Below are 72089 nucleotides of genomic sequence, written 5' to 3'. Positions count from 1 at the left end.
GAAAGTGATGAAGAATCTCAAGAAAGAAAATTCAGAAAAAGATCTTGGAAAACAGAATCTAATGTGACTGAACCAAAAAGAAAGTTACTAAGAAAAGGTGAAACCTGGCCAAGTGAAAATGGTGGGCTGAGAGTCAGGTTAATTAAGAGATCAAAGGAGCAGGTGAATGAGATAACTAGTCAGGAGGATCCTGAAAAGAAAGCAGAGAAAGGAAAGAAAATAGAAGTTATCTCTAGAAAAACAAAGAGAGTTTTAAGGCCAAACCAAAAGTATAAGTCTCCTGAGTGGGCTTACATTATTATCCCGCCTGTAATTGAGATAAATAGTAGCAGTCAGGAAGAAGTTGAAGACAATAGTGACAATGATTGAAGTACTAATTTGTTAGAATTTGGGTTTCTGTTTTTGGCATAAGGCTGAAGAAATTGTGTTAGGTGACACAAGGTTGAAGAATTTGTGTTTAGCTGGAGAATAACTTGTGACGCAAGGTCGAAGAAAAGCTGTTAGAAGGGTTTAAAAAAAAAAAAAAATTAAAAAAGGGGGGTGATTAAAAATGTAGGTTTACGTTAGATATGTTTAAAATTTTTGTTTTCTTTTTCTGTGATAAGGCTAGTAAAGATGCCTTTTGTTTTGAAGCGTAGTACTTCAAAGTGTTCCATCCTTGAAAAATGCTGTAAGATGACTCTGATATGTATGCTCATATTAATTCTGCTCTGGTTAGTTTTAGCTGTCATCTTTCCTTTCGGGGTCGATAAGGAGATGTACAAAGTCAATATGACAAGCAAGGCTTCAGTTAGTCAAGATAAACATAGTGCAACAAACAAAGCTGACAAAGTTATTGATCACAGACCAGAGGCTCATCAAGATAGGTCTGTTGGTGATTTTTCTAGCAATACGTTTTCGAGGCTTTTGGGAGAGTATGTTAAGGTTATGGGTGTCAAAGATTGCTACATCTGTGTAAAGTTACCTGCTTCTGTTTCTGAGGGAGTGACATACAATATGCTTCCTCTTACTTATGGCATGACCTGCAGTGTGATAGCTAGCTTATTTTATCAAACTGGTCATTTGGAGTATTACTATTCCAACTACGATGAGATTTTTGCTCACCTGAAAGTTGAGAAGACTTTAAATAAACACAAACAAGCTAAACAGATGAGGGAATTCTTTTTAGTTACTAACGAACTTACTTATGAATATGCTTACAGAAATAATTTAACCTGTAAATTGAGAGCTGAAGAAAAGACTTTCCTGAATTTAGTTGAGGAGAGAAGGGCAATCTATAAAAGAAATGAGATGGTCAAACAGACTAAATCCAAATTCTGGCAGAAGGAGGATGAAAAGTTTAATGGCAAATCTTTTGACAATGTTGCAATTCACATAGACAAGCCAATTAGTGGCAAGCTTTGCATTAGGAGAGATAATACACTTTTTGATAATTACTTTGTAGGTGCTAGCAATTGTGAGGATACTTACCAAATCATGGGGGTTGGGGATTTAAAAGTGGAAGAGATCCAATGTTTCTTGGGATTTATTTTATCTGTGGAGACAAAGCTTATTATAATCTCCCGGACCACTGGTACGGGACTTGTTTTGTTGGTTTCCAAAAATATTTCATGTTGACAGAAATGCAGAGGGTTCATTTGAAATCAGTAATCATGAAAACAGGTATAAAAGAGAACGTTTTTCAGAAATTTTGGGAGACATTTTTGAGGCAGTGATACCTTTAGTAGGTATAACCCTGAATGCAGGAAGAATCAGAAAATTGTCCACAATTGTTGACAGATTGTCCACTGATACAGCAGGTGGTTTCCAATTAGTGGATACCAAGGTCATTGCAATTAGGACGATGGTGATGCAGAATCGCCTTGCCCTGGACATACTCCTAGCAAAAGAGGGAGGAGTCTGTGGCATTTTACATGTTCAGCACTGCTGTACATACATCCCAGACGAGAGCAAGAATATTGAAATGTACATAAAGAACATGACAGAGATCCATTCGGAAATAGTTCCCTTAGAAGAAGATGATTTTTCAGAACGTCTTTCAAAAAGATTTCAGGCTATCAAAACCTGGTTTCAAGAGATTGGTGGTTCAGTTCTTGGCAACATTTTAACACCTTTGTTTGTAATAATTTTTATAATAGTTTTGATAAAGGTCAGTTGCATGTTACACAAGAGGAAGAAGTACATGAAAGAAAAGAGAAGAATTTACAACATCAGAAAGGAACAGGAGAGAGAGATAGAGCTGGAGGAATTTCGTAGAGCTCAATATGATAGTTGCAAAGACACAGCTGAAACAAATCTTTAGAAATACTAACACAGTGAAATCAAATCATATTGGTTCTAGACAAAATTTGCTAAATATTGGGTGCGGTGTGGTGATTTGGAAATCACCAGATGAGGGAATTGATGAAGCGAGTTTCAGAAATGTATTCATTTCAGCTCATGAAGTCATACTTTCATAACTGAATTAATAATACTAATGATCTGTGCTATGTGAGTATTAATTCAACCTAGTTTAAAGTTGCATTTACACGAAACACGCGGGAAACTAACATGTGTGCTTATAAACGTGCAATATATTGCATCTTCATGTTTGTGGAAATAATAAATTAATTTTGTCTATTGTCATGTCTTGATTAATTGCGGCTGTTTAATTAGTGGCATGTGGCTATTTTATGTATGCTTTTGTCCACGTGGTGTCATTATACTCTTTACAGGTGCATGGAGAATCCTGCTGGACTTAATGAAGAATGGTAGATATAAATGCTGCTTTAATTGTTTGCTTTTTGCTAGGTAATTTAGACTAATGGGTTAATCATTAGTAATGGAGGGTGGGTAACAGAACAAACTGTATTTCTTGCATTAATTACTCTTTGTGTTTGTTTATATAATAGTTTTCGTAAAAGTGGTTCTGGGCCTAGTGCATTCGTGTTTGGCAAAATTCTGCTCGGAGAAAAGCAAGAGTCCATCATGGAAAAATTCCTTCTGCTGAAACATTTTGTTGTGATGTAAAATGAAACGTGATGAGCTGACTGTTCTTTAGTCAAGCAAGGCCAAGGCCAGGAACCGGCAGAGGAGTTTGACAGACCGAGGAAGTTATGATTTTCTTTCAGTAAATGTTGCAAACTGGAGGAAGCTTCGCAATTCGAAAGCTAAAAACAATGGACTCTAATAAAGTGACGGAATTGATGTTCAAATTTTGGAATGACACGATGGCCTGTCACTTGACAGCCAATAAGAACTCGTTTTGAGCAGAAAAATATACTTTTACTTAGATTAGTTTAGCGTAGAAAGGGTATAAAAACTCTTCCCCTGGGAAGAGAGCACTGCTTCTTGCTGACCTTTAGATGGGTGTGCGTGCAGACGAACCTCTCTTGGAGCACGTAAGAGACCCAAAAGACTTTTTATTCTTTATACTTTATATTAGCAAGTGTAGTTAGAGACGTAGGATTTTAATGATGCCAAACTGTTAATTCCTAATTGAATTATGCTTCTGATTTTTACTTAAAACTATCGTTACCTTTTACAAATACTTTAATAAAAATGCTCTAATAAAGATTTCTAATGTATTTTCTAAACAAATAGTTAATAAATATTTTACTTTGGAAAACAAGCTGGCCTTGTTATTTCATGAGTTTAGGTTACCATTAGCAAGATCTTATCGCCCCAGTGGCTTAATTATTTGTAGGATTTGTAAAGTGTGATGAAATTCATTTACCGCGGTTGTATATAAATGTATATAATTTGTGAATAGGTTAATTAGGTCACATGATTCAGTTGGTCAAAATATGTCATGTTAGATTATGGGCCTTGCGATTGATTTATGATTAATGGTGAATATTGTGGAGTTGGGTAGCGTAGCTTATGACATATTTCCTATAGGCCGCTGGATCACCACTTTCATGGCAGAGTAATTTTAATAAAAATGGTGCTGTTGCCTAAGCTGACATTCCTTTTTAATAGTATTCCTCTATCTTTCCCTAAGGGGATGATAGATAGAATACAGGGCAAGTTCGGCAGCTTTGTCTGGGCAGCTAGGGGGGCATGGATGTCATGGAAAAAATTACGGCGAAAACTGGCAGAAGGGGGGGGTGCACTCCCGGACTTAAGGCTATACTGCAGAGCATTTCAGTTTAAAAAATTGTAGAACCCTCCTAGGAACATCTGGCTCCTCTGTATGGGGCGGGTTGTTGGAGGAGATGGCCAAGAAGTGGGGTAAGAAAGGGTTCCTTTACAAATTTGGTGCAAAAAAACTACTTCAAAAAGATCAGACTGAAGACACTAAAGGCACCACTCACCCTTTGGGTAGGGATAAGGAAAATACAGGGATTGGGGTACTATTCAGATGGAGCACCTGTGTGGGACTTGCCGGGAACACTAGAATGTTTGCAGGATCAACTTAGTATTCCTCTAAAGAGGGCAGGGATTGAACGATGGGGAGATCTTATGGTGTCGAAAGAGGTGGTCCCATGGGCCATTTTGACGGTTAAAACGGGGGGGTCCCTCTCAAGGTTCAAAAACCTACAGTTTTCATTCGGGAGGGAGGCAAATAAAGGAGAGATTGGAGGAGGCACCTGGGACTTTGAAAGAGAAATACAGAATGAGGCCCTGAAAAAGAAAGAAGTATCCCTCTAGTACCAGATCCTGGTGATATCAGAAGAAAAGAAGTTGAAAGCACCTTATGAGATCTGGGTCGGCGATATTCAGCTGACAAAACCACAGCAAATGCGACAACTTTCTTTTAAGATGCTGTATAAAGTGGTTAAGACAGCAAATTTGAAAAGGAACCATCTCTTCACAGTGAATAGATTATATTGGACAACCGAGGAAACTGACTAAATTCGTAACAGCAGTAGCCCCAAGATTCCATAGATGTGCAATGTTGAGAGCGGACGATCGGCATATGTTCTTTGAATGCCCCTCACTGCAGGTTTATTGGACGTCTGTGGAGAAAGTAATAAATGAAATTCTCTGCTCCAATATAAAAATTAGTTTAATGTTGGTAATGATGGGGTGGAGGAGTACCCGGTCACACGTTTATTGAAGAATTGGCAGGCCCTTCTGTCTTACTTGATTCTTCTCGCCAGGAGATAAATATGTAAGAAATGGACGAACACTGTACCGCCATTGGGGATGGAATGGCTCCAGGTGGTAACATTTATATGCAAAATGGACATAGGACTTCAAAACAGTGCACACTCTGAGATATGGGACGATTTGCTAAATTGGAATGGTACCATCAGATCCTAAAAAAAAAAAGTTTTTGGAGTCCACCTGTTCCCAAATATTAAGGAGGCACCTCCGAGGTTCAGGTGGAACCCCAAAACCTGGGTGATTGTGTCCATAACTGTTTCCCTGTAGCATGCAATATTGGGACAGTCCCACAGCGTGTGGAAAAAGGTGCCACGCATCCCACATCCCCTAAAGCACAAGGGTGTGTCCGTCTGTCCTATTTTGTGTAGCATCGTCCTGGTGTAATAGGTTCTGTGCAATATTTTCAACTGCACAAGTTGCATTCTGGCCGGGATCGCCACCTCCCGCGAGGATGCTAAGGCCTCCTACCAGTCTTGTTCGTCCATGTCTCCCAGCTCCATCTGCCATTCCTCTCGCAGGGAGCATGTGGGATCTTTCTGGTTGTATAACAACTTGCAGTATGTGAGGAGACCACTTTTTTTGTAAGGCAGTCGGTCAGGAGGCGGTCCTCAAGCGGCGAGGATTTGGGGAGAAAGTCACCTAGGGGTATTGCTGTGGTAAGGGCGTGTTTGATTTGTATGTATCGGAACTGTTCCAAGTCTGCCATTTGGTATGTTGTGCGCAACTGGGCAAATGTCACCATCTCTCCCCCTGTCCACAGGTCCCCCACCCTAGAGATTCTAATCATGTCCTATTTAGTGAAATCCTTACTATTACAGGGCATGCCCAGTTTTGGGGTGTCCCAGAGTGGTGTGTGTTGGGTGAGGACTCCCTCCCAGCTGAGCACTTGTTGCGCCTTGAACCATGTAAGTACTGTGTGCGCGGTGGGGCCGATCAGTGTGCGGTGCTTGACCTTGTTGTAAAGGAAGCTCATGGGGCTGTACGTGTCAAGCGCGTGTCTGTCCAGCCGCAGGGACAGCACTTCCTGCGGGGCATGTAGCCATTGGTTTATTACTATAAGCTGGGAGGCCCAATGGTATAGTTGTACATTGGGCAGGGCAATCCCACCGTCGTACGAGCTTCTGGTAAGTTTAGACAATACTATCATGGGGGTTTGTTGTCCCACTGGAGGAGGCCCACATCCGCCGCAATGCATTTATAATAGGATGTCTGGAACAGGGGTTGATGTGTTCTGGAGGGCGTACAAAAACCTAGGGAGGGCCATCATTTCGAATAGGGCTGCTCGGCCCGGGATGGTCATGGGAAGTGAGTGCCAATGTTTCATGTCACTCTTGAGTCTCCGGAGAGGGGGCAGGAGGTTACGCTCATAAAAATGGTTGTGGTCTGGTGTAATGTGGATGCCCAGGTACTTGAACCCATCACCCTCAAGTTGTATCGTTACATCTCTGGGCAAACATGGCGGAGAACCGTGAAGAATAAACAGAACCGATTTCGCCCAATTGATTGTATACCCATGGCACCTGCCGTAGGATGCAAAGATGTCTAGCAGACAATTGATTGACTGGCTAGGGGAGGACATGTATAATAAAATGTCGTGTGGGTAGAGGGAGATGCTGTCCTCCCATCCCTCCGTCCACCGCAGACCCCGTTCCACTGGATCCCCTCTGATCCACACCGCGAGCGGCTCTAGCGCAAGGGCGAACAGAAGTGGGGACAGCCCTGCCTGGTCCCGAGCCCAAAAGGAAAGTCATCAGATACTCGTCCATTAACCACCACTTGGGCCATGGGTTGCGTATATAGGAGCCGAACCCAAGCCAGAAATCTGGGGCCAAAGCCGAATTTATGGAGTGCTGCGAGCAAAAAGGGCCTTTCCACTCGATCAAAGGCCATACTGGCGTCTAGGGATAAAATAACCGCATCTTCTTGCATGGTCGTCATGAGGGCCATTACACCATGCAGGCTTCCTCACTAGCGTCGGCAGTAGGCGTATAAACCATTTCATAGTATTGTGCGAAGGCAGCAACTCTGTCTTGTGGGTCTGTTACGTCCTCCCTCGAAGCCAAGTGGAGCCGTGCCACCCAACGACTGGCACGCTCTGTTTTATCGAGCCAGGCGAGGAGCTTGACGGCTTTATCCCCCACCTCGTAAATCGTATGTTGTGTTTGCTTAACCCTGGCCTTTGCGTCCTCCCATAGGTGATCACTAAGGGCCTGTCTGGCTAGGGCTAGTTTGTGTGTTGTGCCGTCAGTTGGGTCTATTATGTGTTCCTCTTCCGTCAGAGTCATAGCTCTCTCGAGGCCTTATCTCTTTTGTGGGCAGTGATCAGTGAAATGGCTTGTCCGCGTATAACCATCTTGTATGCTTCCCAGAGAGTTGATGGGGAGGTCACAGAGTGTGTGTTATGACTTTCTCCCCCTTGACTCGTGGGAGAGAAGTCAGTGCGAAGCATAGCAAAACAGAAGGGCTAGAAGCAAGCGCCGGTAAAATGTCACTTTTATAAGCTTATCACATTTTAAGGTCCTTGCGTATTCCCTTGCTTTCTCCTGTTGTTTTAGCTCAATCCGAGGCTGTCATTTCGACCATCTGCCCTCCTTTTGCTGGTCAGTTTTCACAAGGGAGCACCGCAGCGTCTTCACGGTGGCGGCGTCAGTCCACCATCTTCCTTTCCTCGGGCCCTATCTCACATCCACAGAAAAAAACCGAATATGCCGAACTGGTCCTAACTTGAAAACTTTGCAACGCCAAGCTACATTGATTAGTATGACCAGAACCAATGAACATGAAATCGTCCAAATAATGGCAGACCATAGTATGCCCACTAAACTGGGTAAAGCACCATTGTAGAAAAGTGCTAAACGTCTCAAAAAGAGCGCAGGAAACAGATAATCCAATGGGGAAGACCTTGTCCACATAAAAAGCACCATTAAAAAACACCCAGGAGTTCTAAATCATAAGGTGTATAGGCAAAATGACGAAATGCTAATTGAATATCACTCTTTGCCAATTCCGCCCCAGTCCCCACTGACCTCACCAACTTCAAGGCATCATTAACTGAAGCATAAGACACACTGGCGTCCGATGGAGGAATAAAGTAATTGATGGACTGACCCTCCGGCCAGGTTAAGTGATGAATCAAGCAATACTTCCCCACCGACTTCTTGGGTGCTACTCCTACGGGGACACAATCACATTTTCGAAAGGAGTCTGCAAGAAAGGACCGGCTACTCTGCCAGCTTGCACTTCTGAATTACGTTTCTGCTGCACTATCTGAGGAAGTTCCTTAGCTGATTTTAAATTGTCTTAACGTCTTCTCTGCCTAGGCCCTTGATATCCAATTTTAAAATCTTCTCTGAAACCCCAGTATAGCTTAGCAGCAGCCTCTACGTCTGGATATGAACTCAGCCATTGTTCTAAAACCTCAAATCTAATTGGGGTATACGCCCTTTGGTGGATATTGAAATACTGAACCTCTCCCCCTCTGGAATCTCCCTTGATCACCAAACTTGGAACCCGCGAAACATTGAGTGAGTGGATGTTTTCCCCCACATTGCGAGCAGTCGTGTTTGTAACTACAAAAGTATCTGTTACAAAATCCCCTATTAAAGTCCCAGCAGGATCCTGAAACCAATGGCTGTCCTCTCCCATACCAACCCGCCCCAGCTTGGGCGGGAAGGAGTTGAAAGGGCCGACAAGTGACCGGCAAACCACTTGCCGTATGTCTTGTGGCTGGTGGGTGAGTAGAAGACATCCATTGAAATCACAGTTCGGAATCTACATCCCCCCATGGCTTATCATGAAATATACTGATCCTGGCTCTGAATTCTTCATCATAGCTTAACCAGGCATAGCCACCAAAATGCATTTGGGCCTTGCGAATGATATTAATATATTTGAACATAGCTACTGCCCTATCTTGGTGACGTTCACAATATATGCTTGCATAGATGAGAAAAGCTGATGTCCAATTTTCAATGGTTTCGGGTACCCCGGGCCTTTTAGCCAGCTGCCATTCCTCTTCCTTAGATCCCTCCTTAGCCTGGATGTCCCTGTGTAATAATTTAAAAACATCTACAAACTCATGCTTCCAAATTCTGTTTCTTGTTCTGTCTGAAAGGTGTCACCCCAAAGGCATCGCAATACCCATATAAGGAAGCTTTTTAGAGATATTCGTATCTTCTTCCTTCTCTTCTTTTTCAAAATGCGCTATCTCCACCACTTTCTTTGGCTGAATCGTAGGATTTGCATCTATCAGACCACTACCTGTACCTTTAGCCTGTGTGCCTGGATTCTGTAATACAACTTCAGGTTGCAAGAACACGTCAGCATTCAAAACCACTCCCCCACACCAATAGAACGTGTTTTATTTTCTTTGTGGTCAGATTGTTGCCACGTGTCCCACCACTGTGCCTTACCTAATGGTGCTAAGATGAACGTTTATGAAATTCCCTAGGATCGTCCTGCTGTTGAGGGCCACTCAGCCATCTCGATCTGTTGTCCAGTCCTCTCTGGACTTCTGTAATACACTAAACACATTTGTTGTCCCCAACAATCCGCTTTGCACCCCACTGTTCAGATGTGAAACCGGCAGGGGTTCAGCACAATCCCCCTCCCGCAACTCTCCCTCTTCCAGTTCATCACTGTCATCCCCATAATCCAGATTGTCGTCATGCATATCCAACCCAGCATTACTCACTCCTGGCTTTTCTCCATCACCCACACTCCCATCATACGACCTCCAGTTATGCGCTGACATCCGCTTCAAATGTCCAGCTGATGAAATAACATCCAAGGATGATATTCCTTGAGTTTTAGTCCCACGTAGTGAAGCCGCATCTTGTTCTGCTGACAAAAATCTGGGTTCACCAGATTCCATTATTGTGGAAAAAAAAGCCTGTGCCTTCAAGCCGCACTTGCCTGAAGAAGGCACTATACCCAGTGTCCCTTCCACCCTCCATAACACCGTGCCACCTGACGCTGCTGAGGGAGCTACTTCTGAGTGTGCGACCCAAACTCTCTGACCAGCACTGCTCAGCTGGAGAGATTTGCTAAGTGGCATGGATTTCAGGCCCCTGATGTTGCAGGCCTGGCGCATAAATCATCGTACAGCAGGGGCAAGGCCAAAGCCCACTCATTGACTCATGCACAAGCATTGGCTTCCCTTCCCAGGACCTCCGAAATGGGTCATCAATATTCCGTGCCTGTTTCAGCGCCCCACGCGCCCACTAAACCCCTGGACACTGATGCGGGAACAGCCATTGATTCCTCGGCCCACAATTTGCCTACTAGGAAGAAGTCCAAGAGGGCTCATATAGCCCCCCGAACCCGCCTCATTCCAAACTGTGAGTCCTATCGATGTTAATCCCCTGGACATTGTCCATTCGCGTTCTTAGACTGGCCTCCGGCCCCAGCTCCAGAGCTCACTGAATATTTCCACCAGAACCTCCACAGGCATTTTGATAAGGAGGTGCGCAATAAGCTGCGGTCTGGGTGCCCCCGCCCGCCATACCTAATAAGGTGGCCGACACGCCGGATATTGACCCCAGCATGCTGGCGTTCTTAAAGAAATTTGCGAAAGACCCCAAGAAAGGGATAGATAGTGCCTGGCAGGGTTGCCAGGACAAACTGCTGGATGTGACAGGGCCTCTGGCCAAGATCTTTGAGATGGTGTTAGTGGCAAGCGAGACTGGTGTTCCTGTACACCCCGATATATATTTTAAAAAGTAATAATTTTTGAGTCCTCATATAACCTCCATGGAATAAGCATCCTCTCGGTCTTAACCATCTCAACTGGTTATATCTTGAGGTCTGATCTCAGCTGTTGTTCTGTGAGGTCAAACCCGCACTGTACATCATGAGCTGACCCAGAGGTGTAATCATTGGACATTATATTCCGACCACAACCTCCTTCTCACAGTCCAGTGGCTTCCAAAATAACCCAACTCATTTCTTTTTTTATAGGAGTTAACCTTTTGATCTAGATCTCTGAAATACCTTACAGAGTTCCACCAGCCCCTCATGTTGGAGGCGATGCCTGGCGGCAGTTCTTACAAATTTCTCTTCTTGCCAAGGGAATCAAATAAAACACAAGTTGACTCTGCAGGCCCGTGAAGCCCTCCTCACCTTCAGACGGCTGTGCAATACCAAACAAGATTAAAATAGGGCTTACCTCCACTCCTTTACCTAGTGCGTCAGACAAGGTCTTACCCACATTGTCCCAGAATTCTTTCAGCAATGGACAGGTAGAAAACATGTGGATGTCGTCTGCCTCCTGGGATCCGCATCTTGTGCATCAGGCTTCTCCACTTCCTTTTATTTTAGATAACTTGAGTGGGAACCAGTATATCCTGTGAAGTGTGAAAATATGGTTTTTCCTAAGTGCAGCCGATTTGATCAACGGGTATAGCATGTCTAAAGATACTTGCCATACATTTTTCAGCTCCTTGTCCGGCAAGCACTTCTACCACACCAAATAAGTAGGATCCAGCATCCTATCTGCTGCGGTGAGGAGCTAGTTGTACCAGAGTGCTACTTCCTTTTTTTGGGGGAGATTCTGATCTTGAAGGTCATCCTCCATTGCGTTGTTCCCAGGGAAATGCCACTGTTGGTTCTTGCACCACATTTTGATTTGATAATATTTAAATCTAGATAACCTGCCGTCAGTTAAGTTCCTCTAAGTATCCCAGGGCAAACAGTTACTTCCTTCGACTATATCACCACAGCGCAGAACACCCGCTGCTTTTAATGGCTGAGATAAGGAGTTCTGAAAGCACTCAGGAGTACCGAGAAAATCCCACACGGGGCCCAGTCATTATAGTAAGGCATACCTAGACTTGAGCAGCAGTCACACCATAATTTAGCAGCGCATATAAGACCTTCAGGTGGACTTTTTTAAAACATTTGGGGGCACCAAATTTATACATAAAACCCTCCTCTGGACTGTTCATCAGCATGGCCTTAAACATGCAGCCAATCAAAGTATCATCTGACCTAAGCAGGAGCATCCTGCAATTCTTTAATTGATATGCCCAACAGTATAATTGCAGGTCTGGTAAACCCAGGCCACCATGTGAGAACTTCCTCCTCAGCTTTTTCCATGATAATCTGATCCTCTTACCTGCCCATATAGAAGCAGAAATCCTTCCCTGGATTTTAGCTAAAAGACTTTTATGAAACGTCAAGGGGATATTTTTAAAAGGATAAGCAATCTTCAGCAAATTACACATTTCGATCAAATTTGTCCTCCTGTAATGTGTAAGGGGAAGATTCTGACATCTTTTCTAAAGGATTTTAACTTCCTTAGAGACTTTTGGCAAATTTATTTTGGGCAATTCATTTTAACTCTTGTGTCATAATTATTTCTAGATACCTTATCTCTTTTGATATCCTAAACCCCTGCACTGCCAGATTCCAGGTCCAGGTCAAATCCAGACATTTTCCCAAAAGCCTGCACTTCTCTAAATAGTTCTGGGAGGGCTTGTGTTACATTAGATGTAAACAAAACCAGGTTGTCAGCGTACAAGGCTAACTTCCTTGAAAAACCGTTTGCTAAAAAGGGGGGTATTTCTTTATTTTGCCTTAGACTTTAAGCTAAGGGCTCAATATTCAGATCAAAAAGAATAGTTGACAACAGGCACCCTTGTCTGGTGCCGCGCCCTTTTAGTACGGGAGCTGTAAGGTTGCTGTTCACTACAATTTGAGCTTGAGGATTTTTATTAAAATTTTTAAGGACCTCTCTAAAGGTCTCATCTGAACCAAAAGCCTTCAATCCTCTACTTAAATAGTACCAGTTGCCTTAATCGAAGACTTTTGGGGCATCTAGGGTGATTGATAAAGGTACACTATGCGCCGTTGCCAAATCTATTGAACCAATTAGAGTAAGAACTAGATCATTCATCTGTCGACAAGGAGGGAAGCCCTTCTGATCTTCATGGATTATTGACCCGACGATTTTGTATAAACGAGCGTTCAATACTCCAGTGATGATTTTATAGTCACAGTTCAATAGTGATATTGGGCAGTAAGATTGGCATTGTGTAGGATCTTTAAGTTTAGTGTGATGACGGCCTTATTCCATGAATCCGGCAGCGGGTAAGAACCTCTCAGTAGTTCATTAAACAGTCTTATCCAAATAATCTTCCCGTAGGACCCGCCCTACCCCCTATCATCGGTACTCCTAATCAAACTACATCTACTAGTGTCGGAATGACTTCTTCAGCCAGTAGACCGTAAATCTTGTTATCAAGTCTGGGCCTGCTGCTTTACCTTTTGTAATTTTATTAAGGGCAGTCAGATTTCACTCCCAGTTATATCCTGGTTAAGCAACGATAAGCTATCAGCATTCAGCCTCGGAAGCTGTTTTTCCACTAGCCACTGATCTAGGGCGGACTCATCCACCACTAAATTCGTCCGGTACAAGTCCTAAAATAATTTACTAAAAGCCCACTCTATTTCTTCTTTATCGTCAGTATTCTGACCACCGTTTTCCAGTCTGATCTTTCTGATAAGGTTCGGAGACCTATTCATTCTGCTCTTCGTTGCCAGTAGTTACCCACAATTCTCTCCCTGATCGAACTCCCTCATTTTGCTTGCTTCCCATTTCTGTAACAGAATCCCCTCCAATACCAGTCTATATTCCAGCAGCAGATCTTCAACCTTCCCCACTAAGCTTTCTCTTTCTGCCACCTAAGCATGCCCGTCCTTTAAGCTTGCTTCGGCTATTATTAGCCGTTCTTCTAATGAAACTATCTTTTCTTTTTCTGATCTAACCCAGACAGCCGGGGCACTTTTAGAGTCCCTCTCACCCAGGCTTTAAATGAATCCCAAACGACATGTCGAGGAGCTGAACCTAGATTTTGATTAAAGAAGGCGGCTGTCTCTATATTAATCTTATCCATGATGTCTGGTTGCAGAAGCAACCTTTTATTCAAGGTCCAGCTTCTAAGTGGAGGTCTTAAAGGGTATTCAATATTTAATTCCATTGTTCCATGGTCTGAAAGGTAGATGGGCAAATACTCTATTTTCTTAACCATATCCACTTCTGAAATATCCATAAAAATATAATTGATCCTTGAGAAGTGGCCCTTCTTCTTACTAAAAAAGGAATAATCCCTTGCATCTCCCTTTTTGGCCATACATCGCATACATTTAGATTATCTAGCATGGCGAGAAGACACGCTTTAACTTGCAGTGCATCAATTTGGGTACGGGGTGACGATCTATCTAGCTTATTATTTAGAAGTAGATTAAAATCCCCACCTATTATCAAAGGGGCTTTCCAATCAAGCAAATAAGAACACAAATTATCCAAAAGTATAGTGACATCTTCGTTCGGACCATAATAACTAGCCAGCGTATAAGAAGTAGCAAGTCTTTTTATTTCTACTACCACCCATTGACCTTTTGCATCTACTTGTCATTTGCTTATCTCTATTCCAGAACTTGCATTAATAAATATAGCAACTCCTTTAGAGCAACATTGTTGGTCTGTAGCTACAACCTTATCCACCCATCTTTGTTTATTAAACAATGCTAGGCATTCAGATCTTAAAAGGTTCGTCTCCTGGAGCATAAGAACTTTAGCGGAACTATCCTTCAAATGTTGAAGGACCAATCGCTGTCGCCTTTTGACCCTTAAACCGTTCATGTTCCAACATAATATGCCCATACATTTTCTTTCCGTAGGACACACATTTCCCCCCATCATCGGTACTCCTAATCAAACTACATCTAATAGTGTTGGTTATATACAAAGAGGACGGTTAAAAAAAAAATTCTATTACCCCAGTGTTCCCCACCACCACTCGTGCAACCCCCTTCGCACCCCATATCCTTCCCTGGGAACCCTCCCTGACTACCTATTGACATCTGCCAATTCGAGCTGCTGTCCACCACCCATATAATTTACCTCGTAAGAGAAAAACACTAACCCCACCTACTAAAAAAAGAAACATTTTAACTAGTTTAACTAGCTATTGACTTATTATGGGACAAAAAACTATCTGTCTCCTCTGGAGAATGAAAATTGAACATTTTGTTAGCCCACATCACTTGGAGAAAAGCAGGAAATCATAACTGTACTTGAGCACCCATTTCTTTCAAGGGATCTATCCGTTTGTCCAACTCCCATTTTCTGTCTTCCGTCAGTCGTGAAATGTTGGACCTTATTTTAAACAACAAGTCTTGAATCAGAGTGCTTTTCTGTTTAAGAGCCTCCCCTAGTTGTTTTTCCTTAAGGGTGTACGATTGTATGTAAACCAGGATTTTTCTAGGCTTCTTCCGACCAGGATTGTGTTTAAAAGGGTCCCAATGTACTCGTTGGATTTCCGTTTTCCAGACTGAGGTAGAGTGATAGATTTTCCTCCAGACTACTGCACGTGTCTTGACTTTTCTTCTGGTTTGTTTCTGAGATAGCGAAGCGATCTTTAATTTCTAACGAGAGCTAAGTCAGCAGCCCCTGCACCGAGTCTAATCCTGGTATGTCTTTGGTAGCCTCTTTAGATGGTTTACTTAATATCTGGTCTCTTCCCCCCTCCACCAGTTCTGTATCCCCAGGTGCCGAAGTGGTAATGGGATTACTCAATCCAGAAAACCTGTTTGCGACTGATATAGCCGGATGTAAAATCGAGATATTCTTCTGCATGCTCCGGGGATTACATATTGCACTGCGAGTTTAGATTAAAATAAGACCTAAGTGAAGAAGTCACTCTTGGACCTGTTGGAACTGATCTCTTTTTCTCTCTCTTAAAGTGGTAATCTTTCCTTGTTTACCAGAGAGATTTTTATTTTTGGGCTAAAGGTTACCTAGTTTGCAATTCAGTTTGAGAAACAGACACTTTACCCAAGAAGGTATTAGATCTCAATTTATACCTTTTGCAGAGAGTTACCTCACTGTCAGGGTTAGAAAATAAACCTCCCCCTTGAATTAAGTTACTGGCTCGCTCCCGTTAATAGCATGTTTTTGCTCATAAGAAATTGTACACACCATAATTCTGAGTTGTTCCCTTTACCTCCTTTCCTTTGTTCAGTGTTTTTGTTTGGGCTCTAAACTGGAACTCTGCAGATGGACTGCTTCCTAGAGTCAAAACTGCCAGAACAGGCAAACTAGCTGATACCAGACAGGCTCGCTGAGATTCTTCCAGTGAGCCGCCAGTGCTGACTCTGCCGAGGTTAAACCTGGGACTAACACCAGGGTTTCCAGGTCGTGACAGGTCATGACAGAGCGCGAAGAGCTGCTCATAATTCTCCAAGTGCGTCTGCAGCTCTAAGGAACACAATACCCACACACATCAAAAGAAGAATCAAATGTAAGAGCCGCTGATGGCCGCAGCAAAGCGCAGTAAAGAAATGGGCAAATCCGGACAGAATGCCGATACGTTACCCCTGGCTGAGGATGGCCACCGAACGCTGTAACACAACCCCGGAGTGGGCGGCAAAGAAATACGGTGAGTGGCGTAGGAAGAAAGCGGATAGCACACTAATCCATTTTTTTTAGCTCGGAGTGGTGTTTTTTTTTTCATGACAACGGGCGGTGGAAAGCAGCTCCCAGCCGGCTTGTTAGCGGGCCACCATGTTCCCTGTAACTCAGGCCCTGATATATTGGCAGGATGGACACAAAAGGCTATTTACTTTGTGGGCAGTGAGAATTGCACCATCTCAGCGGATGGACTCCAACCTGACGGAGTTGGCCTCCGCACAGGCAGGGTGGTTGGCGGAAGGTCTGCTGTTTGGGGATCAATTTGTCACGGATGTGACAAGATACGTGGGTACCTTCACATCATTGGACAAGGCCCAGATGAACATTAAAAAGGTTTTACAGGCTGGCCTTTTTGGACGGGTCGGGCGAGGCAGGGGCCGCTCGCCAGGCCGCCCATACCATTAGGCCCTCTCAGAGGCGGTTAGGGTCACAGTAGAGGGGACTGGAATGATTCCACCAGGGGCCGTACTTTCTACCTGACCAGAATTACCTTCTTCCTCCATGATCACAGAGTAGGCCAGCGGGGCAACTTCCAGCCCCAAATTACCTCAGGTGAGCATGCTTGGTTTGGACTTAGACCCTCTGGGGAATTGAGTTAGTTTGTTTCTACACAATTGGTCAGCACTTACATGGAATGCATGGGTCTTACAAACCGTACAGTGTTTTCACTTTAAGTTTTTTCAGACCCCAACTCAAGAGTTTATTCCACAGCAGTTGTTTTTTTTCCCAACAAGACAGATCCACTATAGTGCACGAAACTGCAGACTTCGTGCAGAAACGTGCTGTAGCTTACTGCGACAGCTTTTCAGTGCAATTCTGCAGCAGTCAGAGTGTCATATTTTGAATATATGATGCACATCACGTATTGAAATAAAATAGGTTGACAAAATCTTTTTTGTGAATTTTGGCTTTTCCTCTGGTTCTCTACCTACATTAGTCTTTCAGGGGTCCTCTTTGATATATTGGCAGATTTTGCAGCAATGTCTTCTTGGTGCAAAAAAAGGGATGTCGATACCGGCTAGTTTTGAATCTAAAGGAGATCAACCAATTTGTCCAGTACAGACATTTCAAAATGGAGAGTATACATTAACTGACAGACATCCTAAGACAAGGGGATCGGATGGTCCGTCTGGACCTTAAGAATGCCTATTTAAGTGTGCCAATCTTTTCTCCACACAGGCTCTTCTTGCAGTTCCGGTGGCAGGACAGATGGCTGGAATATTTGGTCCTGCCTTTCGGTCTTTCTTCAGCTCCTTGGTGTTTCACCAAGTTGATGAAGCCAGTGACCACACAACTCCGGGAACAGAGCGTTCGTCTGATAATTTACCTAGACGACATGCTCATCTTGGCAACAACTCCCCATCTAGCAGCCCAGCATCTCCAGATGGCCATTCAGCTATTGGAGAATCTGGGTTTCGTGATCAACACGGCCAAGTCAATCCTACGCTCGACTCAGTCCATAGAGTTTCTGGGTTTTGTGATCAACACTCAGACACCCCAACTTCAGTTGCCTAAATCCAAATTGAGAGATCTGAAGAAAGAACTGAAGGCGATATTGAGCAAGCAGGTTGTGTCGTTGTGAGCTTTCGCTCGCCTGGTAGCCTCTTCAATCCAGGCAATTATTTCTGGCCCTCTACATTACCGAGCCCGTCATCGGCTAAAGACACAGCACCTTCAGAAGGGACTCTCATAGTTGTATCAGGTTCCCCTTTCCGAGGAGGCCAGAGAGGCGCTCAAGTGGTGGTTAGCCCATGTAGACTCTTGGAACGGGTGAGCCATATTCGGTTCTTGCCCCGAGATAGTGATAGAATCAGATGCCAGCTGGTGGGGCTTGGGGGCGCGATGTGGGGAAGTGACAACAGGAGGCAGATGGTCTCTCAAGGAATTGGTACTGCAGATCAATTGCTTGGAGCTCCTTTGCGATCTAAACTCTCCCACCCAAGAGGGTATTTTCCTGCATCGTTCTCAGGGTGGAGAACATATCAGTGGAAAAATACAATCAAGCTAGGCGGGACCGAGTCCCGGATGTTGGCAGAGTTCGCGAAGGGTTTTTGGCATTATTGCCTGTCTCACCAGCTCACGGTGATAGAGGAGTACCTTCCGGGTCAGGACAATACAATAGCGGACAGGAATTCCCGTCACTTGAGGTACTACAACGACTGGCAACTCCACCCCTCGCTTTTTCACATGATCTGTTACATTTGGGGCCCCTACCAGATAGACCTCTTTGCCTCGAGACTCAATCGTCAATTGGAGTCCTTTTTCAGTTGGAGGTCATACCCTCTGGCAAAGGCCACGAATGCCTTCATTCAGGACTGGTCGAATACGCTGAATTACGTGTTTCCCCCATTCGTTCTCTTACCCAGGGTAGCGAACCAAGTAGTTCACCAGTAGGCAGAGATGAGCTTGGTCTCCCCAGTGTGGAAAGCACAACCGTGGTTTCCTATTCTATTGGAGCTAATGTGCAACTTACTGCTGCTCCTGCCATGCTTGTCGATGATGCTCCGGGGACCTCAAGGGGAACTGCATCCACTAGTCATGTTGGGGCAGTTGTCCCTGATGGCCTGGATACTTTCAGGCAACAGTGGATGTTGCCAGGATTTCGAAAGAAGATTCACAGTTCATGCAGCAGGCCTGGGCTCCCTCTACCAGGAGAAGGTATTCCTCAGCATGGCGAGCATGGCTGGGTTGTTGTTTGGAGAGACACATCATGGATCCCGTGGAGGCAGATCTCTCACAAGTATTGAATTTTATCTCTAAGTGCGCGTTCAAAGGATTATCTTACAGGTCAGTTAAGAACTTCTGATCAGCCATTTCGGCTGGGCATGCCCGGGTCGACGGGAGACCAGTAGATATGCATCCTTTGGTATGCAAAGCTCTCAAGGGAATTCAAGTGGAGGATCCGCCTAAGTCTAAGTATTCCGTTTTATGGAATGTTTCTAAAGTATTGAATTTATTTGACAGTTGGCCACATAATTCATGTCTCTCTAGAAAACAATTAACAGCTAAGTTGGCTGTGCTCTTATGTTTATCAGCCTGCCAGCGGGTTTCCGATGTCAGAGTACTGGACCTAAGAGGTAGAGTTTTCTCTCCGGAAGGGTTTTCATTTGTTATCTCTGCAAGAACAAATACTTTTTCTCGCTCTATTGACTATTTTTAATTTCCTGCTAATCCTAAGTTGTGTGAGGTCAAATGCCTCAATGTATATGAAGAAAGCACCCGACCTCTCAGGCCGGAGGGTTGTTCAAGGCTTTTAATTGCATTACAAATACCTTTTAAACCTGTTACCTCTGCCACCATTGCCAGATGGCTCAGATATATCATGATTGAAGCTGGTATTAATACTGAAATATTTGGTGCTTGTTGGAAACCGGCTATTTCTGGTAGGCTAAGGCTTATGCCAAAGCCAGGCAGAAACCACCATTCCAGTCAGGGCAAGGAAGTCACACGCCAAGATAACCCCTGCTCGCCCTCTAGGTAGCATGGCGCGGGCAGTCTAGGCTAAACTCGGAGGCGATGTGTAAAGCATTTGCGTCAGCGCACGACAGCAACAACATACTAGGCACACCACAAAAGAGACTCCACACAAGGTTATATTAAAATAACTTTTGTATTGTCAAAACATATCAGATAGAAATCACACATGTACATTGTGCCAACTGGCACGGCAATATTCACAAGGGATTATGTACACAGGACAGAGCCACATAGGCCGCTGTCATAATCAGCACTTCTAGAAATAGAAATAATACTTATAGAACTTAGAATAAAAGTGTATAAAATCCCTGTACCACAAAGGAACAGTTATAGATCACACCCAGTAACTACTGGGGACAAGTAAGTACCACCTACGCAACCCTACACTCCTTGGGAGACTGTCACGCAGGGGACCAGGACCTCACTAGGACCACCTGTACTAAAAGAACAACCCCCTAAGTATCCCACAGCATTTAGGGGTCTAAGAAAAGAACACATTACCCATGATGCAATAACCTACATTCAGAGGAGTAATACAGAGAAACACAGGATGCCTAAAGCATTCAGAGGTGTTAAGAATAAAGCACATGATGCAATAAAATACATTCAGGGGTGCAGCGCAAGAAGACACATGATGACTAAACATTCAGAGGTGCAGCGCAGGAAAAGTAAGACACATGATGCATAAACCTACACATTCAGAGGTGTCAAGAGTAAAGCAATAGCGCAAGAATCACATGATGTCTAAAAACATTCAGAGGTGTAAGATCAAGGTGCGTAATCATACTAAATGCATTACATTTCCTAGCACCACATCACAATGCGCAAAACTCACATTAGGCAAATACTATCACATGAGCCACTACCTGTGGCAGTCCCTAGGCCAACGGCCTTGTTGGGGCTCAGACGCCCTGAGTCCAAAGTCAGGGTGCCAGTCTCAAAGTACAAAAAGCCTAAACGTGGCAGGTGCCCACAAAGTGCTGGGCACCTGGAGAACAACAAACTTGCGCCAGGGCCCTCACTGGCCCTTAGGCGCCAACTGCGCCACTGCTGGAGCCACACAGGCTCTGGGCATATCACACATGCCCCAGACGTTGGAGCCACAAAGGCTCTTAAAACAATGATGCCCCCAGGAGCCTCACCGGACTCTAGCCCTCACACTCGGGGGCAGGAGGGGACGAGCACCGACAATATGCCCCGAAGCCCCCCCTCTCGAATATGGCCCTCTCTGGAGCCAAACGGGCTCTACACGCCGTTGGGGCGGCCCGCTGCCATCCGGGGCCGCCCTGAAGCAGTGCCTCTAAACCGGCACCAACGCGAAGCAATGCGGGCCCTCAAGAGCCCCTCGCGGGCTCTGTGCTCACGGTGGGGCGACCCACTGCCATTCGGGGCCGCCCTTCCTTGGTGCCTCGACCGGCACCACGAGAACCCATCTGCTCCCTCACGGAGCAGCAGCATCACGGAGCCCCCCCCAGCCCTCTTGACTCACCGGGCTGTTCTCGGCGGGGGCTCCTCTTCGCCCGGTCTCCCTCCCTGGGACCGGGTCTCTTCACCGGCAGCGGGCGGGGCTCTCCTTCGTTCGCGGTGGGGCAGGCACCGCCAATGTGCCTCGCGCCCCCGCCGCAGGTCTCCGCCTGCCGCTCCTCCTTCACTCGGGGCTCCCTCTGCACACGGGAGCCCCAGAAGCCAACCACACGCCTCTTCAGAGGCCGCCGGGTTCCCTCAGATCACGGGAGCCCGGCCGACCCGCCGCCATGCTTCTCCTCCGCCTCATCTCCCCCAGGTCACGAGCGATGGGCCAATCCCATCGCGGCTCCTTCGGCAAGCCCCCAGTGACGCGTAGCTTCCTCGGCCAATCGGAGCGCGGCTCCTGCCGAGGGACGGCCAATCAGGTCGCGGCCCCTTCGTGGCTTCGTCCACGGCCGCGCACAGGCAGACGGCGGCTCCTGGGCCCCTTTAGGCCCCCGGGCAGCGGCAATCACGGCGTGGGCAGCCGAAGTTACATAAAACTAAGAATAAGCGAAGTGGGAACTCGCCAGGCGGGCAAAGCGCTCCTCAGCGCTATCATCAAAATAAAGCGCTCTTCCAGGGCTGCCAGCACCAAAGCGCTTCCAAGGCGCTAGAACACAAAGTCCCAAAGTCCTTCCAGCGATGCAGCTCCACCATGCTGCACAAAAGGTCCCAGAGAGTCTCAGCGGGCTAAGCAAAAGTCCCCCCATCAGCCCAGGCAAGGCAGGGGGTCCCCCAGGAGTCCAGGAAGGTCCATCAGGTGCCCAGGGCTGGGCAGAACCCAGGGATTCCCCCCAAGCCCAAACAGCAGCAGCCCCTGGCAGATTCAAGTGTAAAACAAGAACCATTTGGAAGGAGACACCGTCCCTTCTTATACACAGAAATGCCTTTGAAGTACTTTGAAGCTTTCGTGCAAGGGGCCCTGAGTACTGGAATGTTTCTGGTTTACGTCTCCCTGACAGCTTCAGGGCCAGAGGTGACAGTGGGTCGTCAGGATGGAGAGCCAGCAGGGTGGGCGGCAGGCACGGCCCGGCACCACCAGACGCTCTTTCCTCCCATCCCTGACAGCAGAGGGGCCTTTCATCTACGGCTGACTCAGACCCCCTCCTCCGGGGCCCTGCAGACCCTGCAGACCCTGTCCTACTCAAACCAGACAGTCCATCTACCAACAGGCCCAGGCATGCCTGGGCCAGGCCCATCAGCCAATCACGTGCTAGCAGACTCACTACACAATTATGCCAACTTCTAAAAGTGGCGCTTCTGGACTAGATACAGCCATGCCGCATACACCATTCTGCAGCATTCATTCTCACGAGTTTATACATATCAAACTCGACCCTGCACTCCCCATGCATCAGGAATCTACCATGGGCATACATATTCCCCATTCATTCCTATGGGAGGGCAGGTCACTCACCATCCATACACAGAAAGCACACGCACTTTACACTGTACCACAGTGAAAAAGTGCGCAGAGGCCTACAATCACCAATCCAGGTTCCAAAAACAGGCTAGGAAAAAGCAAAAAGTCACGGGGTAAACCTGCCCAAAGGACCGGGTCCAACACATCCCCCTTCCAGCCAAAACGCAGGGTAGACCAATCACTACACTGATGGTCTTCAATGCTTTGGGCGACAAAACCACGGAGACGGGCCTGCAGGGCAGGGCCACCTTACAGTTTTTCGCCACTCTGAACCCACAGGGATTTCCCTCAACAAAAGCTCTCTGACACAACTAGGATACCCCACTGGTACACACTAGTCATCCACAGCCAGGACCAGGCCCTAGGCCATCCAAAGATCACAGGTCCTAACCAATCCACAGAGTGGGGGCAGAAGCCCCTGGCACACAATAGCCAATCTCCACTCTCTCCCTCAGGGTAGCTACACTACCACTGATCCTACAACCTAGGGACCACACCCTCAGGCTGACTAGAAGTTACGGCAAGAATGCCCCATCCTACCTCTATTCCACCAATGTTAGAACTGGGGGTCTCTAGTTGGCAGAGGTAAGTACCTTAGACCAAGTAGGGACCCTTGCTTCCAGTCAGGGTGAAGGAATAACCCTCACAGGGAAGCACTCACCAGAACACAACTCTCCTACCAGATCAGGACCTCACTCCGTCACTGGTCTATCACCTGGAAACTATTTCACTTCTGAGGTACAAAGCACACAGCACAGTCCCTCTTCAAGCAGGTGGGGGGCACAGCACACAGCAAAGCCCCCTTTCCTCTACCTTAGTGGAAACAACAAACTGCAGGTGGGCCCCAGAACACACAGCAAGGGCAGCCCCCTCAGTCTCTTCAGCTGATCTACTTGGGTAGAGATTCCTCTTGACCTGGAAGTTTCCTAATCTCCCAACCTAGGATTTAAACCCTCAAGTTGCACCGGGGTCAGAAGTACACCGTCCTTCTGCACCCCCTTCCAGTTCTATGATCACAGGCACAGTATGTCTCAGGCTAGACAGAGCATATGCCAGCGGCGTAGCAGTGACACACTCTCCTCCCACCGGGGTCAGAAGTAAGGACACCGTCCCTCTGCACCCCCCTCCAGAGTTCTGCACCCTCCCACCTGGGAGCGGTACCCCTGGAAGCCAACAACCGGTCAGGACACTGACTACAGATGCCCTTCCCTCCAGGTCAGGCTGAACCTGAACCTGGCCTCCCCCCTCCTCGGGGAACGACCTCCAGAGGCCCCCAAAAAAAAAAAATGGTCAAGCACTCTAGACGGTCAAATGCTCAGCGAGCCAGGACTTCTGCACCCTCCACTTAGGAGCGGTACAGCCCAACACTAGGACCGCCGGAGTTCTGGTTACAGAAACTCCCCGTCCTCTAGACACAGGAAGATCCTCTTCAAATGACTTGTAAGTACAGCCTAGGCCCCTGACCTGGCGCTCCCTTAGGGAACCCTCCAGGCCCTGAGATAGGGTTTCAGGGCAACGTGGGACACACCGTCCCACACTCACTCCACCTCCACTGAGACAGGACGTGAGCCCCTACACCCCTACCATCCTAATGGGACATAGCTGGGCTACACATGAACCTTTTCACCTACACAGGATCATCAGATACACAAGCCACTACTTTTAGAATCACTTTCTAATGTCTCTGCACGACATCCAGCACACCGCCAGACATCCACCTTCTTGTCCAATGCCTCTGCAGGACGTCCTGCACACCACCAGAGGTACACCTCACGTGCAAGCTCCTTAAAAAAAACCTCACACGAACTCCTCCAGTTCAAGACACCACTCATCCACACACTCCCCCTCCAGACTGGTGAGACAGTTCCTCACTGCCTCTGACTCTCAACCTGTCACTCTCTTACTAAGCACCAGGCACCATACTCTGGGAACTGGGAATGGGACTTCACGCACTGGACACATTTAAGCTGCCACCACTGGATCCTACCATACTGGGGAATCCAGACACACACACACTACACTCAGGGATTAACCACCCTCCTGAGCAAGCAATTTCTCCTCCACCCTCCCTCTCTTCCATCTACCCACACAGGGACAGGAATAGGGATTGGACACTGGACCCAGCAAGGGATTCCTAACCTATGGGAACCTCCCCTATCTACTGGCGTCCCGCCCTGTCATTTTCTCTCATCTGCCACTAAACATAAAGCGCAGGAACACCATCTGAAAATGACACTTTTGAGGAAAAACAAAATCAGAAACAATAATCCCAAATATGTGACTATCTGAAAAACGCAGAGTTTTTGTAATGTAGCCAGTTGTCGCTATGGCACTGGGCAAACGCAAGTCCAAATCCGCACTGCTGACCCACCAATGTTGGAAACCGGCTATTTCTGGTAGGCTAAGGCTTATGCCAAAGCCAGGCAGAAACCACCATTCCAGTCAGGGCAAGGAAGTCACACGCCAAGATAACCCCTGCTCGCCCTCTAGGTAGCATGGCGGGGGCAGTCTAGGCTAAACTCGGAGGCGATGTGTAAAGCATTTGCGTCAGCGCACGACAGCAACAACATACTAGGCACACCACAAAAGAGACTCCACACAAGGTTATATTAAAATAACTTTTGTATTGTCAAAACATATCAGATAGAAATCACACATGTACATTGTGCCAACTGGCACGGCAATATTCACAAGGGATTATGTACACAGGACAGAGCCACATAGGCCGCTGTCATAATCAGCACTTCTAGAAATAGAAATAATACTTATAGAACTTAGAATAAAAGTGTATAAAATCCCTGTACCACAAAGGAACAGTTATAGATCACACCCAGTAACTACTGGGGACAAGTAAGTACCACCTACGCAACCCTACACTCCTTGGGAGACTGTCACGCAGGGGACCAGGACCTCACTAGGACCACCTGTACTAAAAGAACAACCCCCTAAGTATCCCACAGCATTTAGGGGTCTAAGAAAAGAACACATTACCCATGATGCAATAACCTACATTCAGAGGAGTAATACAGAGAAACACAGGATGCCTAAAGCATTCAGAGGTGTTAAGAATAAAGCACATGATGCAATAAAATACATTCAGGGGTGCAGCGCAAGAAGACACATGATGACTAAACATTCAGAGGTGCAGCGCAGGAAAAGTAAGACACATGATGCATAAACCTACACATTCAGAGGTGTCAAGAGTAAAGCAATAGCGCAAGAATCACATGATGTCTAAAAACATTCAGAGGTGTAAGATCAAGGTGCGTAATCATACTAAATGCATTACATTTCCTAGCACCACATCACAATGCGCAAAACTCACATTAGGCAAATACTATCACATGAGCCACTACCTGTGGCAGTCCATAGGCCAACGGCCTTGTTGGGGCTCAGACGCCCTGAGTCCAAAGTCAGGGTGCCAGTCTCAAAGTACAAAAAGCCTAAACGTGGCAGGTGCCCACAAAGTGCTGGGCACCTGGAGAACAACAAACTTGCGCCAGGGCCCTCACTGGCCCTTAGGCGCCAACTGCGCCACTGCTGGAGCCACACAGGCTCTGGGCATATCACACATGCCCCAGACGTTGGAGCCACAAAGGCTCTTAAAACAATGATGCCCCCAGGAGCCTCACCGGACTCTAGCCCTCACACTCGGGGGCAGGAGGGGACGAGCACCGAAAAATATGCCCCGAAGCCCCCCCTCTTGAATATGGCCCTCTCTGGAGCCAAACGGGCTCTACACGCCGTTGGGGCGGCCCGCTGCCATCCGGGGCCGCCCTGAAGCAGTGCCTCTAAACCGGCACCAACGCGAAGCAATGCGGGCCCTCAAGAGCCCCTCGCGGGCTCTGTGCTCACGGTGGGGCGACCCACTGCCATTCGGGGCCGCCCTTCCTTGGTGCCTCGACCGGCACCACGAGAACCCATCTGCTCCCTCACGGAGCAGCAGCATCACGGAGCCCCCCCCAGCCCTCTTGACTCACCGGGCTGTTCTCGGCGGGGGCTCCTCTTCGCCCGGTCTCCCTCCCTGGGACCGGGTCTCTTCACCGGCAGCGGGCGGGGCTCTCCTTCGTTCGCGGTGGGGCAGGCACCGCCAATGTGCCTCGCGCCCCCGCCGCAGGTCTCCGCCTGCCGCTCCTCCTTCACTCGGGGCTCCCTCTGCACACGGGAGCCCCAGAAGCCGACCACACGCCTCTTCAGAGGCCGCCGGGTTCCCTCAGATCACGGGAGCCCGGCCGACCCGCCGCCATGCTTCTCCTCCGCCTCATCTCCCCCAGGTCACGAGCGATGGGCCAATCCCATCGCGGCTCCTTCGGCAAGCCCCCAGTGACGCGTAGCTTCCTCGGCCAATCGGAGCGCGGCTCCTGCCGAGGGACGGCCAATCAGGTCGCGGCCCCTTCGTGGCTTCGTCCACGGCCGCGCACAGGCAGACGGCGGCTCCTGGACCCCTTTAGGCCCCCGGGCAGCGGCAATCACGGCGTGGGCAGCCGAAGTTACATAAAACTAAGAATAAGCGAAGTGGGAACTCGCCAGGCGGGCAAAGCGCTCCTCAGCGCTATCATCAAAATAAAGCGCTCTTCCAGGGCTGCCAGCACCAAAGCGCTTCCAAGGCGCTAGAACACAAAGTCCCAAAGTCCTTCCAGCGATGCAGCTCCACCATGCTGCACAAAAGGTCCCAGAGAGTCTCAGCGGGCTAAGCAAAAGTCCCCCCATCAGCCCAGGCAAGGCAGGGGGTCCCCCAGGAGTCCAGGAAGGTCCATCAGGTGCCCAGGGCTGGGCAGAACCCAGGGATTCCCCCCAAGCCCAAACAGCAGCAGCCCCTGGCAGATTCAAGTGTAAAACAAGAACCCTTTGGAAGGAGATACCGTCCCTTCTTATACACAGAAATGCCTTTGAAGTACTTTGAAGCTTTCGTGCAAGGGGCCCTGAGTACTGGAATGTTTCTGGTTTACGTCTCCCTGACAGCTTCAGGGCCAGAGGTGACAGTGGGTCGTCAGGATGGAGAGCCAGCAGGGTGGGCGGCAGGCACGGCCCGGCACCACCAGACGCTCTTTCCTCCCATCCCTGACAGCAGAGGGGCCTTTCATCTACGGCTGACTCAGACCCCCTCCTCCGGGGCCCTGCAGACCCTGCAGACCCTGTCCTACTCAAACCAGACAGTCCATCTACCAACAGGCCCAGGCATGCCTGGGCCAGGCCCATCAGCCAATCACGTGCTAGCAGACTCACTACACAATTATGCCAACTTCTAAAAGTGGCGCTTCTGGACTAGATACAGCCATGCCGCATACACCATTCTGCAGCATTCATTCTCACGAGTTTATACATATCAAACTCGACCCTGCACTCCCCATGCATCAGGAATCTACCATGGGCATACATATTCCCCATTCATTCCTATGGGAGGGCAGGTCACTCACCATCCATACACAGAAAGCACACGCACTTTACACTGTACCACAGTGAAAAAGTGCGCAGAGGCCTACAATCACCAATCCAGGTTCCAAAAACAGGCTAGGAAAAAGCAAAAAGTCACGGGGTAAACCTGCCCAAAGGACCGGGTCCAACAGTGCTCACTCAGTGAGAGGCACTATAGCTTCAAAGTCCTTTATGCTGTGTTCCAGTGTGCAAGATATAATGGGAGCAGCGAACTGGTCATCCGACTCTACATTTAAACAGTTTTATTACACACCTTTGGGCGATATATCTTCTGTTGTTCTTAAAAAGCGTTAAACTAGCATAATCCGAAGCCTCCGTTCTTGTAATAGAATAAAAGATTTGCTAGCATTCGTGCCAAGGAGACGAGGATTATCTCGCCCAGGGTATGATGCATTGTTATTACTGTTATTTTACCCTCCCCATTCTCTTGTACATCACAGTTGTTACGATTTAATATTTCTGTTTCAAGAGCTGAACAGAAAGGGGAATTAGCGATCACTTATTTGGATGTTATGGGCGGCTGTTTCCGCATCTATCTTATATATGGATTTCTGTTGAATCGGTTCCGTCAAGTGGTTCCAGTTTTCTTCAACAAGGTTCTGTCCTTATTGGAACAAGTTGTGTTATTTACATGGACGTTGCTCGTTTAAAGCAAAGAAAGAGGAAGTACTCATGTTCAAGAGTGCCTTATACTGTGACAGCCTCTATGGTTATTGGTGGTTCTACTAAGCATTGTGGGAAATGTAGTTTATTGTAATGGAAAGCGTTTTTTCATTGGCTGCTGTCAAAATTCAGTAAAGAAAGAGAAAGCATAATCCTCGCCTCCGTGTCCTTAATAGAATTGAAAATTCTTGGTGCGGATGCTAGCTAATATTTTACTCTTAAGTGTTTTCCACGGCTGAAACACGTCTGGTGCTGACGTCACATACAGCAGCCAGTGAAAACAAAGCTTTAAACTACATAATCCATGAGCCCTCATCCTAATGTCTCTACCAATCAGAGGATATGAGTCCCCACATATAAACTCCTGAAACTAATGTCTGTCTTCTTTCTTTGAAAACATCTAACAACTACAACTGTGCATGAAAGACCTGTCTCCAACGTGGATACCAGGAATCAGCTGCAACTTCGCGCAGACAGATATATCTAAACACCCAAGCTCGAATTGGTTTATTATATTTCAGGACCAGTGGCTTTGGATTATGCTAGTTTAAAGCTGTGTGTCAGAGAGTCTTACTTGAAGTTTCCCTGGTTCTTCACAGGGGCAGAATGACGAGCGTTTCCAAATGCCTCTCTGAGTCTCCCTCCACGCCAGAGGCGCAACTAGAGCAATATTTCGGGGGGCTAGGAAAAAATTTCGGGGGGGGCTGAACCTTTAATCAGTAGGCAGAGTGGAGCTACAGGGGCTCCAACAAGGGGTGAAACAACAGCTAGGCCTAATTAACATTCAAATGGTCTTTTAAAGACCTGTGAAACGTTCGGGTGCGGCTGTGTGTGTGCCCGGGATCTGTCTCATCCCGGGCTGCCACACACGATGGGGGGGGGCTGAAGCCCGGTGAGCTCAATGGGTGTTGCGCGCCAGCTCCACGCACCCAAGAATAACTCTGGTCGCGTGAAAAAATTCCCTGGGGGGAAAGGGGTATGGGACAGTGAAGAGACAGCTGGGTCTTCTAGTCTGGTGTCTTTTACAGCTACGATTCAGAAAAGGGGGTGGTGATGAACAGAGTGTCTGAATTAAGCAGACCACTCTTACCCAATCCAAAGATCAGGGCTTGATCCATCAACGTTATTTAGCTCACTGCCCCATCCCAGCTCAGAACCTGGCTATATGCAAATTAGTCTGTCCCTGGCCCAGTGCATCATGGGAACAGGGCAGACCAAACTACCAAGCCAATTCTTCACCAGAAAGGAGACAAGCTACCGGGGACCGGTTTCTGGCATTTCAGCCTCGTCGGCCCGGCTTGCTTGAATCCTGACGGAGCAGTGAGCAAGGGACTCATGTCTGAGTATACCCTGCCGCACCTATAGTGGCCAAAAACGATTCAGAAAAGGGGGTGGTGATGAACAGAGTGTCTGAATTAAGCAGACCACTCTTACCCAGTCCAAAGATCAGGATTCAAGCAAGCCGGGCCGACGACGGCTGAAATGCCAGAAACCGGCCCCCGGAAGCTTGTTCCCTTCCCAGTGTAAGAATTGGCTTGGTAGTTTGGTTTGCCCAGTTCCCATCATGCACTGGGACAGGAACAGACTAATTTGCATATAGCCAGGTTCTGAACTGGGATGGTGCAGTGAGCTAAAAAACGGTGTTGGATCTAGCCCTGATCTCTTGACTGGGTGAGAGTATTCTGCTTAATTCAGAAACTCTGTCCATCATCCATTGTTAAATATTTTGTCCACCATAAGCGTGGAAGGGTATACTCAGATGTGAGTCCCTTGCTCATTGCACCATCAGGATTCAAGCAAGCCGGGCCGACGACGGCTGAAATGCCAGAAACCGGTCCCGGGAAGCTTGTTTCCTTCCCAGTGTAAGAATTGGCTTGGTAGTTTGGTTTGCCCTGTTCCCATCATGCACTGGGACAGGAACAGACTAATTTGCATATAGCCAGGTTCTGAACTGGGATGGTGCAGTGAGCTAAAAAACGGTGTTGGATCTAGCCCTGATCTCTTGACTGGGTGAGAGTATTCTGCTTAATTCAGAAACTCTGTCCATCACCACCCCTTGTTGTTAAATATCTTGTCCACCCTAAGCGTGGAAGGGTATACTCAGATGTGAGTCCCTTGCTCATTGCACCATCAGGATTCAAGCAAGCCGGGCCGACGACGGCTGAAATGCCAGAAACCGGTCCCCGGAAGCTTGTTTCCTTCCCAGTGTAAGAATTGGCTTGGTAGTTTGGTTTGCCCTGTTCCCATAATGCACTGGGACAGGAACAGACTAATTTGCATATAGCCTGGTTCTGAACTGGGATGGTGCAGTGAGCTAAAAAACGGTGTTGGATCTAGCCCTGATCTCTTGACTGGGTGAGAGTATTCTGCTTAATTCAGAAACTCTGTCCATCATCCATTGTTAAATATTTTGTCCACCATAAGCGTGGAAGGGTATACTCAGATGTGAGTCCCTTGCTCATTGCACCATCAGGATTCAAGCAAGCCGGGCCGACGACGGCTGAAATGCCAGAAACCGGTCCCCGGAAGCTTATTTCCTTCCCAGTGTAAGAATTGGCTTGGTAGTTTGGTTTGCCCTGTTCCCATCATGCACTGGGACAGGAACAGACTAATTTGCATATAGCCAGGTTCTGAACTGGGATGGTGCAGTGAGCTAAAAAACGGTGTTGGATCTAGCCCTGATCTCTTGACTGGGTGAGAGTATTCTGCTTAATTCAGAAACTCTGTCCATCACCACCCCTTGTTGTTAAATAATTTGTCCACCCTAAGCGTGGAAGGGTATACTCAGATGTGAGTCCCTTGCTCATTGCACCATCAGGATTCAAGCAAGCCGGGCCGACGACGGCTGAAATGCCAGAAACCGGTCCCCGGAAGCTTGTTTCCTTCCCAGTGTAAGAATTGGCTTGGTAGTTTGGTTTGCCCTGTTCCCATCATGCACTGGGACAGGAACAGACTAATTTGCATATAGCCAGGTTCTGAACTGGGATGGTGCAGTGAGCTAAAAAACGGTGTTGGATCTAGCCCTGATCTCTTGACTGGGTGAGAGTATTCTGCTTAATTCAGAAACTCTGTCCATCACCACCCCTTGTTGTTAAATATCTTGTCCACCCTAAGCGTGGAAGGGTATACTCAGATGTGAGTCCCTTGCTCATTGCACCATCAGGATTCAAGCAAGCCGGGCCGACGACGGCTGAAATGCCAGAAACCGGTCCCCGGAAGCTTGTTTCCTTCCCAGTGTAAGAATTGGCTTGGTAGTTTGGTTTGCCCTGTTCCCATCATGCACTGGGACAGGAACAGACTAATTTGCATATAGCCAGGTTCTGAACTGGGATGGTGCAGTGAGCTAAAACACTGTGTTGGATCTAGCCCTGATCTCTTGACTGGGTGGGAGTATTCTGCTTAATTCAGAAACTCTGTCCATCACCACCCCTTGTTGTTAAATATTTTGTCCACCCTAAGCGTGGAAGGGTATACTCAGATATGAGTCCCTTGCTCATTGCACCATCAGGATTCAAGCAAGCCGGGCCGACGACGGCTGAAATGCCAGAAACCGGTCCCCGGAAGCTTGTTTCCTTCCCAGTGTAAGAATTGGCTTGGTAGTTTGGTTTGCCCTGTTCCCATCATGCACTGGGACAGGAACAGACTAATTTGCATATAGCCAGGTTCTGAACTGGGATGGTGCAGTGAGCTAGAAAACGGTGTTGGATCTAGCCCTGATCTCTTGACTGGGTGAGAGTATTCTGCTTAATTCAGAAACTCTGTCCATCACCACCCCTTGTTGTTAAATAATTTGTCCACCCTAAGCGTGGAAGGGTATACTCAGATGTGAGTCCCTTGCTCATTGCACCATCAGGATTCAAGCAAGCCGGGCCGACGACGGCTGAAATGCCAGAAACCGGTCCCCGGAAGCTTGTTTCCTTCCCAGTGTAAGAATTGGCTTGGTAGTTTGGTTTGCCCTGTTCCCATCATGCACTGGGACAGGAACAGACTAATTTGCATATAGCCAGGTTCTGAACTGGGATGGTGCAGTGAGCTAAAAAACGGTGTTGGATCTAGCCCTGATCTCTTGACTGGGTGAGAGTATTCTGCTTAATTCAGAAACTCTGTCCATCACCACCCCTTGTTGTTAAATAATTTGTCCACCCTAAGCGTGGAAGGGTATACTCAGATGTGAGTCCCTTGCTCATTGCACCATCAGGATTCAAGCAAGCCGGGCCGACGACGGCTGAAATGCCAGAAACCGGTCCCCGGAAGCTTGTTTCCTTCCCAGTGTAAGAATTGGCTTGGTAGTTTGGTTTGCCCTGTTCCCATCATGCACTGGGACAGGAACAGACTAATTTGCATATAGCCAGGTTCTGAACTGGGATGGTGCAGTGAGCTAAAAAACGGTGATGGATCTAGCCCTGATCTCTTGACTGGGTGAGAGTATTCTGCTTAATTCAGAAACTCTGTCCATCACCACCCCTTGTTGTTAAATAATTTGTCCACCCTAAGCGTGGAAGGGTATACTCAGATGTGAGTCCCTTGCTCATTGCACCATCAGGATTCAAGCAAGCCGGGCCGACGACGGCTGAAATGCCAGAAACCGGTCCCCGGAAGCTTGTTTCCTTCCCAGTGTAAGAATTGGCTTGGTAGTTTGGTTTGCCCTGTTCCCATCATGCACTGGGACAGGAACAGACTAATTTGCATATAGCCAGGTTCTGAACTGGGATGGTGCAGTGAGCTAAAAAACGGTGTTGGATCTAGCCCTGATCTCTTGACTGGGTGAGAGTATTCTGCTTAATTCAGAAACTCTGTCCATCACCACCCCTTGTTGTTAAATAATTTGTCCACCCTAAGCGTGGAAGGGTATACTCAGATGTGAGTCCCTTGCTCATTGCACCATCAGGATTCAAGCAAGCCGGGCCGACGACGGCTGAAATGCCAGAAACCGGTCCCCGGAAGCTTGTTTCCTTCCCAGTGTAAGAATTGGCTTGGTAGTTTGGTTTGCCCTGTTCCCATCATGCACTGGGACAGGAACAGACTAATTTGCATATAGCCAGGTTCTGAACTGGGATGGTGCAGTGAGCTAAAAAACGGTGTTGGATCTAGCCCTGATCTCTTGACTGGGTGAGAGTATTCTGCTTAATTCAGAAACTCTGTCCATCACCACCCCTTGTTGTTAAATATTTTGTCCACCCTAAGCGTGGAAGGGTATACTCAGATGTGAGTCCCTTGCTCATTGCACCATCAGAATTCAAGCAAGCCGGGCCGACGACGGCTGAAATGCCAGAAACCGGTCCCCGGAAGCTTGTTTCCTTCCCAGTGTAAGAATTGGCTTGGTAGTTTGGTTTGCCCTGTTCCCATCATGCACTGGGACAGGAACAGACTAATTTGCATATAGCCAGGTTCTGAACTGGGATGGTGCAGTGAGCTAAAAAACGATGTTGGATCTAGCCCTGATCTCTTGACTGGGTGAGAGTATTCTGCTTAATTCAGAAACTCTGTCCATCACCACCCCTTGTTGTTAAATATTTTGTCCACCCTAAGCGTGGAAGGGTATACTCAGATGTGAGTCCCTTGCTCATTGCATCATCAGGATTCAAGCAAGCCGGGCCGACGACGGCTGAAATGCCAGAAACCAGTCCCCGGAAGCTTGTTTCCTTCCCAGTGTAAGAATTGGCTTGGTAGTTTGGTTTGCCCTGTTCCCATCATGCATTGGGGCAGGAACAGACTAATTTGCATATAGCCAGGTTCTGAACTGGGATGGTGCAGTGAGCTAAAAAACGGTGTTGGATCTAGCCCTGATCTCTTGACTGGGTGAGAGTATTCTGCTTAATTCAGAAACTCTGTCCATCATCCATTGTTAAATATTTTGTCCACCATAAGCGTGGAAGGGTATACTCAGATGTGAGTCCCTTGCTCATTGCACCATCAGGATTCAAGCAAGCCGGGCCGACGACGGCTGAAATGCCAGAAACCGGTCCCCGGAAGCTTGTTTCCTTCCCAGTGTAAGAATTGGCTTGGTAGTTTGGTTTGCCCTGTTCCCATCATGCACTGGGACAGGAACAGACTAATTTGCATATAGCCAGGTTCTGAACTGGGATGGTGCAGTGAGCTAAAAAACGGTGTTGGATCTAGCCCTGATCTCTTGACTGGGTGAGAGTATTCTGCTTAATTCAGAAACTCTGTCCATCACCACCCCTTGTTGTTAAATATTTTGTCCACCCTAAGCGTGGAAGGGTATACTCAGATGTGAGTCCCTTGCTCATTGCACCATCAGAATTCAAGCAAGCCGGGCCGACGACGGCTGAAATGCCAGAAACCGGTCCCCGGAAGCTTGTTTCCTTCCCAGTGTAAGAATTGGCTTGGTAGTTTGGTTTGCCCTGTTCCCATCATGCACTGGGACAGGAACAGACTAATTTGCATATAGCCAGGTTCTGAACTGGGATGGTGCAGTGAGCTAAAAAACGATGTTGGATCTAGCCCTGATCTCTTGACTGGGTGAGAGTATTCTGCTTAATTCAGAAACTCTGTCCATCACCACCCCTTGTTGTTAAATATTTTGTCCACCCTAAGCGTGGAAGGGTATACTCAGATGTGAGTCCCTTGCTCATTGCATCATCAGGATTCAAGCAAGCCGGGCCGACGACGGCTGAAATGCCAGAAACCAGTCCCCGGAAGCTTGTTTCCTTCCCAGTGTAAGAATTGGCTTGGTAGTTTGGTTTGCCCTGTTCCCATCATGCACTGGGGCAGGAACAGACTAATTTGCATATAGCCAGGTTCTGAACTGGGATGGTGCAGTGAGCTAAAAAACGGTGTTGGATCTAGCCCTGAACTCTTGACTGGGTGAGAGTATTCTGCTTAATTCAGAAACTCTGTCCATCACCACCCCTTGTTGTTAAATATTTTGTCCACCCTAAGCGTGGAAGGGTATACTCAGATGTGAGTCCCTTGCTCATTGCACCATCAGGATTCAAGCAAGCCGGGCCGACGACGGCTGAAATGCCAGAAACCGGTCCCCGGAAGCTTGTTTCCTTCCCAGTGTAAGAATTGGCTTGGTAGTTTGGTTTGCCCTGTTCCCATCATGCACTGGGACAGGAACAGACTAATTTGCATATAGCCAGGTTCTGAACTGGGATGGTGCAGTGAACGGTGTTGGATCTAGCCCTGATCTCTTGACTGGGTGAGAGTATTCTGCTTAATTCAGAAACTCTGTCCATCACCACCCCTTGTTGTTAAATGTCTTCTACAGCTACTCAGCTAGTTTTCTTGGTGCTGCTCACACTGTAACATACAAGCAACGATACTAGGGTTAAACCTTATTCACATACTTCAATTAAATAAGAATGTGTGCTTCCTTTCTAGGCTTCCATGCAACCTACCCAAAGGAGACCAAGCTATTGCCCCTCTTCTAAATGATATTGTAGCCTTAGTATAATATTTACACTTTAGAACTGTGGTAAGGTTGTTATTTCCTGTTAAGATAACATTAACAATTACTTTCTTGTTATCAATTTTCTGTTCTCCCTCTATTATCTTATTTCTCAAAAAACTGTTATTAACCTTTCTTTTTTTCTTGTCTTCTTTTTATTTGCAGGTAATGATTTAGGCGAAGAATATCAGCAGGGAAGAATGAATCAGGTAAGGTTTTTCTCTATAACTCTTAGAGACTACTTATTATTATTATTAATAGAAAACATTACTGCTATTAATTAACTTTGAAAGTCTTAAACTGTAAAACTGTCTTTATCTTTTTCAAATTCCATAGGGTACTTGCGTGACTGGAAGTTGTTGTCGAATTGAAGAGATGAAGACTGGTGACCGGTAAGCTCAACTCATAATTTTCACTACTTCTTTTACATCAAAGAACCTACGCGTAGAAGAAACTAACTACTGTAGAAGAAAACAAGACTTTAACCACCTGACTACTCTGTTCTAACAGGAATGTAACTGATCACATCTGACTCCCTCAAAGGTATCGGTGAAGTGCGTGGTACCAAGAGCCAGCACGAGTCTCAGCTGTGCTCTAGGTCACGCGCAAACCACCAAAAGACTGCAGCGCTAACCTTAGCGTAAACCACCATCTTGGAGCATTGCCTTCTAACCAAGGCAGTCCAAGAACATGCAGCAGGAGCGCCACCATGAATTTTTGGCAAGGGAGTGATAGTAGCCCCCACTGGCTGGCACACCTGCACGCCTATGATACAAGTCCTTAAATGTAGAATCAGATGACTAGTCAGTCGCAGCCATTATTCCTCTAACCGAAAACCAGTTGAAAATGCTTTAGGTGCCATAGCACCATGGACCGACCGAATAGGTCTCAAAAGTGGCCACATTAATACCTGCTTTAGCCAACAGCCATGTGACCCATGAGCCAACATTGCGGCAATCACCGAACGAAAAGGTTTTTGCAATGAAATAAGCAATTGACCTTCAGGGTCACTACGAAATTCGTGAGTGCAATCTTCATAGTTCTATGGTACCTTACCACAAACAATTTCTGATTTTCAGGTAAAGCTGGGTAAAACACACAACGTGAATGTGACTTAGTGTGCTTAGTTGTACGAAAAGAGACTCTTGTAGGAGTAAATACTCTAACAAACAAAGCTCTAACATCAGACACTCACCTTCAAGAAATGAGGCATAGAAAACTTGTCAATTTTGCAGACTACTATTTCGTAGTATAGTTCTTGTTTGCCGGCCAAGCCTTTAAAGATCGATGGACAACATTCACATTCTACAAAACAGAATATTTTGATTGATTTGTACCAGCCTGGTACCCCTGAGGAGATTACAAATCAATGGGTGCTCACTAACAGGCCTGCCCTCAACATGTAGCTGTCCCGCCGAAATAGCAGACCGGAAATTATGAATTGTTCTATAGGCTAAATCTTGGGTAGTTAGTTCAGAGAAAAAAATAGTAATCACTGGAAAACTTGCCTCCAAGTGATCAGTCACCTATTCACTACACCAATAAACCCATCTGCGCGAGGGGCAGCATATCATTTGTGAGTACTGGGAGCCCATGACTGGGACAAGAAGAATGTAGCATGCTCGGAAACTCCTGGTACCTGCCATTGTTTCCTTGAATCCTCCATGGCATGAGTAACAAGCAGTCCTGAACCCCCAATGGATGTGGGAGACCTGACAGATCCACCAGTAGGTCCTGGACTGGCAGGATCTGGACTGGTGAAGACTGTGCAATTGCCACCCGGAACTATGCTGAGCTTTCCAACCGGGGGTCACGAGAATCATTTCCGCGTTTCAGACAAGACCCTCTGGATCACTGAGAAAGAGGGAAACACATAAAGAAACTTCCGCCACCAAGATTTGAGAAAGGCACCTGAACTCACTGCTAGCGGGTCTGGCCTTGAACTGTCAAACATCATAAGATGAGTAATCAGGCTTGGGCAAATAAATCCACTTTGCAGGGGCCCCATAAATTGTTGAGGGCCCTTAAGATGCGAGTGTAAAGTCTTCAAACGCTGTATTCGGAGAGAAAGCGAGAGTTCCAGTCCACCCCTATATTCACCTGACCTGGAATGTATTCCGCTGTCACTGAGTTAGAGTCCTCACCGCGAATGCCCCAACCAGTAGCTCCATGCAATTGATGTAAAGTTTCAGCTCCTCCAAGGATCACCTGCCTCCTGTTTCTACTGAGCCGCATCTCATCCCCAGCCCTATCTACTGTTATCGGACGCCATGATCATCTCCGGAACAGAGGCAGAAATTGCCTTTTACATCCATATGGTCCAATCACCAGGAGATTTCTTTCCTGGCTTCCTCTGATAACACTATGTGCTCCAAGAAAGATAAGCCCTTCTGGAGGTGCAGAATCTTGAGGCATTTCTGAGGCATTAGAAGATGCTAGAAGTCCCACCAACCTGGCCACAACCCTCAAGGATATAGTCTGCGAGGCAAGGGCTTTCCTCAACTCTTTTTTGCTTGACAATATCTTCGTAAGGGGTAATTTGAGTTGAGCTAAAACTGAATCCACTCGATAACCCAAGAACTCCGGACTCTGAGCTGGAACTAGGAGAGATTGTTTGCCATTGATTATGAAGCCCAAATCTTGGAGGAGTTGCACTACTTATAAAAAGGTGGGCCAAGACAGTGTGCCTGCTTTGTGCCATGACGAGTGTATTGTCCAGATATATTATCATGCACACTCCCAGTTCTCTGAAGAATTGCATCACTGGACGAAGGATCTTGGTCAAACCCCAAGGGGTAGAGGAAAGGACGAAGAGCAGGGAGGTATAATCGTGCCACCAATGACACCAGCGAAACTGTAGGAATAGACAGTGTGGGGGAAAAATAGGAATCAACAGATATTCACCCTTCAGGTTGATCTGCACAATCCAATCTTCTTCCTGCAAAAGTTCACGCAGAAGGTGTGTGCCCTCCATTTTGAAATGGCGATACACCAACCAAGAGTTGAATTGCTTGAGATTGAGCACTAGCCTGAAGCCTCCGCCCCTTTTATGCACTAGAAAAATTGTGCTTACAAACCCCTGGGCGTGAGGAAGCAAGCAAGCAAGCTAGCAGGACCTGAAATTCAGCATAAAAAAAGACTCTCACTGGTAAAAAAGGAGAGGGGAGTAAATGGACTCCTGATAAGGAGTTGCATAAAAATCTAGTCCTGAGTGATCGTCCATCAATTGTGCAAGTTATATTGGACCCTGCCCCATAGAGCTACTTCTGAATAAGTACAGGAAAGTACCCCTTTTTGACATTGTCAGCCACATTTTTGGCCTGGAAATTGATGCAATGTTGATAGAAGTGCACTGGGTTCCTGCTATCCAGGGTCCCAGTGCCAGATCTCTTTCCCTAAATCTGTGCAATAGTTCCCCAATTACCAACACCTTTAGCACCATATAATTGCCTAGTAAATGGTACTTCTTTAGTGCCAATGGTAGCATTGGCACTAAAGAAGGTCCCTCCGGGCTGCAGCATGTATTGTGGCACCCTAAGGGACCCATCACAACACTCATGCAGATTGCCATTGCTGGCTGTGTGTCTTGGTGTGGACAAAAGTGAAGACAAAACTTGGCACACTTCCTGCGTGCCATGGCTGCGGACACTGCATGCAATATAGCTAAGGGGACGCACAGCAGGCCAGTAATCCTTACCTCCCTGACCCAAAGAAGGGGGCCCACCGTGATCACTTCCACCTGAAGCACCCGGCATCACAACATCACTTAGAGGAATGTGTGTAATAGATTAAGCCTGATCTTTTATCCAGAGTAGACTTACGAACTTAAAAGGCTGTTCACCAAGCTTAATTGCATGGCCTTAAAGAGTGATCTACATCCCATAATATCCATTATTTAAGCTGATTAATGCCCATTGCACCAAACAATACCCCACTGACCACTCCGTACCTCAGTCCAGGGTAACAGCTAATCACAGATTCACGGTAACACCCGCCCCCACCTAGGGTAACAGCCAAGCTCAGACTCACGGACCCATAATTAGAGAAGGCCCATCCCCGCCTCCCCTCTCACTACGAGATCCGTATCCCCGGGAGGGCAGCTTCTTACCTCTTCAAATCTCCCACCCAGTTAGAACCACGCTCTCCCCCTCACGGAAACGCTACAAACCTACCCCGAAGGAAATCAGCCTCTCTCCCAACCATGATAAAAAATGCCACAGGCCACGCCAAATTTTGCTAGCCCCTTTAAACTAAACTACCTGAAACCACACAACCCGAACTCCTTTGCGATCTCTTTCCCCTCACCTCTCACTTAAAGCGAAAATAAATTTCAAACATAGACTGATTAGACAGCAGCCAGAAACACTATTCGCGGACATATACCACTGCTCCTCCAAAGGGCAGTTAAAAACGTATCTCATTTTCCATACAGAAAGACCCGATAACTGGAACACCATGCTCAGAGCACAGCTCCACATCTCCAAAACTACTAACACTCCCCATAGCTGCAAACTGAGACCTCACTCACCAACCGCCAGATGCAGAGCGGGAACACTTCTCTAACCATCTACTTGAATGGCACAGTCCTGATCCACGCCAACAATAATAACCTAGAGGCTGTCGACGCCCTCTTCCCCTCACTAAAAAAAACGCCCACTTGCACACATTCTGACTTTGCCCGACCCAGTCCTTACCCCCGGTTAGCCTGTCTCACCAGAAGCGCCGATTGACCATTCTCACGCCCTTTACCAAAACCACTATCCTCCCTCCTCGAGATACCTCCTGCACCTCCGCCCCTACGAATAAGGATCTCAAACCCTCGGCCGAGCGGCTTCCTCACCCTCCCCTCCATTACCACCCCCATCATTAAACCAGGAATGACCCATACCTGCAAACACAGACCCCCAACTACATCACTTCACCCATAGGCAACATGACGTTGAAACTGCAACAGAACTAGCAGAAGCCATCCTCTCCCATGACATAGACATCGCATTCATCACGGAGACATGGCTAAACCAATTCTCCTCCCCAAGCTTGGATATGCTTGTGCCCCCAGGTTTTACAATTATCAACAAAGACAGAAAAGATCAAAGAGGAGGGGGTATAGCAAACATACACAAGAACAACATCTCCATTGTGGAAATCAACACCTGCAAGTACAGCACCTTTGAATGTCTTACAACCAACATTAAGACATGTGATAACAGAGCAATACTCTGCCAACTTCTATATCATCACCCAGGCAACACCACCGCATTTGGGGAACACTTCTCCGACTTGATGCTCACTGCTCACTTGGAGACTCAAACAAACGAATTCTTGGTGACCTCAACCTATGGTGGAATGAAGTAAACAACTCGCTAATTCAAACGCTGAACAATCTCCTACATGACAAAAATCTTACCCAACACTGTTTAGAGGAAACCCATCACAGAGGAGCAATCCTGGATGCCATTATTGCCCGACGCGACGAAGTTACGATTGACCACATCCTCCCCGTGGATGGGTCCGACCACCACATCATCCTATTCCACATCAACCAAATGGTCCTATTCCAATCTCCCTTGCAAGATCCCCCCAAATGGATTAGAAATATAACTTAGATCCCCCTAGCCAACCTAGATGAAAGGATAAACTCCCTTCTCCCCAGCGCCACTGATCATCTCTCCACAACTGAACTCACCTCTCACTAAAACTCAAAGATGACGACCATCCTTGATCAATTAGCCCCCCTGAAATAAAAAAAAACAGGAACATTCCATCGAGATCATGGTTTAACACTGACATCAACGACGAAAGGAGACTACTAAGAGCCACAGAAAGACTCTGGAGGAACAACCCTTCCGTTATCCTCCACGAGCAACTCAAGCAGCTTGCAGGAAGTACAAAAACCACATCAAGAACGAAAAAACCTTGTTTTTCAGCACTGCGCTAGACAACGTAAAAACAGATCCAAGGAACTCTTTAACATCATTAGGCAACTAACCTTCAAGCCCACTGCTTCCTCAGTCAGGCATCCAAAGAACTGTGCGCCTACTTTTTTAATGACAAAATCACCAAGATTGAGCTCTCACTGGACACCAACCACATCCCCCCTTCAAGACCCCGATACCTGGAACTAAAGACAATGCATCCAAGCCCCCTAAAAAACCCTGGAAATCCTTTAATCCCATTCAGGAAGCAGAGATAGTCAAACTGATCTCCACCACCAATCCCTCATCTCACGATCAGTTACCCTCACAACTGACCAAAAAGCTGCAACTCGACCTAGCCCTGCTCTGGTGCAAGATCATAAATAGCTCCCTGAGAACTGGAGTCATACCAGACTGCCTCAAAGTCAGACAAGTCACACCACTGCTGAAAAAAACAGGCCTAAACACAAAAGATCTGAACAACTTCAGACCTGTCTCTTACGTACCTCTTTTATCCAAGATCCTGGAAAGATGCGTACTCCCACAATTGACTCAACAGTTGGACAGCATCAACCTTCTTGACCCCCACCAATCGGGTTTCAGAAAAGGCTGCAGCACTGAAACCGTGATCCTCAATGTCATTGATGATATCCACAAGTCACTTGATTCAGACCAATGCTGCCTCCTCATTCTCCTAGATCTATCGGCAGCCTTCGACACGGTCGACCACAAACTTCTCATTAAGTTTCTTCAAGAAAGGGCAGGTCTACACAAGGTGGTCCTACACTGGTTCTCCTCCTTCCTTCACAAACGCACCCAAAGAATAAAAATCAAAAACTTCACGTCCGACCTACACCCCGTCAGCAGGGGTGTCCTACAAGGGTCAGTGCTCTCCCCGCAACTTTTCAACATCTACATGGAACCCCTCACTACCCTACTCAAAAAATCCAACATTCCCTTCCATCTATATGCAGACGACATGCAGATCTATCCGGAAACCTCCTCCATTGATGACATTCAGAGACTCAACTGCACGCTAAGAGAAGTCCAACACTGGCTCTCAAGTAACCACCCAAAACTCAATCAAGAGAAAACAGAAATACTCCTCTTCTTCAACAAAGAAGAGAAGCCTCAAATCTACTACTCATCCCGCTGAAAGCACAAAAAACAAAAAATCACGGCCCAGTCCTTCGCTGGTAACACACCCAAAGTCTGGAACTCTATTCCCCCCCCACATAATAACTATCCCCTCCTTTGCAAAGTTCAAAAGACTGCTCAAAGACCTTTTCCTGGATCATTCCCTAGTGAACCGATAGGATCCGCCGAAATACTTTAGCCAGCACATCGCAGCACTTCGACTTTGTGTCCTCAGGACCTCTAAATCCCCCACCTCCCGGACCCCTACCTTGTTCCCTCCTCCACGAAAGAGAAACTCTGCCCAAGCAACGGCACTCATCTAAGACACTACAGGACTTCAGTGCCTCAAGGTTACACAATCTGCTGGAACTCTCTTTCCATGTTTGATTCTAGAACTGTATTCTGTGACTTTTGCAGTATGACTGGTGTGAAGCGCTCCAATACCCTCGGGTCTGGCCAGCTCTATGTCAAATTTCATAATAAATAAATATAGGTTAGTCACCCCTACAGCATGCTGCATTATATTACATTTGAGGACAGATATACAGATATGCCCCTGTGATGTCCAAGTCGATTCTTGGACACTACCAGTGAACGGGGAAGACATCTTGAGTATATGTACTGGGCACTGGTGATTACGAGTTCCCCTGCTACATGATGGTTTCACTGAAACCGAAGATGTTTGGTAGCAAGCATCTCTTATTAATAAACCCAAACTGATTCCAGTGATGGATTTATTAATAATACATGCACCCAGATGGTACCTTATAGGTCCCCCCTGAAACCTACTAGTCCATTAGTGTGCTGGCTGACTGGTCCAGTCCAGCCTGTCACCACAGATGCGTTTCTTACCTCCTAGGTGGTGAGAACCCCGCTTTCAGAGGTCAGGAGCAATGCCTGACCTGGTAGATGTTTTCACATCCTCTAAACAGGATGGCTTGCAATCAGCATATTCAAAGCCATGCTGCTTTTGATATGTGACCCCGGCATCCACCAGACCTGGGAGATGCCACCCCGAGGCCCATTTGGCATCACAACAGGCATGAAATTAGTATGCGAAGTAGGCGTGGAGTACACCCAGGTCAGTCACAACACTAAGGTGAGCTGCTTATGTGCCCATCTCTAGCAAAGCTTTGCCATCTTGGTGATGGCAGAATTTAGTGAACTTGGACATGGTTATGCCCACTTTCTACAGGAAGCGGTCATAATGGGGGCTTAGTGACCCCAAGGGTAGGTAGCGCATTTATTACTACACTCCTCTCCCATAACTCTCCAAAATGTTGTATTAAGGGGGCTCCCTGAATCCAGACTTCAGATTCAACTTACTGAAAACAAGAAGAGGACAGTGAAGAGCCAACCCTTGCAAGAACTGACGATTGCTGGGAAGGTTTGACTCAAAACCCTGCCAGCCGCACAGAGACTCAATGTTAAATGTTAAATGTCGTATACTTGTAAAGCGCACAGCTGCCCCAGCAAAGGGGCGTCCCGGCGCTGTATACCGCTGGGGAACCCGTCATGGCTTTCCCTGTGGGATGGTCCCTACTGGGAATCCCCAAGGTGGAGCCAGGCATCCCCGGCGTTGATGGGGCCGTTGTGGAGATTAGGCAAGCTAATGCCCAGAGTTGCCGAGTGGGACCCCAGGTTAGAGTAGGCACCGGGGCGAGAATTGTCGAGTCCGCTGACCCTGGTCCACATCTCTGCCCCGTCGGGAATTGAACCCTGGTCCCGGGCCGACTTCTGCTCCCGGGTCTGCCGCCTCTAACCAGTGAGCAACACCACTCCACAAGAACTGCAAAGACCGACTAGTCCTGCAGCTGTGCATCCTCCACAAGCCCCAGAGGGTTGCCAGCACATCGAACAGCAGCCAGCATCTGCCTTGGAGCAGAGGAGCACTCCCCTGCAGCCACAGACCTCAACATCCTGTTAAAAAAAACTGCTGTCCACTGGGTCCACCAAGAAGTATCTGCACAGGAGAAGGTCAGCACACTCGAGGAGGTCAGATCCATCTTTTTGCCAAGCCTGAAGACGCCTTGACCTCCACGAGCAGTCCTGCACCAATACCCAGGATTCTAAACCCTTGCTCCAACCAAGGCTTGTTGAAAGTCCAGTCCTCCAACATCACCAACACCCATCCGACGAGAGACATCGCCACCACAGATCTAGCACAGAGAGTGGCCCAGCTATCCTGTTTTTGCCCCCCTTGCTGGTCCTAACCAACAACAGTGAGTGCCTTGACATATGATATGAGAACCAGCCAACTAGAAACCCTCTGTACCAGAGCCACCCAGACCTAAGGAAACCAACTTTTTTTCACCAGTGCTTCCAGGGCCCTCACCACCCAAGTCTCCTATTGGGAGCTCATGGACTTGTCCCCAAGTTCCTCTTTTCAGGCTGTTTTCAGCTGGCCCCCCTTTATTTCAATTATGCTTCTTGTCCCTCTACCACCTGACAACCGAAATGGTTCCCACGGAAAAGTTTGGCAAGTTTATGTTTGCAGTGAATGTTCTTTCTCCCACAGGAAAGCATTACCCGTAAAAACACACTGTTGATTAACACTGCTAAAACTGTCTATTACAAAAAAGTGCTTACCGCTTTACATAGTTCTTGGTTTTAAAATGTATATAAAAATATCAGTTGTGTGTGCAACAAATGTCTAACACTCCTCTCTGATAAGCCTAAGGCTGCTCGACCACACTACCTTAGAAAGAGCACCTTTGGATTGCTAGAGCAAGGCCCTGTCCACTCATAAGGGATTGATAGGTTTCAGTTTCCGATGCCCCGCCCACTTATACCTACGCTTATGAGTTAGCATAATGTGTCTAACTAATGATATATTCATTTATGCATTTACGTTAATATTCTCTACTTCGTTATTCATTTATGCGTATGACATTATTCAGTTCTCTTAGCTTAGCTTGTGTGCCACCATTTTGGAGTGCTTCTCTCTGCGTGCGAGTCGCACTTGCTCACCCTCTCCCGTAGGAATAGGAAAAACCCTGAATGCAGCAGTTTTCGTTTCTTGGCTAACCTGTGATCGAAACTAATAGCAAAACGTCTTATCAGAACTGTTCTCATGCGCTGGAGATGCTGAGGCCAGGCTCCACGGCCTTGGACCAAGATAACTAAATGTTGCTATTGCAGGTGCAGATGCCTCTTGTGTGAGGCCATTGTTCACCCTCTCTGGGGTCCAGTACTTTTCCAGTATGGGCGTGTTTTACTCTGCTGTACCATGTTATAATGTATTGCTGTGATGAGATGAGGCAGTCCTCTCGGCGCACTCTTAGGGGTGAGGTCGGACAGGGCCCTCTCATATGGGAGTTTGTGGCCTAATAAAATACTTTGTTTATTCTTCTCCACTGTCCGGCTGACTTCTTACTTGGTAATTATAGGTGAGTGCGGTAAGTCACTCGGGTGGATTTGAGCCACGCTTATCAGATGGCGCCCGAACAGGGACCCCGCGATAAGGATCTTTTTCACCCGTAAGTGGGTAGCAGAAGGCCGGGGACCCTCTGGTCGGCACGGTGGGTCCGGGTACCCATTTGATGCCGAGCTTGGTTCTTGCAGCGCTGCCCCACTCTGCTGATCGGGAGAGGTCCCGGTTCATGATCCTGGGCCGGGGTCCGGAAGGCGGAACTTTGGAGCTGACCGTGTTGGTCCCAGCAGCCGGCGGTGGAGAACGGTAGAGGTCGGTACCGCGTACAGAAGGTGAGTGGTCCGACTGTTGATTAAGGGAGCTAAGACGCTCCAAGAGACTGGTGTGTCTCCGATACCGGCGTGTCTCTAGTGGTTGGAGGAGCCCGTGTGCTCCTGGGGCTAGTGTGCTCCGGGGAACTCAGAGTGTGAGTGGTGCTCTGACAGACTTGGCGGAGGTTGGGTGGACATTTGTTTGTGGTCATCCGACCAGGTGGTACTGCGGTCGAGGCATGGCTCATTGCTGGCGGATTCTGGGACTCACCCGAACCCCTAGTGTGCGTGGTTCGCTGGAAACGGGTCCCGGGTCTCCCGTGGTAAAGCGCGCAGCGGTTTGTAGTGCCGACCGGGAGGCGGATGTGTTCCCCAATCTGGGAGCAGTGTGTGTACTGTTCGGTCTGCGGTAGGGTCCAGGTTCCCCAGGACTTGGTCGACGGGCCTTGTCCCATTTTTGGTAACACGTGTTTGGCAGGGATTTGACACATAGGAAGCGTGAATATATGTGTGTATACTTAGTAGTGATTGTGCGGTCTGGGAGTTGGTGAGAGGGTGAGTGTGAATTTTGTGTTGGTGCGTGATTGATTGGTTGAAAATGCCGTGCTTTAGTAAGCTACGGTGCCTCGGGTGCTGTTGCGGCGCCTCGGACACTAGATTGGCTGAGAGCCAACCCGCCCCAGTGGAAGGCACACCTAATTTTGAGATGTATGTGAAACATGGATTGACTCCAATTTTGTTTAATACCTTATGGCACAGATATACTAAGGGTAATGTATATTTGCAGTGGCCGTTGACTGGTTCTTCAAATTGTGGCAAAAATAGATTATTTACAGGACAGGTTATTTGCTAGGCGCAGTCGCCAGAGCATGTTCGATTCCTTGAGGATGTGGCAGAAAGAAGTAAGGGAACGACAGACAAGAGAAGAGAAGGTGGCTCGGAAGAGAGCAGCGCAGACGATGGCACAGAAAGCGAGAGAGCATACTAAGAAAGAGAATGAGAAACAGATTGAGCGCGCAGATAGACTCCATAGGTTATAGACGGATAAAAGCTATGTAGTAAGAGAGGAAGAGCAAGATGAGATGGAGGACATTCTGAATGCCCGACCCCCTCCCCCGTATGCTCCGCAATCATTGTACCCCGTATTGACAGGCTCTGCTTCTCCTATAGCGGTTTCAGTTCCACAAACGGTTACTCCCTTGATCGGCGCCCCCACTTCCTCTGTTTCGGCCCCACTTCGTTGAGAGATGTTGAACAAACACTATCTTCTGTCACCTCTTCCGTGACCGCGTCCTTGCTTTCTTTCTTTGCGACGAGTCCGCCTGCCTCCTCTGTGATCTCTTCCGCACTCCCCACTGTTTCTGCTAGCGCTACTCCCCAAGGTGGGTTGCCGACCCCGACTCGAGGTGCGGGAAGTGGGCTATTTACTCAGGTACGAAAATTGCTTACACGTTCTACTGTTAGGTTGGATGAAAAAACGATAGTGGCTAATCAGGCTTGTCAGTGGGCCAGGAATAATATTTACTCACTCGAAGACATTTGGTCCACAATGAAGGATTATGAGCCCCTGATGCAGCAGCATGCTTTATGGCATATGTCTACAACACTAATAGCGTTGTGGGAACAGGGCTACGGCGGGGCGGCACCTGTGGTTCTTCATGACATTAAGAACAGAGCCTATAGGGCTAATACTGGGATAAGGGATGTGTTGCAGGGTTTGCGGTCTTTGGTGGAATATAGAAATGAGTTGCCGTCAGTAGGAGAGCCCTTTTTTCCTGGAGTGCATCCAATGCGTGAAGTACACCCTATTTTCCATCCTGAAGTGCCTGGTGGTAGACCTGGTAACTCATAATGTCACCAGGGCTCGTGTGGATGCTCATTTCCAAGAACAGTGGGTATACACGCCTTGGAAACGGAGCGAGGTGTTAGCGCTGAAGGCGCAGTTGCCCGATTCAAGAAAAAATCCGACTGCTTATTACAAAGAATTGACGGAAGCAGCTTCCTCGACAGTCATGACTTTAGCAGACATGGAATTGTTCTTTGGATTACTGGTTCCGGTGGATGTGTGGAGACAGGTAAAAGGTACAGATCATGCGGAGGAATTGAGTGGTACTTGGGAGGAAATTAAGGATTGGGACAAAGAGCGGAAGCCAGGGAAGAAGCCGAAGGCTGAGATTTTAGCATTACCAGGGCGAATAATAAAATATATGCACTTCCTTATTCCTCCAAAGAAAGTGGATTGGGATAAGTTGACTGCATGTAGGCAGAAAAAGGATGAAGCAGTTTCAGATTTCTTTACTCGTTTCGAGGACGCTTTCATGGATTTCAGTGGTCAGGATCTATCTCAGGATGGGGGCTTACGACTTTTCGTTAATAGGTTCGTAACAAATTTGTTACCGGAAATATCAGGTAGATTGCAGGCGTCGGAGTGTACGTGGACGACATCCACCCCCTCTGGTATTCTGAGTATGGCTCAGTATTATGAACATAGAGAGAACGAGAACAAAGACAGACAAGAAAAGAAAGCCAAAGATTTGAAGACAAGGGTGCTGCTGCAGCAGGTGTCGAAGGGTCGGGGACGTGAAGCCCCACCTATGATAGCGGGTCGAGGTGGAAGTAGTTACGGAAGGAGAGAGAAGAGAGAGCGCCTGGGACAGAATCAGTGTGCGAACTGCAAAAAGGAGGGGCACTGGTGGAGAGATTGTCCGGAGCTTCGGTCCAATGCTGGACCAGGCAGGGGTAGAGGTCGTGGTGAATTTCGTAGGGAGGACAGACAGTTTGATGAAGGTAGGCGACCGGTAAGAAATTACTTTGACGGAGAGAAGGATTGACAACACTTTCAAACTGAGGGTGACCATGGCAGCGATAGACAGTACTACAACGACGCATACGCTATGGACGACCTGACTGGATTCTCCCATAACTAGGACAGCATAGGACAGAGTATGGGACTGGTTTCTGTGGATGTTGATCAACAAGGACCCTATGTGACTGCGGATTTGTCGGGGTCCCCTCAGAAATTTTTGGTGGACACGGGTGCTATGAAAAGCTCTGTAGCACGTTCTCAGGTCCCAGGGGTGGCTCTGTCTGGCAAGAATAATTTTTCCGTAGGGTTCTCAGGCACTCCGGTGATTAGCCCCATTTCTAAGCCTCTTGCTCTTACGATTGGTCCTTTCACTGTTGACTCTCCTTTCCTTTTGACTTTGAGTTGTGGCGAAATTTTGCTGGGTTTGGATTTGTTGAAGAGATTAAATGCTACCATTGACTGTTCCCCAGACCGTGTGTACCTCACTTTGGGTCCTACTGTCGCAAATGCGCAGCAGTGTTTTTCAAAAGACAAGCCTCTCCCGGCTGAGTTTGTGGAGATCCCAGAGACTTTGTGGGCCAGTAGTGATACTGATGTGGGAAAAATGGATATTGCCCCTATGTCCATCAAGGTTAAGGTGGGAGCCCGACTGCCACGAATACCCCAGTACAAGATATCTAGGGATGGAGAGAAGGCTTTACTACAAATAATACAGGATTTGATACGGTCAGGTGTAGTGGAAGAGACAGACTCTAACAGTTGTAATAGTCCTATTCTCCCGATCCTTAAAAGACCCTCAGCCGATGCCAGTGATGGTGCACCTGATGTCTATCGATTTGTGATTGATTTACGCCACATTAATAAGGTGGTTGAGCCCCAATATCCGGTGGTCTCCGACATTACCACGATTTTGACCATGATACCTCCCACAGCCAAATATTTCTCTGTTCTAGATTTAAAAAATGCTTTCTTTAGTATCCCTGTACACCCTGATAGCCGTTACCTTTTCGGATTCTCATTGGCTGGCCGAAGTCTCAGATTTTGTAGAATTCCCCAAGGCTATACCGAGAGTCCCAGCACTTATAGCCAGGCTTTGAAGGCTCAATTGGACGATTTGGAGCTCCCCAAGGGCAATGTTCTCTTGCAATATGTCGATGATATTCTTATAGCATCTGACACCGAAGAGGGGTGTCGAGATGCCACAGTTAAATTGTTGCACCATTTGGCTCGCAAGGGACACAAAGTATCCCTTCCTAAATTCCAATACTGTCGACAGGAGGTTACCTACCTAGGTCATCTCCTATCGAAGGAGGGGAGGAGGTTGACACCGGAGCGCATCAAGGCGATAACTAACATGGCTGTACCTAACACGCAGCGAGAGGTGCGCGCATTTCTGGGCATAACATCGTATTGTCGCCAGTGGATACCTAATTATGCCTTACTAACCAAACCCCTTTTGTATTTGACTACTAAAGAGGTGTGCGAACCCCTACCCTGGACTCCAGCATCTCAAGAAGCGTTTAAGTTACTAAAAACTGCTTTGTGTTCTGCACCTGTTTTGGGAACTCCTGATTACCAGAAGCCTTTTGTGCTTTATGTACATGAGGCGGAATGTTGCGCGTTGTCTGTCCTAACTCAATGTTTTGGAGGGAAACAGAGACTTTGCGCTTATTTTTCTGCTATGCTTGACAATGTGGCGAGAGCGTTGCCGAGCTGTCTGAGGGCTACAGCAGCTGCTGCGGTCTCAATAAGACAATCGGCGGGGCTCGTGTTGGGTTCAGATCTTACAGTGATGGTACCGCATGCTGTGGATATTTTACTGAACATGACCCAGACGCAGCATTTAACAAGTGCTCGTCTTACTGGTAATGAGATGACATTATTCACACCCCATGTTACGATTAAAAGATGTGCCACTCTGAACCCGGCCACGTTGATACCCATCCCTTCAGATGAAAAGGGCGATGAAGTCCATGATTGTTTGTTTCGGACTGAGGAATAGACGAAGGGAAGGATAGATTTAACGGACACTCCCTTTGATGACCCCGACGGGGAGCTGTATGTTGATGGTTCCTACTTTAAACTTACGGATGGTACCTCAACTGCAGCATACGCAGTCACAACATTGAAAACAGTGGTGGAGACATCTAGGGTCCCGTACCACTCGGCCCAAGCTGCAGAAATAATAGCATTGATGCGAGCGTGTGAATTGAGTGAAGGACTGGATGTGAATATTTACACTGACAGCCAATACGCCTTTGGCGTAGCTCATAGCTATGGGCGACTGTGGGCAGAAAGGTTTTTTTTGACATCACATGGACAAAGGATTCAGAATGGTCCTTTGATATTACGACTATTGACAGCATTGACGCTCCCCAGACGACTGGCTGTGATCAAATGTAGTGCACACAAAGCAGTGGTGGATGATGTAGGACGGGGAAATGCATTTGCAGATCAGACAGCTAAGGAGACGGCAAGGACAAAACTCCCACGAATGTTTGTGGCAGGACCAGCTAGGTGGGTACCGGACGTTAATATGTTCGCGAATACTGTACAAAAGTGTGCGGAACATACAAGAAAAAGGGACTGAGGATGAGTTGAGGACATGGAAGGATGGTGGGGGACGGTTGGACTCAGACGAGTGTTGTACGGATGTGTCAGACAAAAGACGGTGGTTACTCCCGGATGCATATGTCCTCCCAGTGGTGACGATGGCTCATGGGCCAGCTCACATTAGTGCGAAGGGAATATGTAAACTACTAGACCCAGTATGGAGCAATAAGAACATTTCCAAGGTGGCAACCCATTTAGTGCAGCAATGCATAGTTTGTTTAAGACATAATCCTGGAAAAGGAACACCTGTTCCGGTTGGCAATTTTGCTCCTCCTTCTTTCCCTTTTGAAGTGATCCAGATGGATTATATTGAAATGGAGAGGGTCAACAACCTTAAATATGTCCTTGTGGTGGTATGCTCCTTTAGTAGGTGGGTGGAGGCTTTTCCAACTAAGGATTGTACGGCCATCTCCACAGCAAAGATGTTGATAAAGGAGTATTTTTCCCATTATGGCTTGCCCCAGGTGATCTGGAGCAATAACGGCACATCTTTTAATGCTGAATTGATGACACAGATATGTAAAGGACTGCAGATATCTCAAAAGTTTCACGCAGCACAACACCCCCTGGCTGCGGGTTTGGTAGAGAGGTTCAATGGGACACTTAAGTTAAAAATGGCCAAGATACAAGAGAGTACAGGGTTACGTTGGCCAGATGCACTCCCCCTGGCTTTGCTTTCCACCAGAGTGACAGTAAATTCTAAGACAGGTGTTTCACCTCACGAGGTCATTTTCGGCCGACCGGCCAATGTGTGGGGTGTCCCTAGACCTAAATGTTTCTCAGAAATAGAATATCCTTTGTTGATAGATTACCTATCATTATGACTAAAGATCTCCGTTCTGTTCATCAGCAGGTAGCAGACACCCTGAAGCCGCTGCCGGAGGGGCCAGGCCACACCATACAAACCGGGGATTGGGTTGTCGTGAAGAAGTACCAACGGAAGTCCTGCTTGGAACCCAGGTGGTCGGAGCCGAGGCAGGTGCTCCTCACCACCCGCACCGCACTTCGGATCCAGGGCCGCAAAGCATGGACGCATGCATCTCATGTGAATCGCATTCCCCTGCCGCTGCCATATGATGAATGGGTGAGAAACGGCGTCGCTGATCAAGAATGCGAAGTGGTTCCTTGGTATACACCCTTCTTGGATGCTTTGTTGAGGGGTGAGGATCTGGATCAAAGAGCAAAGAGGCCAGCTCCGATTGCAAGTGGTGTGGTCTCTCTTGATCACAGTGAGCAAACATCAGCGGATAAGTCCCCTGCCATTGAGCCCCCCATTCTGTTCACAGATCCAGAGGTGCGAGGGAGCACTCGTTATAATCTGCGACCCAGAAAGGAGAAGAAGAAGAACTGAGCACTGGAAGAAGGGCTGAGATAGGGAATAGGTGTGAACAGTGCTGAAGAATAGTTAAGTGTTAGGGATGGACTGCTGGTAAGAGCCCTGGTGCACTGTCGAGACATTGTCAAATGGGACACTAGGATTGCGCCTGGGCCCGGATTCAGTGCTCCTGAGTTGCTAAAGTTGTGCGACTCCGTCGAGGGATTAGGGAATGAACAATAGAAGCCTGCCTGTGAGGCTTTAACGGACACCGGGAGAAGATCCCTTTTAAGGGTGAAGAACCCCTCTGGCCAGTTTCGGAGTGACTGGAACTGTTTTGAATACTCTTTTAGTTTAGTTTTGGCCTTTTAGCTAGGAAACATGTACCCCTTTGGCCGTCCCATCCCTGAGGAGGAGCAGCCTTTTGCAGCTCCTCGTAGACCAGAACCAGATTCTCCATGGCTTGCTCTGTCCCGAAAAGGAAAAATTGTGGTCATTGTGATATTCATCATTGTATTTCTAATAATTCTTGGAATACTGTTTTTCCTAGATGAAGCCTACCCTGTTCATAAGTTTATCCGTACCCCTTCTGCCCTCCCCGAGCATAATATGGTTACTGTTGATTATGGCAAACAATGTCTGCAAAAAGGCTACCCTGATAATGTTTTTATTAAGACTCTACATCATGCTCATGCCGTGTATAATGTGACAGATTGTTGGGTTTGTGGGTTGCTCCCTTCTGCTCCATATAAAAGGGATAGATTACTGGCACTTCCTTTAAGACCTGTAAATAGCTGTGTGGGTTGGTACACCTTAATTGGTATGGTGAAATTCTTTCAACAGCCTGATTTTCTAGATCCTCGATTGCCTAGTACAGGGTCGACTTTGATGATGCGTGTACGCCCTAGCGCACCTCTTCTCTTGGACGGTTGTTTACTGACGGACGTTTCGATCAGACATTTCTGGAAACATGCTCGAGGAAAGTAGGACGATTTGTGACCCCTAATGACACTGATAAAGTGAGGGAGAGTTTTCAACAGTTGAACTCTTCTCTAGCTTATAGACACCCCCCTTCGACAAATAGTAGTGGTCATTCTTTGGTACCCTTGGCAGTTGTTGGGCCCTCACCATTTTTCTGTATCCAAGGGAGGGGTCCTATAAAGGTTGGGAACAGTTCCTGCAATGTGACCGCTTCGATTCGCCTACCCCTTAGTCCTTCTTTGGTCACTCCACCGAATATTTACTTTGTTTGCGGGGACAATGGATATCTGTGGTTGCCCGAGGGTTGGGGTGGGGTCTGCTATCTGGCTTATTTGCTTCCTCCTGTTTATGTAGCACCCTCATACTATCATAAGACTCATCGTCGGTTTGCTATAATGCCTGAACAGCGTAAAAGGAGGGCTCTTCAAGTTGAGGATGTAGATCAGACCGACACTTCTTCGCAGCAATGGACGGATTTTTCTAAGGGCTTACTGCCGTTCTGGGGTCCCATCTTTAACAGTAGAGCTATTCGGAGACTATCAAGAGTGATGGAAAAGGTAGTGAATACTGAGGCTGACATTGCAGCTAATATGACCGTTGAGATGCAGGCTATGAGATTATTTATGATCCAGAATAGGATGGTGCTTGACGTCATCCTTGCAGATAGGGGTGGAGCCTGTCGCGTCATCGGGACGTCCTGCTGCATGTATATTCCTGACTCGGCCCGACTGTTAACTTAGCTGTACAGAAACTCCATAGATTGGCGGCTGAACTTAATCAGGACACTGGTACTTGGTCACTGCAGACATGGTTGTGAGGTGTTTTCTCCTCTTGGGGTTGGAAGGTTTTGATGGGTATTGTAGGAGTTATTGGTATATTACTGACCTGTTGCCTATGTGTTTATTGCCTTCCTCCTTGTTGCTCCATGTGTGCCAGCAATTTGCGAGTTCCTAAACGACCAACACACCAATATCCTGTTTCCAATGATGTTGAGCTCCACGATATTCACTGGTTGATGCTTATTGATGATGAAATTTTCGATTAGTATCTTGCCCCGTCCCTAGAAAGTTGTGTAAAGACCCTACCTTTTGGTTAATAAAGGCTGCGCTCATGTTAGCCACATAATGCTAAAAGGAGGGTCTGATAGGTTTCAGTTTCCGATGCCCTGCCCACTTATACCTACGCTTATGAGTTAGCATAATGTGTCTAACTATTGATATATTCATTTATGCATTTACGTTTATATTCTCTACTTCGTTATTCATTTATGCGTATGACATTATTCAGTTCCCTTAGCTTAGCTTGTGTGCCACCATTTTGGAGTGCTTCTCTCTGCGTGCGCGTCGCACTTGCTCACCCCCTCCCGTAGGAATAGGAAAAACCCTGAATGCAGCAGTTTTCGTTTCTTGGCAAACTGTGATCGAAACTAATAGCAAAACTTCTTATCAGAACTGTTCTCATGCGCTGGAGATACTGAGGCCTGGCTCCGCGGCCTTGGACCAAGATAACAAAATGTTGCTATTGCAGGTGCAGGTGCAGATGCCTCTTGTCTGAGGCCATTGTTCACCCTCTCTGGGGTCCAGTACTTTTCCAGTATGGGCGTGTTTTACTCTGCTGTACCATGTTATAATGTATTGCTGTGATGAGATGAGGCAGTCCTCTCGGCGCACTCTTAGGGGTGAGGTCGGACAGGGCCCTCTCATATGGGAGTTTGTGGCCTAATAAAATACATTGTTTATTCTTCTCCACTGTCCGGCTGACTTCTTACTTGGTAATTATAGGTGAGTGCGGTAAGTCACTCGGGTGGATTTGAGCCACGCTTATCAGGATACCTGGACTCTATATACAGCATACATCTTTTTGCTATACTATGTATAGTGTCAACTTCCTACATTGGTGGTGCAGCGGTGGGAAACAAGATTTAACGTATGCTGTACCACTCTATTAAGACGTGATTCTACTAAGGATTGCAAAATTGTCTTGAGCTAAGTATTCTTTTTTTGTCGAATTTCAATTTTTTTCTAAATAGTTTTAAAATAACTTGTAGGGCCTTGTGTTAAGTCCCCCATTCCAAACAGTTAAGAGTTCACAATGTATACTAATAGTGAGACCTAAAAGTATTTCTAGAATGTTCTAATAAGGTCCCAACTATTTAAAAACATGTCTGGTACTGAAGGTACTTACCAAGATCTCAACCTGGCCCCCTGCAAGAACCTTAAGTTAGGACAGCTTAAGAACCTCTATAAAGTAAAGCATGTGACATTGCTGTGGGGCATAAAACCACAAGGGCACAACTCCAAGAGTTGCTTGCCAAGCAGGTTGGAGACCTGACAATGAGAGTAAACCTTACAGGGGATGGAGCTGTCAGAGAGGACCTACTGATGGCACCCCTATACCATCACTATTCCACAATACCCCATAAGAAGTAGAAGATGAAATCCTGATCTTCAGAGACTATCTAGAAGAGTAGCCCTTGAGGCCAAAATCTTGGTCATAGAAAAGGAAAGGGCTCAGATGGGCCTAGGACCCATCTCTGGTGTCGGAAAGATTTTTTGGGGACCACATTCTGTCCAGTGGGTTTCAAAGTAGTAAAACATGCAGATGGCAGAGCCAGCAACTACAATCATGAGTAATCTACAGTCCTATTAGAAACAATGTAGCAGCCACATGCACATTCACTAATAATACTAAGTCATGAGGCATGTCCAATACACAATGCTGAAAAGTACATTATGTCACAGTATATAAGAAAAGCAACAAAACTAAAGAACAAAGGGGAAACCATCAACTACATGTCAAAATCTGCCAGGACAGGTGTATGTGTATGAGTAGTACCACAGTGTAGCAGAAGAGTGTGCTGCTCCTATTAAAGTGATAGCAGTCTTCATACTAAAGTGAGGTGTTAAGAACGGTGTCAGTCAAAGAGTTGGATTGCCCTGAGATTTATGGGGCTAAAACAGGTGAACTATAAGAGAAAGGTAGTGGATCAAGGGGTGCGAAACATATTGGAATTTGTCTTCCGTCTTAGTTAAGCTGTGGGAGATCTGTTCCATCACTAAGATGTGCCACATCTGTGTAAACCTTTGCACCATTGGAGGGGGAAAGGGGGTGATACCGATTTTCATGTGAGCGCTACAAGTTGTTGTGCTGCTTGAAGCAGGTAGCTCATGAGCTTCCAGTCAGCATGGGTCATTGCTGCTAAGGCAAGAGGCCCGATGCCCAGGATAGCGTAAGATAAGAGGGCGAGGCCAGGCAGCTCATAATGGCTTTATATGGCCCAATATCTTTTTTTTCCCTCTAAGTTTTATATAGCACAAACTTGTCACAAAGGCATCAGAGCGCTTTACATGAGCACCAGTTGCGTTACAAACCGACATATTCATTTTTGTTGGGCACGGGGAAATTAAGTGATTTGCCTAGAATCACAGGATGTTGAGCGTTCCTGATGAGACTCGAACACGGTTCCCCAGCTTCGAGGCCGACCGCTCTAGCTTTGGGGCCACATCCTCTCCCCGGTCTCCCAGATCGCCATCTAATAGGTGTCAATAACTGGAGAAGCACCAGATATGGCATAAGTCGCTGACAGCCTTCTTACACCACCAGCAGAGAGGAGAAGTACCTGGGTAAAAGGCGGAGAGGCGAGTCGGCGTGTAATACCATTGGAACATCAATTTAGGTGCTGTTTCGGGAAGAGAAAGACTACGGTAGGTTTTGGGTATGTCCTTTCATAGTGTCTCTCATTGTTTGGGCGTAATGTCTTCCTGGGCATTGATGTGCCATGTAGACTGGTAAGCATGAGTGCAAGTAGGTGTTGAGAGTTTGAGCGTATGATAAGTGTTAGATATAAGGTCTTGTGAACCATTGTAGGCCCAGACAAGCTCCTCAATGGGGGTGTAAGGTCAAGTAACCAGGTCATGGGGAGGGGTGCAATGGTAAGTGCCTTAATTGGCAGTATTGAAGCCTTGTGAGGTGTTGACCTCCGCAGAAGGATGAAACAGGAAGAAGTAGTCTTGTACAGAAGGTCTTCATTTAGGATCAATTCATCTAGACCTCATCCACCAACAGGCAAATGTAAACTGTTCATCTCTTTCAAACAGATTCTACCTAGGAATGCAGGGGAAACAATTTGAGGGCAAGGTGGCGGACGCACTGGCGTCCGTGTGAGCAGCAGCAGTAGTGGTCTCGCCACTCTCCTCTTCTTACACGATAGTGGACCCTCACAAGGCTCACCTTCTATCGGACAGTCTGCACACTTGACCTGTGGTGCAGCTTTCAGCGATCGCAGCAGTTGGTGTGGCGGTGTTCACCCGCTGCTGGAAGCCCCTCAGGGCGAAATTGGAGCCCGGAGCTGAACGGGCTTAGCCGGAGCCGTTTGCCTTTGGACGAGGGTAAATTCACAGCAGCTGACGGGCGTCGGCTTCCTAGCCCGCACCTGACTCGGAGGAGGAGGACCGGTAGAGCGAGGATGGCTCCCAAGAATCAGAAGCCGAAGACGCGAGCGGTCACTGCGACGGCACAAGAACCAGGGCAGAATGGAGGCAGTGTGACGGTAACGCAGTCTAAAAAAAATACTTCTCAAAAACCGTCTTTGGCCTCAGATGTGTCGACAAGCTCTGCTGCGGGAGACACTGGAGATGGAGCTGGCCCCGAACAGGTATTACAAACTTTGCAGGTGCATCCTGGGACTTGCAGTGCGGGGACAGGCGCTATACCGAAAATACCGGGGATGTTCACGAAAAAGACTGCTAGTCTAAATACTGACAAGGGTGGCGGAGGCGACGGAGGTGATCGGGCTTTCGCTCAACCTCAACGGCAGTTGCAAGCCATTGGCATTGATTCGGTAATTACTGATAGGTCTCAGGTAGCTGCTAGTACCGAGACCTCTGTTCCTCCAGGTATTCCGAGGGGAGAAGTGTGCTCTTCGAGTGTATATTTACAAGGAGGTTCTGAGAGCATCCTATTGGAGACTCAGTTAGCTGCGATAACTAACAACTCCCCTTCTCTGACCATGCAAATACAGTCATTACTACCTGGAGGTTGCCTGCAGGAGTCTTTGAATCCTTTGGAGGATGTGGACTCTACTGATTCTGCTGGTCAATTATATTCAATGTCAGACTTATCCACTGCTCTAGAAATTGGAAGTGTTGATGGAGATATTGATGGAGATGGTGATTGGAGGGACGATATAAGCAATAAGAGTGTGAATAGCTTACTGCGGGAGTCAGAGAGTGATGGATCTCCAGACAGACCGGAATGCGGAGCTGAGTAGAACACCGTACTCTCATTGCAGGGGGATTGTGCTGGACCTCCTTCGACTCCTCCAGTAAATGGTAGCGAGGGTGTGTCTATCCCTGAGGTCACGCTCAATACCTTATATCAAGTGATGCTCCAGCATCGGGAAGAAATAAGAGCGGAGAATCTTCGCACCCAGTGTGCGGTGCGCCGGCTGCAAAATAATCTACGCCGAGTGGGTAAATCCTGTAATGAGGTTTCTGCCAGAGTGATCGAAGCAGAAGGGCGGATTTCGGCAATTGAAGACTCTATGACCCAGCAAAAATCTCAGCTTTCATCATTGGAAGGGCTGAGAGAGGAGATTAACTGGAAACTGGTTGACCTCGAAAATAGATCATGGAGGAACAATCTACGAATTCTAGGCATTCCTGAAGGGAGTGAGGATGGGAATGTTAGACAATTTGTGATTGATCTTTTTTCAGAGGCTTTCCCAGAACTCACCCAGGTGAAATGGGATATAGAACTTCAAAGGGCCCACAGATTCCCATTCCAATAGGGGGCTAGAAGTGATTCAAATGTTAAGCCTAGAGCCATTTTGATTTGTTTAAATAACTTTCTGGCTAGAGAGGCTCTTTATGATCTAGCTAGACCGGATAGGAAACGCAGGGGGAAAGGCCTGGAATTTTTGGTTCGACCCGATTATTGCCATGCCACCGTCCAACAGCGCTGGCAATTTCGCCAGCTAATACCATCTTTCCAGGCAAAGGGCGCCCAGGCCTTTCTTCTTAATCCTTCTAAATTAAAAGTAATCTATAAGGAAAGGTCATACTTTCTAACCTCAGAGGGAGCTGCAAAAGAATTATTAACATTATTGTTATTCTCTGCTGGCTATATTTCCGGTGCTGGTGGTTGCCTGGGTGGGCTGACGGGGTTCACTGTATTACGGGGCCCCTCTTCTTTGGTGTTTTTGACAGATAGGTGCTCTTCTTAGTATATAAGAGAAGGAACATAGCAGACCTGATATTTTTGTTTCTTTTCCTCTTTAACATTACTACATACTGTTGGTCTGATGGTCTGCGAGTTTATTGTTTAACAGAATATCATATAGGGGACTAAGTGGCGGGACACAAGATGCTTCTCACATCATCAACTTTAGGGACTCTTTAGTCCCTTTGCCTTTTTGTGGGTGGGGTGGGGGGGTAAAGGGGGCTGGTGGAGGGGGCGAAGGAGATGGGGGAGGGGGGCAAGCATGGTCAGAAAAATTGGATTCGAAGTAAAACTGAGAGTAATTTGTTGGGTGACTTGGCTGGTCTTTTTTTTTATTTGAACACGAATAATAAATTGAGCTGGATTGTAATTTGGAAATATAAAAAATTTAGAGTTTGGTTGTATAGAAGGGGTGTGTTACAAAAAACTGACATGGCTGCGGGAATAGTGTGGGCTTCTCTGAATAAGTTAATATGGTGGGACAATTGAGGATTTGCTTGTGGAATATTTGTGGCCTCAACAATAGGAAGAAAAGGGGGGTCTGTGTACAAATGATACAGAGCATGCGCATAGATCTACTGTGCCTTCAAGAAACGCATCTCACCTGGAAGGATAGGCATTATTTTAAAGACCTAGGTATGCACTTAATGGGTTGTACTCGTCAAGGTACCACAACAAAAGGGGTGGCAATCTTAACTAGAAGAGGGCTGGGGTGTCTAAAGCGTACTAAGGCTGATCAATATGGCAGATGGATGATCTTGGAGATCAGCATTGATAATAAAGTATGGACTATTTGCTCTGTATATACTTCTAATGTTGACAACCCAGACGTCTTGAATTTTTTAAGTTTAGAATTAGCTGACTGGCCATCTCCTGTAATACTTTGCGGAGATTTAAATATTCACTTGGAAGGTGGTTTAGATATCTGTAGCAATGCGTTATATTTCGGTCTAAAAAAAAAAGACTTATAAAGCATTAAGAGGTCTAGCTCTCGATTTTGGCCTGTCGGATGTGGGATACGCCAAAAATCCTGCCTCACCTGGTTTTACATTTTTTTCGGCTCCGCACCAGAAGTTAGTGCGGTTGGACTATTTCTTTAAAAATACATCACTTATAAATAATACTGCGTTTGAGATCTACCCTCGAATAATATCGGATCATAATCCGATATTGATAGAGGTGGAAACTGAGGTCGGGTCTGCTGCTAAGTTTACACCCTGGTCTTTTGATAGGAAATTACTTGTTGATTCAACATATATAGAACACATGGGGATATGGATAAGGCTCAGAAAGGGTCCGCTCCACCTTCTTGGGGACAATCAACAATAATGGCATTTATTAAAAAGGACAAGCCCCCCCTTAATCCGGCATCTTATAGGCCAATTTCGGCTCATCAATGCCGATAGCAAAATCTTTTACAAAATATTAGCCTCGCGATTGTCATCTGTAATATCTAGCATAGTATCCCACTGGCAACATGGGTTTATTCCTAACTGCGACACTACGGATCACGTCCGTAGAGTCATTGCTTTGCTTGACTGTGCAGAGTGTACTAATACAACTATAGGGGTCACCCTGTTGGATGCATTCGACAGGGTGGCCTGGCACTACCTTTGGGATCTGCTGTCCTTTAAAGGGGTTGGCCCATGTATGATCTCGGCATTGAAGGCCTTGTATAAAACACCAACATCTTGTATTAAAATTGGGTTAGATAAATCTACCATGTTTGCGATCTACCGGGGCACAAGACAAGGGTGCCCGTCCTCCCCGCTCCTTGTTGCTATTTACATCGATGTTTTTCTTTATGTACTGAACCACTCGGAGGATATAACACCAGCGGTGGTGGCGGGTATACCTTACAGGGCACTGGCTTATGCGGATGACGTGGTGGTTATTACTACGGATATTATAAAAGCTATTCCAAAGATAGAGGAATTGGCCACACTGTTTGGTGCCTTTTCGGGCTATAAGCTGAATATGGCTAAGACCCAAATTTTATTTGTAGGCCAGAATCCCCCGGCAATTCCTAATATAGTTTCCGTAGCGACGTACTTGGGAGTCAAGATCACATCCCCAGTCTCACAGATCCCAGAACTGAACTTTAATCCTATTCTTAAAAAGGCCAATTCTACACTGGAACGTATTAATCACCTACACTTGTCCCTATATGGGAGAAATAATGTACTAAAAATTTTAATATTACCGAAATTCTTATACCTATTCAGATCGATACCTCTTGAGTTCCCTTTGGCTTTTTTTAAACAATTGGAAAGGATGTCAGGGAGATTTTTATGGGGATATAAACGCCACCGTAGAGCTTATCAAAAAATGATACTCCCAAAGGCTAGAGGGGGATGGGGCATCCCTCATTTCTTTTTTTATTATCTTGCCTCCGTTTTGCACTTTATTACTCCTCTAATAATTGGTGAGAAGGCGCCTATTTTGGATGCGCATGCCCCGTCTATCTACGAGATTGCCTTAGGGGTAGAGGCCCGAGGGTGCTTGTTAAAAACTGTTGAACCCAGCTATTGCAAAAAAACTAAATGTAAGATCGTAAAAGCAGCATTCTGGGCCTGGAAGGCAATCAAGCGAATTGCTGGTATCCCAAACATTACGAGATACACGCCCCTGATGTCTCAACACATCTTTCCATCTATTTTCAGCGACTATATCATGGAAAGGTGGCGTAACCACGGTATCATATACCTTGGGGATGTCTGGCAAGATAATCATATGACATCCTTTCCAGTTCTTCAATCTAAGTTTAACCTCACGAATGTTGATTATTTTAAATATCGGCAGTTACATAGTTTTTTTTAATACGTTAACAATTCAAGAACGGGGAGGATTACAGCGGTTTCCCTTGATGGATTCTTTGTATAGCAAACAAAAAGATCGTTTTTTTTTACAATTTATTGATGTCACTGTATCCAGATGATTTACTTGTTGTTCAACAGAGATGGGCCGAGAAGCTGGGCTCTATTGATGTCAAAATTGAGGACTGAATTCATTTGGCTAACTCTATTCTTTTATCTGGTAGAAGTCGTACACAGCACTATATGGTGCTGCTTGATTTATATTATACCCCAGCCAAAATTTCTAAATGGGGAACATCTGCTGGTACGTCATGTAGCAGATGTGGATTGTATGCGGCTGATGCAGCCCACATGTTTTTTCTTTGTCCACGACTATCCCTATTTTTAGCTTCCATTCAAACTTTTCTTTCCATGATATTGGGCATGTCAGTAGAGCTGACCACGGAACTTGTACTGATTGGAGTCTCTTCGACTATAATCCACGATGATAAAAGAAAGCTGATGTTTATTTCCATGGGGGTTTTACTGTCATGTGTCACTCAAGACTGGATTAGCCCAGAGCCGGCATTTTTTCATGGAGGGCCAGGCTGTTGGCTTTGTACGGTTTAGAATATGCCATTTATAGAACTAAAGGTCGTAGGAAAAGGGCATCAGGAATTAAAATTTGGGCACCAGTTAAGCTTTGGATGGAGGGGGAATTGGGGTAGTCGATTACAACTTGTTTTGCTGTTTTGTTTCCTTTCTCGTTTTTGTCTTCTTGCTGTAACTGTCTTATGTAATGATATCTGATAATCCTCTCAGTTTTATGTGTGTATGATGTAAAAGCACTGTTTTCTGATCTGCTTGCAATAAATATAAAAAAATAAAAAAAAAAATAAAAGGAATGCAGGTACATAGTAACAATAAAGAGGTAGTAGAAGGACAAGCTAATACATCTTAAAGGGGATACCTAAAAGAGGGACACCAGAATATCACATCACATCCCGGTTTCCATTGACAAAGAAAGAAAAACAATAACAAAAAGGAAGATGAAGTAATAAACACCAAAACATAATATGCAAATGAATCTTAACAACCTAAATGTAGTCAAAAGGTATACAATTCACACTGTGCAATCTCTTAAACGAAGAGGTACAATATGCAAATGAAACGTAACAACCTAAATGTAGTTAAAAGGTATACAATTCACACTGTGAAATCTCTTAAACAAAGAGGTATTCTCTTCTCCCTACTGGGTCTCCCTCGCACAGGACACGGACAAGCTACAGGGGGAATGGAAGAATTACTAGAAGAACTTGGCTCATTTCAAAGGACACTTAACAATTCTTTTGAGGTTCCATACCCTGTGATCTTGGGTTTTTACAGCATTATCAAGAAGTTTGATGACTTTGATAGGTTGTCCAAACTTTGACTTACCAATTCTTCTTTCAGGGAGTCTCACCCTAACCCAGTCTCCTACTTGAATGATAATCTTCTTCTCGGCCTTCCTTGCATCAAAGTCATGCTTTCTTTTTTCCATTATTTGTATCTCGCGATCTTTCCATCCCACAGTGTAGTCAACCACACCACCAACCTCCATTCTTCTAGAGATAACCCAGAGAGGATTTACCTGAGTGCTAGCCACCCTTCCTTTAAACAAAGTAAAAGGGGAAACCCCGATAGAAGAATGAGGGGTAAACCTATATTCGCAAACCTTTTTCTGGACAGCTTCCTCCCAGTCACAACTAGAGGTAACTGCCAATTGCATAGCCTCCTTGAGAACCTTCACAAACCTTTCTACAACACCATTGAATTCCAGATGATATAAGGCAGCGAGCATGTGTATAATCCCCCTTTGGCTCAAAAATTCTTCTACCGCACAAGAGGTAAACTGTACCCCATTGTCTGTTAAGATAGTAGCTGGCAACCCCTCACTAGAAAAAAGATCATCTAAGAAACTAATCACAGAGGATGAGTCCACGGAATTGACTAATTTAATGGCAGGCCACCTAGAAAACATGTCTACACACACCAAAATATATCTATCTTGAGTTCTAACCTTAACCAGACCAAGGATGTCCACAGCAATATCAATCCAAGGACCTCGAGCATGCTGTCTTATGACCATGGGTTGTGTCCTACACTTAAGAACCTTATCACTGTTGGCACATTGTGAACATGAGCGTACCAATCGTTCAATCTGAACATCCATAGCTGGCCACCAATATGTTTCCCTGAGTCTTTCTTTTGTTTTTGCAATGCCCATGTGACTAGCATGGACATACTCCATAAGTTTGTCACACAGACCTGAGGGAACAACCAGCCTACTACCTCTAAAAAGCAAAATATTCAAGGACGACAACTCCTCCTTTACATACCAAAACCCTTTAGTTTGTACGTCGCAATCACGTTTTTCACACCAACCATCCTTTGCATACCCAATGACCCGCTGTAAGATTTGGTCATTCATCAGACCAGCTTTCCACTCATTTTCTGTCACCACGCCTTCCGTCACTACACACACTTTTAAATCTTCCCCAAAATCTTCACCCACCAAACCATCATCCTCAGAACCATCAGGAATAGCTGGACCACTGAGTCTAGACAGACAATTGGCCAAAATGTTACTAGCACCTGGTAAGTAAGAGACATGAAATTCAAAATCTTGCAGACAACCCATTTCCTAATTCTACGAGAAACACAGTCAATCCCTTTTTTTTCAAAGACCTCTTTTAGAGGTTTGTGATCTGAGACTACCGAAAAGTGTTTGCCCCAAAGGAATTTCTTGAGCTTACGAACTGCCCAGTAGACAGCCAGCACTTCCTTTTCCACCACAGAGTAATTGCATTCTGCACCTCTGAGTGGCCTAGAAATAAATCAAATGGTGTTGTCCGTGTGTTCACCAGGCTGTAAAAGGACAGCACCAAGTCCCTTCGAACTAGCGTCCGTCATAACGAACAACAACTTTGTAGGATCAAAACTAGATAGACTTGGAGCCTTATTCAAGCAACTCTTGATAAGATCATACTCATGACAACAAGACTTATTCCAAACAAATTCACTTCCTTTTCTAAGTAATACTCTAATTTTTTCTGTTTTTTGGTTAAAATTAGGGCCAAGTTTATTATAAAACTCTGCCATCCCCAGAAATTTACAAGCTTATCCTTATTCACAGGACAGTTAAGATTGGAGATAGCTTCAACGAGAGAAGGTTTGGGTTTAATGCCTGAGCCAGATACTAAGGGGTCGATTCCGATTCGGGAAAAAAAAGTCAGATGAATCGTATTCGTAGCCGTTTCCGTACGAATCGTACAAAACTGTCCGAATCGCGTAGTACGATCCGTTTCCGAAATATACGTCCGAATGCCTCCGCACCGTACGAAAAACGAGCGAAGCTCCGTATGATACTGACTCGGGAATTGAACCAAGCGCACGTGTACCCCGCAAAAACGTTGCGTTTGAGAGAGCCACACAGTAAATCAAGAAACGAACCCCCTAACCAAGCGCACGCATACCCCGCAAAAACGTCGCGTTTGAGAGAGCTACACAGTAAATCACAAAACGAACCTCCCCAACCAAGCGCACGCGTACCCCGCAAAAACGTCGCGTTAGAGAGAGCTACACAGTAAATCACGAAACGAACACCCGCAAAAAAGCGCACGCGTACCACTAAAACAGCACAAGGAAGGTGCAAAGTAGTCGCACAACACTCCAAAACATGTTTCATAAAACTAACCATTGTAAACAATGTCCTGTCCAGATCAAAACTGCCATACATAGGTCCCAACTCAGACCCACCCCATATAACACACACACCAAAAAGTCAAAATAAGCCGACCCACAAATGGACCAATAAAAAGAGCCCACACACACAAACCAGCATCCTTTGCAACATACATGTTTTACAACAGAGACTGACAACACACCAACAACTGCACACAGCCACCTTCACACATACCACCAATCGTATTGAAACCCACACACCCCTTTCACAATCAGACCCACACACCCCCATCCATACACACCACCCCTCCCAATCACAATCACCCCACAACATGTCTGCACCAAAGAATCCAAAGTTCACAAACCAGGAGATGGAGATCCTTGTAGATGAGGTCATCAGAGTCGAGCCACAGCTGTTTGGCGCATTGGTCAGACAGACTAGCATAGCTGACAAAACACACCTGTGGGAGAGGATCGTCAATGCTGTTGCACCCATCAGGCGCACCAGGTCGGTTTGCCAGGCCAGGTGGTACGATCTGCGGAGGATGGTGAAGCGCAAGATGGACGAGGACTACGCCCAGAGCCAGTCCACTGGAGGTGGTGGTTCCCGCAGACCAACACAGTACCATCCCTGGAAGGAGAAGGTCATGGCCCTGCTACCACCGGTGGGAGTACATGGAATTGAAGGAGTCGTGGAGCCTGGTGAGACATAGGAGGGGTGGGTGGATATGACTCCCATCACTGCCCAACAGTATGGGGGTGGTTGGATATGACTCCCAACAGTGCCCAACAGTATGGGGTTAGGTGGATATGACTCCCAGCAGTGGCCAGACATAGGAGGGGTAGATGCAGAGGACTCCCAGCACTGCCCAGACATAGGGGGGTTGGTGGATATGACTCCCAGCACTGCCCAACTGTATGGGAGTGGGTGGATATGACTCCCAGCCATGGCCAACAGTATGGGTGTGGGTGGATATGACTTCCAGCAGTGCCCAGCAGTATGGGCGTGGGTGGATATGACTCCCAGCAGAGGCCAGACATAGGAGGGGTGGGTGCGGAAGACTCCCAGCAGTGCCCATATAAGAGGGGTGGCTGGATATGACTCCCAGCATTGCCCATGCATAAGAGGGGTGGGTGCAGAGGACTTCCAGCAGTGCACAGACATAGGAGGGGAGGGTGCAGAGGACTCCCAGCAGAGGCCAGACATAGGAGGGGTGGGTGGATATGACTCCCAGCAGTGCCCAGACATAGGAGGGGTGGGTGCAGAGGACTCCCAGCAGAGGCCAGACATAGGAGGGGTGGGTGGATATGACACCCAGCAGTGGCCAACAGTATGGGGGTGGGTGGAAATGACTCCCAGCAGTGCCCAGACATAGGTAGAGTGGGTTCAGAGGACTCCCAGCAGAGGTCAGACATAGGAGTGGTGGGTGGATATGACACCCAGCAGTGGCCAAAAGTATGGGGGTGGGTGGATATGACTTACAGCAGGGGCCAACAGTATAGGAGTGGGTGCAAGGGGCAGGGCCTGAAGGCTGCACGGGGTAGACTGATAAGGGTGCAAGTGGGAGTGTAGGAGTGTGCAAGGGGGATTGTGAATAATCTAAAAAGTTGCTAACCCCCCTCAACAATACTGTGTACATCCATGCACAATTGCACTCATCCCATATGGCCCAGGTACACACCAATGCCTCATGCCCAATGTACAGGGAGTGTGAAAGTACTGACAACATAGCCGACAAGGGGCCCTGGTGTAGGCAGCACAAGGCCCTCCTGTGACCACTGCAAATACCAACACCAGGACAACAAGGACAGATATCTTGTACAGGAACTCTCAACCACTGTGATGGCAGCATGCCCTATGGGGGAACAGCCACACCACGAGGGACGCCCAGTTGCAAACCTGACACAAACTACCAGCACAGCCTGTCGCTCACATCCCTTACATATACTTAGCCACCTAGGACAGGCAATGGAGTGCCCCACTGTCACAATCGTCATGTAACACAACAAATACAGATCTGATGAAGCATCCAAGCAAAATATGCACGGTGCTGATGCACAAGTCCCTTGCGCTGATACCACAACACCGTAGATTCACCTCAGTGAGGCAGTGGAGTCAAAAAATCGTACCATGGTGCTGGGTAATGTCAAGGTGATGCACCTTGGAGATGTGCCACGTGCTAAAGCCCAGCGTCAGAAGTCAGTGTACTGGCTGTGTTGTGGTGTGCGGTGTTTGGCTGTCATGGCGCAGCAAGACCTCCTAAAAGTTGCTGACTGTAATCTTAAAGATTTCACTCAGTCACTACTATGCACATGCTGCCTCAAAACTCTGTGCATGCTTGAAGGCAACGTAAGGATTGACACAGCATTGTGCAGATAGGGCCACACAGAGCATAACAGGATCTGCCTTGTGCCAGCTACACAACTACAGCAATGTGCCACTTCCATGGCACAGATTCGTGACGCAGCTGTTCTGTTCTTCCACCATGTATATGAAAATGTGATGTTGCATGACATGGCATTAACATCTTCTGTCTCTCACACCCACAGGGCAACGTGCGGTATCTACCCCTAACCAGGGGGAGATGGATCCCAGGCTCTGCAGGATCCTGATCCCACCAACAGCGACACCTCTCACCACTCCACGGATGACACAGACCAACCTGGCACCTCTGGTTCCCAAACCCGTGCAGCAGCTGGATCAGGGCCATCTGTGCCAACCACCACACTCATTCCTGCCACATCCCAGCAGACAGCTCGGAGCCCTGTCCATGATCCACAACTGAGCCAGTCTGACAATGAGGGACAAGGTTCGCTGGACACCCAGGAGGTGGCAGACAACAACGCCACTGTCAACCCTCAGGGGTCCCGGCGACCCGATGTGCCCACTACAGCAGGCCAGGCTCGTGTGGGCAGGGGTGGTGGGAGTGGCACAAGGTGGAGGCGAGAACCTGACCAGCAAGCTGCAGGGCCCGGTATATCTGAACTGAGAAACATTATGGAGGTATACCGGCGGGACACCAGGGAGTTCAGCCAGGGAGTGGGGGCCCTCATTAACTTTACAAAGCAGCAGGCCGAGCAACACACCAGGACGGATAGAGGCAAGACTGGCTGAGCTCTTGGCGGTGCAGAGGGACATGAGCCACTCACTCCGTCGGATCGCTGACAACATGCAGCAGCCTCCCTGTGTCACCAGGCCAGAAACATCAAGGCAAAGACTGACAACAGGCCCAGGGAGGGAGGAGGAGGGGGAATCGTCCGATGGAGCGTCCCAGGCATTGTCAAGGCCTGCATATGAGGGTCCCCCAAGGAAGGTGGGTCGTCCACGGAGAAGACGTTGAGAGGCAGTGGGCCATGCGCATCTCCCAGGTCACCTGGTCTCGCATCTTGCCTTTCTGTGCAATAGCATCACCTTATTGACTTTCCAACTCTCCCACACGGCTTTGCTGGTCGCAGTGTGACCAATGATGCCAAGCAATGTGTGCTGGACTCTGTTCACTCAAACTGCAAGGCATCACATCTCCCTTTGTGAACTTTGGATTCCCAACATTTTTGTACAGCACCTACCACCTACTCACATTTCACGCACAAGAAGGTCAAATAAATTTGACAACCACTATACGTATTGATGTACTAATTTTTTTCCCCAGACTCAACAACCTACGTGTGGGGATATGTCAAAGTATGCCAGAGTGTAGAACAAACTAAAGCCATCCATACAGTGGAGTCTGACTCCGGTTGAGGACACACATAGGTCACAATGTATCATCAACTACATACATGGAGGGCAATACTCACCTGTGATGGTTACTATCTGCTGAGGGGGGGGGGGTGGCTTGCCATACTGCTCTGAGAGACAGTTACGGAACAGTCCCATGAATGTGTACAGGTCATGTGTAATTTGTAGGTGTCCAGGGAGGGAGTACCAGGTCTGTTTGTTTAGGTGGGAGAACTATCACCCACATGCAGTTGTATTGTGGATGTGATGAATGGTCCCCAGAGCAACGGTGGCTGGACGGACTTTGGCCAACGGGCTGTAGTTTGGCAGATGTACATATTTCAGCTACTATTGGTTTGGGTTGTGGAGTGCCTTCTGAGTGTGGCAGAGGAGTATGAAGGTGTTCCTGCAGTTGACTGTGGGACTCTTGTACGTATCTACGGTGGACGGCCATGTGGCTGTGGCAGGGGAAGTTGAGGATGATGTGTGTGCATTCAACCTGTATGTGCACAAGTACTGCTGGAGTATGGCTCTTGTTCCTCCATAGATGTTGTTGCTGTAGTACAGCTGCCTGGTGTCCTGGACCTGGGTGGCTGTCTGTCTTGACTAGGAGTGGATCTATCTGAAGATCATTTCCTGCATGTGGAGGGAATTGCAGCATGAGGTAGTGATGGTGTTGTCTTGGGGAATTGGATGC

The sequence above is a fragment of the Lissotriton helveticus genome, chromosome 3_1 (genome assembly GCF_964261635.1).
Source record: "Lissotriton helveticus chromosome 3_1, aLisHel1.1, whole genome shotgun sequence".
In the NCBI taxonomy this organism is placed as follows: domain Eukaryota; kingdom Metazoa; phylum Chordata; class Amphibia; order Caudata; family Salamandridae; genus Lissotriton; species Lissotriton helveticus.
Note: the sequence above shows the minus strand (reverse complement) of the source record.